We start from the raw sequence: 72,089 nt of genomic DNA, 5'->3' as shown, positions 1-72,089 counted from the left end.
CTGTCTGTCTGTCTGTCTGTCTGTCTGTCTGTCTGTCTGTCTGTCTGTCTGTCTGTCTGTCTGTCTGTCTGTCTGTCTGTCTGTCTGTCTGTCTGTCTGTCTGTCTGTCTGTCTGTCTGTCTGTCTGTCTGTCTGTCTGTCTGTCTGTCTGTCTGTCTGTCTGTCTGTCTGTCTGTCTGTCTGTCTGTCTGTCTGTCAAAATGGTAGCTTAGCTGCGCAATAGCTAGAAAGCACGCAATGCGGTATAAAAAGGCTGGGCGAAACCATGGATTTTTCCACGGGCTAACGACTAGTTATTACAAAACATTCAAGTTTCGCGAACATTTATTAACCCTCTGATTGGGGCGAATTAACAATCGAATCTTTGACATAATTAGATCAGAGTAAACAATCCAGCTTCGGGAACTTTACATTTTCATAAATGCACCACCTGCTAGCATGAATAGCTATTATGAACTAGACGTTGATGAGGGAGGTACAGTCAGAGATATCAAAAAACTCAGTTATTGGAGTAAGGATATTTTTGCGTCATTATTATCCACTTCTGGTGTTTTGGAAAGAATTCCTTAAACGCTCACCTATTTAATTCAAAGACTGGGAGTGTTTAGGTCAGAAGGAAAAGATTATTCAAGAAAGGCCCAACATTCGAAAATCATCACAGCCTTCGCCTTTTGTCTCAAAGGAATGCCCTTATTTTATGGTATTTATGTATGGTATTTCTCCATTCGCCACTGTTGTTTACTCGCTTTTCTTAATCATTGTTTTGTTGCCATGTTTCTTAGTTGTGTGTTACCATTAATTGTCTCAATGCGGTCAATGTGTTTAACGTATATATTTTGAGTTTCAAATGTTTCCCTTTTAAAACGGAAGTGTAGCGAGTTTTGTCGTTACATTTGCAATTTATATCACACTCAAAGAAAGTCAATTAGAGGAAAGTCAAATTTTAACACGTTTCTGGCAAGATGATGACTTTTCTAGCGATGGCAAGTCATTAATTTGTTTTTCTCTCCATTTTGATATTTTGCGTTCTTCCATCAAATGTTGGTCCGCTTATTTTTTCGTTTCTTCATTATTTGATTTTTATATGTTTAATTTTATCCGTTTAAAGTATATATTATGTGGCCCGTATCACGGTATTTGTGTAGAGCGCGAGGGATAAAAAAACTCTAATGAACTACAAGTAATTTTATGTTGATGTACCCTAAGGGAATTAATTTTGCTGCGAAATTTCTTGAAGATAAATTTAATTTTTGCGAGAAATATTTTTAACAAAGATGGCATGTCCTAATATTTTGCGAGATTAAATATGATGACATGTTGTTTCTCAATTTACACCGTTTTACAAGGCTATCGTGAAAAAGGAAAAAAAAGACTTCTGGTGTTAAAATTCACATTGCATTACCATACAGTTCTATTAAGGTGCACAAAAAAATGATTCGAGAAAACAAATGTTCGAGTTATCTGGGGTTTGAGTTAAAGAGTAATTTTCTTATGGAAGTATTTAGAAATGTTCAAAGGACCATAGAAAACAGTTCGAATTAATAAAAGTTCGAGTTACCTGGAGTTTTTCAACAATTTCTGCGGGAACTAATTTTCGTTTAAATAACCCCTTAGAAAATTTGTTGTTTGTGAAAATTTTTTAAGTTATTTTTTTTTATTTTTATATATATATATATAGAGAGAGTTCTGTCTCAACCATACTTTCTCTATATACTTGAAATTCATTTGATTTCTAAACAAACGAAACATTGTGTTATCTCTGTGTCTGTGTTCAAAATACTAGCCTCGTCTGTGTGTTTTAAATAGTAGTCTTGTGTCTGCATTTATAGTAGTAGCCTCGTCTGTGTGTTTAAAATAGAAGCCTTGTCTGTGTCATCATCATCATCATCATCATCATCACCATCACCATCACCATCACCATCACCATCACCATCACCATCACCATCACCATCACCATCACCATCACCATCATCATCATCATCATCATCATCATCATCATCATCACGGACATTTAATTCGTTTTCTTTTGGGTGTAACGTGCACAATGCTTATATTTTCCATGCTAATATTCTTTGTGTGCAATATGAAGATGAGGACATTATCTTTCAGTCTTTCAACATGACTCAACCGATAATTTAGCCCACTTTTCCATTAGTAGCGAACGATCTACCACAATGTTATTAGTAGGGTATTATTAAATAAATACCGTTTGGCACTGTAATTTGCTCAATTAATTTTCATTACGTAGAAATTTCTGTCAGTGAACATTTTAACCACATCAGACCATTTTTATCACCGATTTCACCTGCGGTATGTGGAAATAGAATTATTATTCTTAATGTGAACGTGATCTCTGTACTTAAAAATCAAACAATTGTCTACCAAAGTAAATACGAGGTTGTGCGAAATCAAAAAGTAACTCACAAGATAATTACGAAAGATGGTAACTATACACCACTTAAAAAAAAAGAAAATATAGAAAAGTTAATAACGGTTTTGTTATTTCCGTGCATAAATTGTTACAAAACCTTGTGTACACATTCAACACTACAACAACGATACCCGTTAATAAAGATGAAAAAAACTGTCATATCTCTAAATGTTGTTAGGTTTGTGTATTCAAAAATCAAAATTAATCCTTTCTAATTTTACGATGTCAGAACAACGCGTTTACTTTTTCTATCAACAACAACTATGCAAAAACAACTTCACAAAAATTATATATAAAAGTATGTACAAACAAAACCAAACAAATGCCAATCAAACAAACCAAATAAACAAAAGTATTAAATACAACTGTTTTTACTTAATAAGGAATGCGCAGCTGTTTTCTTTACAAATAAAGAATGCGAAGAACAAGAATAAGAATTGTGGTTTTCCACGTTACATTGTACATCTTGTTGTTGCCTTCCACAATTAAGTGAAACAGCATACGAAATAAAAGAACTTTTTCTAGACATATGTAGGTTTATATCCATCGCAAGACACAAGGGAGACACATCTTAGCACTGAACAATTCTCCAATATTCATCACCATAGCAACAATCAGGAATACAATACCAACACAAAAATGATCGGTTTAAAATAAAATAAAAAGTAAATGTAAAAACTATTAATTTTAAAAGATACGCAATACCTTAAAGTGCACAACCTGTAATGAATGCTCGAAAATTAAATACGTGCTAAAAGTTTTTATAAATAAGATATTATCAAACAAAGCCGCTTTCTTAAATACAGACAAACAAAAGTTGTAACAACATCGCTAACAGTTCCTTCATTCTTTCTATATCCTTCTGTTAGGACTTACATCTTTAAATAGAAGTAACCCAACAAAATGAAGTTTTTTTACGCATTTGCTGGTTTATATCCATCAGAAGATAACAAAGAGATTTCATATGCATCGTCATGGCTCTTCTTGGCACTGAACAATTCTCCAATATTCATCACCATAGCAACAATCAAGAACACAATACCAACACAAACCAAGATGTGCGAGTAGCCAATCTTCTCTGTGATTTTTATGACGTCAAAGAAAGGGGCGTATTGGGCGTATGCTTCTTTCTGATAGGTTTTGAGATACGTGATAGCGACCTCTTTGTAATCTTCAATGTCGTCCTTTAAATGAAAGTCTTTTTGTAATATGGCAACACCAGCAACCGATGACAAAGCTGTAATATAATATAACAAAAATCTCTATAATAATAGCCGTATTTTGTCTCTATGTCCACGAGAAAAACGTTGTATTACAGAATCACGAAATGCAATATAAAAAAGACTGCCAGTCCCCTGGATTTTTTCACGGGTGGCGGACTAGTCTCTTTAATAATAGCCGTATTTTAGCGATAACCTTTACCGTAAAATGTTTGCATTTCGCGGAAAAAACTTTCGCGTTGCTGCAAAAATCTTCTTCTACTTCAGAGAAGTTATGAATTTGTGGTATAAAAGCAAAATTCTCCGAGACCATTTCTAATTGAAACAAAACGAAAAATTACACCTCTGTTGCCCTGTAAGGCTTAGCTTTTTCTTATTATATTCTTAATTTTTAGATACATCTGAGCCTTAATCTATTCTTAATTTTTAGATATATCTGATTCTGAATATTATTGTTAACTGTAGATTTTTTGAAAATAAAAGTTAAATTTAAAACTAATTTTTGCAAACAGTTTCTCAAGTTAGCAATTTTGGGAGTACTAAAGGGAACACGAGGTATAAAATGATGTTGGACTTATATTATAGAGCTTAAAAAGTTAGCTAACAATTTTTTTAAATTTTTTAAAAAAAACTTTTCGTTCTCAAGATATTCATATTTAAAGAATTTCAGATTTAATTATGCTGCATGAATCATGATGTCATATTTCAGTAATAGCAAATTAGGACATTTTCTTTCTTCAGTAAATTTAAACCTGTTAAGGGGTGTGCATTTAAACTTTAACAATGCATAGATATTACAAAGGTTAATTGATTAAAATAATTTTTTTTGCCAAAATAAGACTTGTTTGCTCCTCCCAGGCCTCTTAATTTTCTTCTGACGAACTCATAACTTGGGATCCGCATGTCGGTTTGCAATTAAATTTTGTGAGTAAATATATAGGGTTTATACAAGCTTACCCACGAAATTTGATTGCAAACCAAGTTGCAGATCCCGAGTTATTGAGTCGTCAGCAAAAATATATGATGCCCGGGACGAGCGAATATATATAGATAACTTTGCCATTGACTTTTGCTAGGGGAACTTAGTTTTGCTACTTGATAAAAACGAAATTCGCCAAAATAGACCTATTTCCATATCCATTTGGTTCCGCGAAATATGCATCCGAAAATGCAGAATAGCATGAAAACGAGATTAGTTATGAGCAAATTTCGGGATGCTGGTTGTTTACAAGCAAGTTTGAAGAATGTATCAACAAAATGTTGACTTTTACAGCTTTTAACTGGCAGTTTTACATAATCGTAGTTAACACAGTTATAAAGAGGGTATTGGTAGTGGTAGTGTGAGAAAAAAGTTAAAATGTTGCAGATTTTAAGGGCGTATCTTTTGGTATATGTTAGCTAGCTAAACCTAAAACCTACCCACGTTCTTAGAATGTTGTGAATAAATTTTAATTTAACTGTTTCCATGTAAATTTATGACTAAAACTTAATATACAGTTTACTAATGCTTAGTGGCACTTCATATTACTCTGATCAGTTCAAAAAATTAAATTAGCTTGCTGGGTAGCTAGCCAAAGTAGCAAGCACCAAGCTACAAACACGGAAAAACATATTGTGAATTTCATTTCGAGCTCTTCATTCTCCCAAAATCAATGTTGAATATTGAATATGCTTGACTGGTTGAATATGCTTTTCCAGGGTTGTAGCTATAGCTTAGCTGCATGAGTAATTAACAAATCATTTTTCAACATTTGTTGTGTAAAACGATATTTAAAAATAATATTTTCAAACTATTGTGCTGTTGTGAATATGTAACTGTCGCACTCCCTCTGTCACTACTCCCTCTCTTACTGACTGTCAATAATCGTACATTTGTATCAAGCATTGTGATGGTTAACCTTAATACTTACAGTTTGTAAGTAATATGAATTGATATAGCATAGAGCTTATCATAAATCTCCATATATAGGAAAAGTAAAGTCTTTTTAATAAAGAGGTTTTTATCCAAAAAAAGGAAAGTAAAATAATATACTTTTTCTTATAAGAATGTCTGGATTTCAGCTGTAAACGTGCTTAATTTTTGGCAAAATCTCAGTCTCAATGTTCTTAAAAACTAGGTATTTTGTTTTCTAACTTACATGAAATCTTGAAAATTAATCTTGCAGAATTGTTCAAATTGTTTATTAACAGAAAATAATCTTTCACAGCGTCGATTTGTAAAATTATAAAACCAAAAATTTCGTTCTCACCTTACAAATGTTCAATATGACAAGCATTTTGTGGACAAAATGTTATCGATTTTTTTTCTAGGCAGGACGTCAGTAACCATTTTGTGTTTTTTACAAACAACAATTTTTAAATTGTTTCGTGAAGTGATCCTCTCAAGGAAAAAATTGTTTTTGACCAAGCATAATCACTGGAGAATTTCATTTGCCTGAAAAAATACCAAGATGTTAACTCTCTGAATACAAAATTTAAGAATTAGGATATCATCTCTTTTGTCAACCTTATTTTTTGGAATTCTAAATAATTTTTTTAACAAATACAATTTACGATAGAGGCTTGAAATGTGACACAAATAAGCAAGAACATTCCAAGGAAAGTTTAGGCTCAACTTTCCCCACCAAGTCATATTAGTATCCTAATTCTGAAACCACAGATGTGTAAAATGTGAGTTATAAATACTTCCAAAACTACCCTCACTTGGAAAAAACGAGTTAAGGCAACCATAAGGTCAACTTAATTACTATTTTAAAACCACGCTGTCATCAGTAAGCCTTGCTAATGTTATTTTCACAGATGTTGTTTAAAAAATACGGTAGACTCAATAACTGGAGACACAGGATAGATACCAGCAACATCACCAATTTTGGTAAACAGCTTGAAATTTCACGTTTGTTTGGCACAAGTCAGCCAGTGAACTAGGTAGCTACTCGTATTATATTCAAAGCTAACTAATACCTAGCTCATTTAACACCAAGAATAATTAACAAAAGCATTAGAACGGCCCAATGATACATACTAATATCCCATATTATCACCAAATGTTAATAACAATCTGTATGACAAATTAATTTTGCAAATTTTACAAGTAAACAAACCATGTCTGCACTGCTTCGCTGCAAACTAAAAACAACTAAAATTTTGCTCATAACTAATATCGTTTTCATGTTATTCGGTATTTTGGTATATATATTCCGCGGAACGAGAATGGATATGGAAATAGGTCTATTAATCCCCTTCTGCGTGTATTAAAACTGAGGTTAAGTGCCTGTCTAAGTTTTAGGCAAAATTTTGTTTTAAAGAGACGACCATGAAACTAAGTGTTTTCCTCACCTGCAATGACAGCTAAACAAACAGTTATACCCACAATCCATTGCTTTTTGGAAATGTTGACGCAAGGTAATTTAATGAATGAAACGATCAAGGCAAGGGAAGCAAATACAGTTGCCAATATGATGCAAACATTGACCTTATCCAATGCTAAAATAAATATTAATTTAATTTCATCAAAACAGACTAAAAGTATAAAAGTAATCACAATAGCGATAGTGAAAGAAAAAACTCAGATAAGTCCATGCTCTGTTGAATTAACCTCAATTATTAGCAACTGTACCGTCTAAAGCATCCATCTCATGTTTCTTTAACTGTTGCATCAAAACTCCTAGACCTCCTTCAATATTGGATGCTGCCGCGCTTTGTAGCTTAGAACTTTCTTTAAGAAAAGTGGTACTGTAACATTTCAAATACATTCTACCATTAGCTTTAATCAAACTGTTAATTTGATTTAGGAAAGCTTTCGGAATAGAATCGCTTTTGACTTTCACATCAAGACACACATGCTTCAGTCCGAAACTCGCCTCTATGTTGATCGAGATTGATCGGAAGTAAGGAGATTTTTTCACCTGATCCAAGTAATATTTTAGATTCCCAATATCAAAGTCACCAGCACCGTACTGAGAGATTTTTTGTGATAAATCCCGAGCAAATCGTTGGTTGTTATATGGTGGTGTGAGGAATGGGTTTCTTGTCGGCGTGTTAAACGCTTTATTCATCACATCGTACAGTTGTCCGCCATTTACAGAAAAAGTTGTCACCACCCATTTGTTGGTAACTAACCCGACAATGTACATTATGGATGCCAGCAACAAACATGAAGTTCCGAGGATGGAAAGTATTTTAAATGCAGCCATCCTGTTTGAAATACCTGTAAAAAAAGAAAACAGATTGAAGCTACTAAGTTTAGAGCTGTCTTATAGCCAGGAGTTCTGACGCCTGTTTATTTGATTTCGCTATCGCCGGGTACAAGCGACGTATTTTACAATCTACGTGGTTAGATTGGATCGCATTAATAAAATAAAAAATACTGGTGAGGTAGTAGGAGGTGAAAGTAAATTAAAATTAGTAGAAAACGAAAAAAAATTCCAATTTTCACATATTTTGCTATTAGCAAGATGTCTTTTTACTTATTTAGATAAAAAAGGAACAAGTTTAAAGAGTGCCAAACAAACTAAAACTGCAAAAATTAAAAAAAAAATATCGCAAAAAATTGTAAGGTGTAAATAGACGTAAGTTCAGGAACGTCATAGGGTGTAAATGGGCGTAGGTTAAGGAACACCCTGAGGTGTAAATGGGTGTAGGTTAAGGAACGCCATGGGGTGTAAATGGGCGTAGGTTCAGGTACGCCTTGGGGTGTAATTGATGTCAGTAGGAAGGGGCACAATAAAGGGCAAAAAGGGTACAGGGAAAAGAAAATCATGGGGGAATAGAATCAATAACAGAGAGCTTTATTTAATTACCAATCACATGAAAAACGTCATATAACTTTGCACATGCAATATATTTTTGGTAAGCAAAGCATAAGAAATAAATTTCTATAGCTCCAAAGTTTGATTTTGTTAATGTAGCAAACCAGTTATTTACACACGTGATCATGTTTAGGGTCTTTTTATATTACGGCAGAATATTGCCACAGCATATTAATGTACCTTCAATATATTATATAATGAAAAAATATGAGGCAAATGTTCGCAATATTTTAAATCAAACTGAGTTTGAATTAAAAATATTGCAGAGGAACTTCTTTTGTTTCAAATCACAAATATTCGGCAGCTTCACATACAGCAATTGTTGTATGTGAAGTATGCTGTATAAAGGTGGATTTCCACTTACATATTTTTAACCTCAGATCGGATTGGAACGAAACCAAACAGAAATCAATTAATTTTAATTTCCACACAAACTTTGATGGCAGAAAAATGTTAGTGTATACAGCTTTTTTTTCAGAGTTTCTTTGAAATTTCAGGTTTTAACGTCCCAAACATGAGACATATATACATATTTTTTGACTTCCTCGATTAGAAGGCATTCTAAATTTTGTGATGGTGGTGGTGATGAATCATAGTCTTGCTGCTGCAGCCAGGACATGTAGTTCTGTTGTGGCTGTTGTGTAGCGTAACTGGCACTTGGGTGTTGTTCAAAATATGTTGCTGCTGCTACCAACTGTGGCATGCAACTGTTATTTCTAAAGTGATAATTTTGATTTGAACCACTATCATGATTGACGTGAAGTTGTCATGAAATTTTAAGTGAATTTGATTGGTTACTTTTTTAAAGATTTCATTTTTCCATCGAAAACCATCGAAAAAAGTCACTCGGAACGGAACGGAAAAGACAAGAAAATTTCTTAGTCACGTGTTTGGAAAACGCATTCTCGCATGCGCAGGGAGATTTCTTTCTACTTTATAGGAACATTGAGGATAACCATTTGTAAAAAAAAATAGCTAAGCATATTCACAGCAAAAATATGTACAAAAACAAGTTATTTTATATTTTCCATCCTACTCGATAATTATCCCAAAAATAGAGTTTAAAAAGGCTTTTTCTATTATAAATAAATGGAGATTTATGACCAGCTATATGCTGTATAAATTCATATTACTTACGAACAGTAAGTGTTAAATAGAAGGTAAAAAAGGCATTGGACTTACAGAGCTTAAAAAGTTGGTTAAGAAGTCTTTTTGAATGTTTTAAAAAGCTGTTCTCGTTCTCAAGATATTCACATTAAAAGAATTTCAAATTCAGACATTTTCTGCCATATGTAATTTTACACCTGTTAAGGGATGTACAACTTTATTAATGCATAGATATTATCAAGGTGAATTGATTATATAACATAATTTTCTTAGCCAAAATGGCACTTGTCCCTGGCCTTTTAATTTTTTGCAGACAAGCTCATAACTTGGGATCTGCATGTGGGCGTGGAATCACAATTTGTAAGTAAACATATAGGGCCTATACAAAGTTAGACAGAAATTTTTATTGCACTCTAGTTGCAGAGGAAGTGTGACAGTTTCATAATCACAACAGACTGAGTCTGAAAATAATAATTTTAAATATATATCATTGTCCTTTGAAAATGTTATCCGGCCCCCCTCAAAAACTTTTCATAGGCTTGTCCAAATTGAATCAAACTTGGCACACTTATAGTACGTCACAAAAAGAACAAAATGGCAGCAATAGATAGATAGATAGATAGATAGATGTGCATATTTTACATGGCTAGCCTCACAAATATCGAGGGATATACCCTGTCTATTATTTCCAGGAGGGGCCATGGCGTAGATGGAGACTCCTAGAGTATTTAATGCTCATTTTGAGCTACGCAGACCCAATTAGAGCCCGCGCTCTACTAGACAACTCCCGGCAACATCCAACGGCCCACACAGTGTGCCATCTTCCCAATTTCCCTCACATGGCTTGGGTTAACCCGGGGCTATGGTAACATTCACTCGCTCATGTTGAATCGCCGTCAAGAGGAATCGAACCCCGGTCTCCCGCACAGAGTACGAGAGCTATAACCACTAATCTACGGCGCCAATAAATTTTTGCTTACGTGAGCACATTTTCTGTGACATCATCAAAATCTTGAAATTTGTTCAAAATGCCACTATCTGCTTAAAATTCAATTACTTTAGTTCTAGAGCGAATTTTTACATTCTGGTTGAAGTTTCTGAAAGCTAAATAAATGTTATGCAACATATTTTCTGGTTTTTACACAGATCGTATGAACAATTGCCGAAAATCCGTTTTTTTTCGATTTTTGGATAAATCCAAAAAAATCGGGAAATCGGATTAACCACGTGACTAAAACATGCAAAATGATTCTTCTTGATGAAACAAAGTTGTGTTGTAAGTTTCAAGTTATAAACATAATCATAACAAGATTTATTATAACAAGATTTTAGATAAATATTGAAACTTAAAAAGTATTGTAGCCATGCAACATAGCATTAAAGAGTTATTAAAAAAACCCGTCTTATTCCGTCCCCCCCCCCCCCCCCCCCTCGGACCGAATAGGGTTTATGTTAAAAAATTAATCCTTGAAGAATTTTTTTTTAAAAAAAAATTAAGCCTTTTTGCGCGAAGAGTTTGAAAAACAAAATAATTGCTTATGTATGCCTCACATAAAACTTTATCAATAAAAATATTTATATGCAAAAAAACGAAGCAAAAATTCATATTACCTAATCTTGAACTTTTCTTCTGCTCAAAACTTATTTTTATTTTCACAACCTTCACGCTTTTTCCACAATAGTCAAAGAGCGCTCCATATATTTCTTAGTACTTAATTATTTATATTAAAAACAGAAGCTAATACGTGCAAGAAACTGCTTCTCAAATCACATTTCTTATTTGTCGTAAAAATCTCATTCAACAAAAAAAAGAGCACGGAAAGAACGTGGGTGCGCAACCTCGATCCCAGGACCTGTAGCAGTTCTTGATATGAGAGGATGAAACGCGTCCTCGTATTAAAAAACACTATTGGTCCCAGGATCGAGGTTGGAGGTGCGCGGTTAAAAACTAATAGTCATACTCCTTCGCTTATCCTTTTTTCACGCTACCCCACATCTGTTATATTTACTGAATTCTCCGACCATATTTTTTATCATGACCCTTATTTGCTCTGGAGCTAGGAATTCTACGCGAAAAACGTGTGGACAAAATTCCAGCCTACGTTGCATTCAAATATGCTGGCTAACGACCAAAATAATATCGTGTATGAGAATATCAGGTCTGGGTTTAAGGATTAAAATCAATAAGGGAGCGTTCACATATTACGTAATCAATTTTTCGCCTATTTTCTACTCCCCCCTTCCCATGTAATCAGTCGTAATCATTTGGTTGACACCCTCCCAGAATTACGTCATCATCTACGTAACCCCCCTTCCCCCAAAAAAGCAAAAAAATTCGCAAAAAATTACGAATATTTACAGTTTTATATTTTACTTTTATATTTTGCATGCAAGATATAGAATATGGCGAATACAAACGCTTTAGATAGTTGATATTTTTCACAGTCATGATAAAATATGCTGTTAATTTGTTTTGATTTTCTTATGTCATCAAACTACTTGACCCCTCCCCCATAATCAAGCGTAAGCAATTTCAATTAACACCCCCTCCCCCCTACTTGATTACGTAATATGTAAACGCTCCCTAAGTCCATGGTTTACACAATAGAAAAAAAGAATAACTTGGTTTAAATTTTAATATTCGGATAAAAAAAGCTTGTAGTCTATAATGCAATACTCGCTATGCCTAAGTCAGTTTAAAACCGTTTTTTTTACACCCATAATCATAGTAAGAACCCCCCGTCCAAGCAAATTTAGTTACTTCGTGTAAACGGGCGACAAGGACGCACGAAATAACACTCGGAGAAATATGTGCGACAGGCAATTCCCTATGTATTTTTCCATGGACTGACGACTAGTCTAGATAAATATGGCGACCTTCAAGTTAATACGCTTCTTATTGATATTGTCACAAATTAATTAATTGATTGTCAAAAATTAAACAACTGAATGGTTTCTTACAAAACATTACGTCTATTCTGATTTGATTTATTTATTTAACACTTAAATTTCCTAGAAATTTATGACGTAAGGTATTTTTATGTTTACTTTTCTTTGAGATTTTTATTTTAAAAATCAACAGAACCTCAAGTGTACTTAGTCACAGAGTAAGAACTAAAATAAAAATAACAAAACACATTTATTTGCAAACGGATTTTCTTTGTTTTTACTAGTAAGCGTGTATGTTTTTGTAATAAATAAATTAGACAGGGCCATCGACATAGACAAGGGGCAGCACATCTTACATATAGGGTCGCACTTTCTAAGTAACATTTTTTGATAGTTTTGCTTTTAAAAAAATGAAGTTTCCCGCGTCGCTTTGAGTAACCTTAAACAAGCCAAAATTCTTCTTGTTACTTTTATTTTTAGGTAAAAATATAGAGGGTTACTGAGCGCATATATCTATACAGGATACCCAAATTAAGTTAACGGATTCTTGCAAATCCTTTTGCCTCGGCAGCCCAGGGACTGGAATCCGGGATCGTGGCATTTGATGCACCACAGGGACTTCTCCGCTAAGCCACGTTGTAGACAAAAGATCTTTATATATGATAGAAAAAATAAGAAAAAAACACAATAAGAACATATAAGGCTAAAAAGTATTAAGAAGGCGTAAACTTCATAAATGACAATACTTTTTATGCATCTGGAAAACAATTTTGGGAGTTAAAATTTTGTTCCTTTTCAACCGTGGGTGTATTGCTTTTCAATAAAGAGCTTAAGTTAAATCCCGAGAAATGCAATTTCCATAGAATTCTTAGAAAGACCCAAACCTCAATTCGTACATTTGTTGTATAGAGCTCCAGAAAATCATCTTTTTTTTTTGGAAAAGTGTTCTTCAAGTATGCAAGCAGGCTAATGCTAAGATCAAGTCCCTAAAACGTATATCACCGTATTTGGTAAGGATTCGCATAAAAACACGCGGTTACTGACCGTGCTTTGGCAACGAAAATGTTTTCTTTATCATCATGGATCTTGCAGTTGACAAAAATGAACAGACAATAACGGTGTTCAACAACAGAGTAATTATATCCCTCGAGCTATCCCTCGAATAAAATTTCAAACTTCTGATGACGTCACAGAAAAAGTGCTGACTTAAGCAAAAATTTATCACTACCATTTTGTTTTCTTTCGAATATAGTTAAACAGTAACTACACGCAAAAATTATTTTTTCATATATTGTCAAAATGAGTAATATATTTCAACAAATATAAAAGGGCAGCTTAATTATGTCTTTTTCAACGAGCTGTGTAAAAACAAGAAGACTGGAAATATTAACAAAAATGACGTTGCAAAAAGTGCGAGTCGTAGCAAACCGCAGCGAGAGGCCTCCAAGAATACCTTGAAAAGAAGAGGAGACATAAGGATTTGTTGTAACTTATTTTTTAATGAACATGAACCAAAATAACTAAGTATATACCAAAAATAAATCTTTCTTATTTGTCAAAATCAACGACAACCAACTGAACAAACAGTTTTCAATAAAAACGTTTTTTAACCCTTTTGATGCATTGTCCCTCTCCCTTTGATAACAAATTATAATTTTGAAAGAGGTTAAAAAAATGAAATTGTATCGACGAAAGAGAACAGTAGCCTATCCTTTTTTATTAAATTCTTTTGTGTGATGGACCTCGCCTTGAAAAGTTTGCGTATTAAATGAGAAACTATTCAGGGGTAAAAGGAACAGTTTTTATAGTCTCCGAAGTATATTTCTTTGCTAGAGTGAGTTTACCCCCTGTCAGAAATTACATTTTTATTTGCGCAAAACAAACACAACAAAACTTTGCTTATGAGTTTATATTATAATTATACAATGGCATGGATTTGATGACCAGTTAATATATGCAAATACAAAGGAAACTTTATTTTTTGCATTCAAGAAATCCAGATGAACTTTGTCTTACCATCATGGAAACAATCGTCAGTGAAGTGTTTAAAGCAGATGTAAAAAACAGAACCGTTTGGTAAAGACCCTTCTCTTTTCAATCGATCGCAACCATATTTTACGAAGTTTGTTGTTCGATTTTTCTGAAGGTATCTTATGAAAACTAAGCTCTTTGTTAAACGGAGAGCGACTTGTACAACATAAAGCTGAGCAACTTGACATATTTAGCATAAAATAAGGAGGAATTGCTAGTAGCTTTAAAAAATATATATTTTATCAAACCTAAAACGGTTTAAAAATTTGTTGCTTTAATAAACTAGCCTGTATAGAATTGCGCTATCCACACTTTGCAACGTCACACATCACGTTCGTCCCAGCCTTTTTTTACAGAATTTGGGGTCAGAATTTCTAGCCGTATTTTGGGGTAATAAGGTTCGTATTCTTGTCACTTGGAAGTCATATGCAACAGTAAAACTAGTTGAATTCGTTTTCTTGTGGTAGTAGTAACAACATATCAAAAAATAATTTTTGCGTGTAGTTCCCCTTTAATACTCTTTATTTAATATTTTGCTGTATTGTCAAATTTCACTTTAAGACAGTTATTGCCATTCTCATACTTCATATTGAATTTGCTGATGTATTACAACGTCTACTTTTTCGTGTGTAGTTTTGATATCGTATCTTCTATGCTTTCTGTGTGTGGTTGTGTGGTTGGTAAATTGAATCTTTAGTAACTTGTTAATACCCTCTCAGTTTGTTTCAAGAAGATATTCATTAATGGTATGAATTAGTTATACATTTGTCCCTGTGCAGTTCAAAATAGAATGTTGCGATTGCAGTGGTGTTGTTGAAACCAAAGTAATACATGCGTGCGATGTTGCATAATCTTTCTTAGTGTGTTTCATTTTCACTGTAACCTATGTATCGAATACTAAGAAAAATTCACTTCGTTTTAAATGCCCAAAGATACACCACGCATATCCTTCAGCATAATCAGACACTTCACTGTTTGTGTATCAAAAAATATCAACAAGTATTGTACAGAATAGGTAAGTCTGTTGTTTGTGCATTTATTTGTGGTATTTTGAGTTAATTATTCACAGTTGGCTTTATATTTTTATGCGAGCGATTTTATTAGGACGAAAGTAGATTGGTTTGATATTTTAAAACGCATTTCCTTTGCTTATGCTCTTACCCTTTTCCTGGTAAATGTCCATACGTCACTTCAATAACTTGTAATCATCACATAATCACAAATATATCACACATGTTACGAGCTTCTATTTTTGCATGGTACTGAATTTTTTTTACCTTTGTCTGAATCAATTTTAAGTGCGCTTTTTATTTGTTATTTTATGTATTTCAAATATAGCTAAGAACAGTTTTTTTGAGAATTATCGATTCAAAGTTGACCTGGATGAGAGGGTATACCACGTAGTTTAGCTGCCGTTTCGATTGAGCTGCGTTTACATTCAGACCTCTATGCTTCACATACATATGTTGACAAAAAGAATATGAAAAACTATCCTCGTAATAAAAAGACTTTTTGCATCAATATTTTAATAGCTATAAAAATTGTGTCTTCAAGGAAGCCATTTATAATATTTATATTTTTAAAAACACTGCTCTTTAATAAAGATTCTGCTCTTTAAAGTATATGCTTGCTCTTGCAACAGTTACTGGAAAGAATATTAAAACCGTATACCCTCATAATATAGATGACATTCATGGAAGGCTAAATTTAAAGGTGCAGAACGGTTGAGATGAGAAAATGGGCTTGGGCATCGTGGTAGATTTTAAGATTGAAGTGAAAATCACCAAGGGGCGCTGTGAGACCCCTGTTTGGGTCCAGGGGCGAAGACCCTGGAAGCAAACCATATTATTTAGAGTCCTAAAACATCGAGAACATTAATTTTCATGCAGTGATAATTTTTGGCAGAAAATTATTAATTAGCAAAAAAGCCCCTGCATATGCACACTAGTGAATGCTAATTCCTTCAAGAGTTAAGTGATGACATTTCCAAACAATCTTAAAAATCTTATGTCCATGTTTGAGAGTGTGAATTTTTTAGTGCAAAATGCTTCTAGAAATCTCCGTTTTTTACGCTTGACTGGTGCTTTGGTAATGACTTTCCAAAAGAATGCGTGTCTTGAGTTTAAAAAGATGTGTGTTTGACAAGAAACCTTTCCTTTATTGTGAACTAAAAAAAAATTAAAACAACTGAAAAATGAATTTTGTCGCATGGTACCTCCTTTAAACATTGCTGCTGTGTTGTGCATGTTCAATGCTATATAAAAATTAATCAACTGTGTACAAACACTATAATTATTTTCTTATTCTCTTTTTTCAACCGAAAATTAGAGTCTACGTAATCTCTCCAAGACTTAGGAAGCTATTCAAAATAAGAAAATTAGTGAGTGGAGTGATCTTCAGTGTTCTGTCGAGTGGAGTCATCTTCGGAATTCGTACGCATTTACAATTCCTAATATACTCAAATTTTTTTAGTTCAGTTTTAGCTTTGTAGTCGCTTGTGGTGCAAAAAGCTTCTGGTTATCCCGAGCCAAAGGAGGTTGACTTCGTCTATTTTTCCAGAAGAAACCGTATGGATAGGTACAAGATTCTATGTCAATCAGCCAGTCTTAATATCACTTTCTGAGTAATTTCCTCAACTTAGAGGGGAGGGTGGCAGGATCGTCGAAACTGTTTCAACACCGTGGGGGAGAACTAAGTACAAATTATCCGAAGCGCCGTATATATCCAAATTAATTCAACTGTTTGTATTTGTGATGTAGTGTCTGCGCTTTGATTACTAAGAAGGGAGCGGGATAAATTAATTTATAACTGTCAGTATAATGTAATTGTATTTGTAATAGTTCGACCCCGCATAGAACTTTTCAATTTATTATTCTTTACGTCCTTTTTTAAAAAACATTTGTAAATATGTATATACTTTCATAGATTTTATTAAAAATTGTAATTATATATGCACTACGCACCAGTACTATTTTAATTATTCATACTTATTTTAAGTTACACCAATAGCCTTTTGAAACCTTTACTAACTCTTATTATAGATATCGTCGTAGATGTATTTTCATTAACGTAAAATATACATTCACACATCCTGAAACACATTGTTACTTATTCTTATTTATTCTTTTTCCGTAGAGCTAGGTAGCAAATAAATAATGTTGACATATATTTTGTTGAGCAAGTGAAATGTTTTTGTGTTTTTTACTAGTAACTAGCTAGCCTACCTAGCTAGCTTTTCTGAACTATCTCCACTAGCCTGCTTATGCTAGATGTTGTTGACTTCCTGAGTTAACAAGCTATAGCTGGCTAAAAAGTATGAGTAAGCAAAATAAAACAGTAAGTGCTTGACACCGGACACAGCGGAGCGTCTGTATGGACAAACTGATATCAGTTAGAGAGGAGGAAACTAACTAAGCAAACACTGCTAATTAAACGTACTGTTCCTAATTAGCAAAATAATCCAGCCTAATGTGGATAATCAATGCCTAATTACGCTAACAAATATAAAATAATTGAATCCTAATTTGGCAAATTACATCGTTCGTTTTCCACCTTTTTTAAAGCGTACGGGTCTCGAATCACTTACAAAAAATCGCTTAAATAATTAAAAAAGAGCTAACCTCTCCCATGCCTTTTCTACATTGTGTATATAGGTACTACAGTGTAGCCTTGTATTTACTAAAGTAAGATGATAGATTTAATGCTTGCGTATTTGATTAAAATGGAATGAGCTGGAATCTTAAAAAATTGTTATATATAGCCTAAATATTTCTTCGTCTTACTCTTAAATTAGAGAAACACTCAATTAGAATAATCTGCTTAGTTAGTAGTTTCCCCTTACTGCATATCAAATAGGTGTGTGTGTGTGTGTGTGTGTGTGTGTGTATGTGTGTGTAACGTTAGAAGAAAGTCCTAGTTTCTCCATCGACATTCTTGTTGCTGATGTTTACAGAGCAAACATTTTCAATTTATTTTGTAGACCCATTTCGCAGACCAATATTTTTTCCTAAGAATTTATTAGCTAGCTATCTGCTTTATAGCTTCTGGTCAAGTTTGTGTTTTTTTGGTTTAGGAGAAGAAGGTGATGCGTTGCATTGATGCTAGCCGGGAACTTTATTTTCCACAATTAAATCTGATGCATGTTAAAGAAAGTGTATTACATTTCCTCTACCAAGAATGTGTACAGGACCTTGTGTTAATCAATAAAGCTTACAAAGTGTAATTGATACCATCATGGAATTTATTGTTAAACTATTTCAAGGAGAAACTGAAACGCGCTGTTAATAGTAACTTTTACTTTGAAAGTTCTTATGTGAAAAACGATGAACAAGGTTGCGACGTGTATTGATTATCTCTTGATATATTTGGAAATATGATGTGAAGTTGAAATAACACCACACTTTTTTAGCCAAATTTAGAAGTAATAGGACCATACATGTATATATATAGCTATACTTTTATATTGCACATGACTATAAACAAGTTTTGATTTATTTTTTTGTGCTTGCTCATGCATTTTCTAATAGCAGGACCATATTGCGTATCTTCCTTATTTATAGATTATTTTAACTGTTTTATATTGCACATAGCTATATTGCACATAGAAAATATAAACAACAGATCTGGTGATCTGTTGTTTATATTTTCTGTTTGTGCGAACGTACGCAAATGGTGTATACATTTAAATCCATTAAAATAATGCCTGCGTTGTTCTTAAACAGTGATGTTGAAATGGTATTATATATAAAATGATAAATTTTGAAATTAACTTCTGTCGTTTTACAAGCTATTTGTGCCAATCTACTATTTTTGCTGTATCGCAAATTTACTGGATGACAAGTTGGGTTCAATTTTAAACATTGACCTAAGTAAATGATAGCGAGTCCATTGTCTAAAAAAAAATTTTTTTTTGCATGTCTATAGGACTATGAATAATTTTTTCACCAAAACACTTTGGTGAAATACTATTATTTGTCAAAAATTTAAATATTTTTTAAAAAAAGGAATATTCTTCACCTTACTTGTCAAAATTTTAAAGCATTGAGCGTCAACCTAACACGAAATTATACATCATGCTAATCCTAAAAATTGCCCAAAAATTAATCCATAACAAATTGATAAGAACACCAGCAGGTTTCGTTGTGGCCAATTATTTTGCTGGGTTTCAGAATTTCTAGAAATAATACCTGTATTTTATTCAAAATGGAAGCCAAAATTTCACTTTGTGCTAAGCATTTACGAAATAGCGATTTACAAAGTATGTACGAGGGGCCAGCTAAACTAAAAGTTATACTTTAGCAGGGATGTAGACCGACTAATAAACTTTCCGCAATATCTGCATTAGCCTTATTTTATAGGCTGGAAGAATGCGCACTTATGATTTGCTTGTTAATCTATAATGGTGGGTTTTTAAAATATAGTGGGCCTCAAAAACTCACTGAACCGACCAAAAACAAAAAGATTGTGGTTAGTTCAGAGAAAGATGTATCGTCAAATACTACTGGAATCCATGTGGAACATTTTCTCGTTACAGCTTGAGATTAGTTGATTTTGAATACAGTTTAGGTTATAAATAAAATAGACTTATTATCCTCGACTTCGCAAATGTTATGTCATGCAGTATATCTTATCATGTTATCTGTAGGTCCCCGCAAGTAAAAATGTTATAAATAATTGTATGTATTGAACGCCTTAATACACTTAAATTCTCACATTTGATTTTATTCACCACATTAAATTTAGTTTTAAGAATGTAAATGATAGAATCTTTTGTGTGAATTAGTCGTAACTCGTGGAAAAATCAACGGTAATTCAAAAAAACCATGGGAAATTCCCCGCCTTTACTCACGGTACCAACTTTGAGAAGCATACAGAAAGTTGAGCATTAGCCGAGGGTCCAGGTGTAAAAACACCGAGTCTTAACAAGTAACTGTATGTGCCGGTCAAGCGCTTAATAAGAACCGCAAACTGTGTCACACATTAAGGTGAAGCGCTACAGTGCAGGTATGCAGTATGTCGTAAATCAAGTGAAACGCGCATAACGTTATAGTGTTTTGGATGGAACGTATTTTTCAAAAAATAACTTTAACATAAATTTAGCTGAAATAAAAACACAGTTTACAACCTGTTGTTACCCCATCATAGCAAAAACCGTGACACCTGACTGAGCGCTTAGTATAGGTAGACGATCCGAAATAAAGCTGCGAGGATCGTTGTTTGTTGAGGATCCTTGGTAGTATTATCGACCCAAAATATCCCGTGAAATACGTTGCTAACTGGAATTGTCTGGTTATTAGATTTTTTTTTCGTTCTTATTGCATTGGTAGAAAAAAATATGTGGATATTAATTCATACAATATATTTTTATAAAATTATTTTTACATCTTTGCATTTTTTTTATTATCAAAAAATGATTAATAACTGGACTTTCTAAAATTCTTCAAATAATGTACAAGGAGATAAAAACAAATTTTGAAGTCTTAAATTTCTAATTACAATTTGTTACCTTTACAAATGCATCATTTAATCATACCAATACTATCCCTACTTTTTCTAATATATAAGGGATATGATTGAAATTTAGAGTATATAGGAACAGGTCATCCATTTATTTTTTTAAGTATTAAGGTCTCGGTGTATATTAAGGAGTGGTTGAATATTTAAAATACAAAAAAAAAAGAAACATGGAGCTAGAAACGTGAAAATAAATGAGAATAAAAAAAATGTCAATAAAAAGTAATAAATTTAACATTATGATGCAAAACTATAAACCTAGGACATATTAACAAATAAAAAATTCCTGTTACTTGCTCTCTATGCTTCCTTAAACACTTACCACAAATCCAGCCTCAATGGCCATAAGGGCATCACGTGTTTATCAAGTATTTCCAGGATATTTTGTTTTTTCCAAGACAAGACGTTTATCGTCTGGAAGAGAAATTACGACATTCGAATTTCAGTTTAGTTTCTACATTTTATTATATTTCTTTTTCTTGGTTGCTCACATCACTCTATAATTTTTTTAAGGTTTTACAAGGAAGATATTTAAAAGAAATATAATCCTTCGAGAAAAATTAAAAACAAATCAATGACTATCAACTAGTTCCCAAAACAGCTTCAATGCCTTCTAACTGCTTCTTGACTTTCCTAGAAAATAAAAGATAAGAAAAAATGAGGTTCTCATTTCATAGATAAATATCTTCATTGATATATTTGAGGCATGCAGCAATTATACCTACAAATACGACCAACTTGTCATCTTTTTACGGTCAGTGTGAGAAAACGGTTGTTGCTTGTAGAACAAAAAATTTGCAGCAAAAAAAAATTTTTTAACTCATCTGATTATTGTTTCGTTTTTCATAGCAAATCAAACAATTGCACAAAAAACCTTGAAAAATTAGGTCTTCACTTTTAAACTTAATGTCTGATTTTAATTTCTATGTTGTTTTTTCTTTTTCTTTTTTCTTATTATTTTTATATTTTATTATTTTTGTGCAGTTATAAGCAAAAAAAAAAATTAAGTTATGTCGACGATACATTTCCACCTATGATAATGTTTACCAAGGAGCTCTCAGTTAGATTTATTAAAATCGGTTACCGTAAATGTCGTCATGTCTTTCCGTCGTTGTAGCTATGTCGTTTTTCGTTTATACAAAGCATGCTTGTGCTTAAATGTGTTATGAAATGATGAAGTATTCCTGCTAGAAAGTTAGTCTGGGTTTGTTCAAATAATATGCTATGTCATGCAATACACAAAATATTATTATATTAAATTATTATAATATAAATAGCCTGGAACTAGTGAAAAATAGCCTGGGACTAGTGAAAGAGAAAAGGCACAGAGCTCTTGGTCTTGCTGCTGTCCAGATAAGAAAAGAAATAAAACTTTGAAACACAGTCTCAAAGTATAAAATATAATTACGTGTTGCGAAAAGAAACTTCATGCTACAATCCTGTTTTATTTAAAAACATGGTTTCGCGTATATAAAAATTAGTGGGTGAAAGTGGCGGGTGGTGGAAAGTCAGTACCAGCTACATGACGAAGAAAGAAAAGAAGCGACTAGGCGAAGTTAAGTGAAAAAATTGTATCCATCTAATTTTAATTAATTATTCTTAGGTTTAAAACTAATGTTGGACCGGCTCTTTGTTTTTAATTTCCTCTGAACTTCTGAAGAAACGGATAAATATAAGTAAATAATTGGATAAATGGATAGTTTTTCTAGTTACTTCTGAAAATTAAGAAAACAAAGAAAAGATACAATTGAAAATACAAGAAACAAAAGACACATAAAAGAATCGAGTGGAGCTAACATTGAAACCAGATTACTAAAATAACTAAAAGGGTAACTAAACAATAAAAAAATAATAATAATAAACAAAAAAAAATATCTTATAAACAAGACAATCATTTTTTAACATGGACATATTATATATAAAAATATACACAATATATAATGTATAAAACAGTAACTATATATATTTAAAAATTGTATAAATAACATAACTTGCATTTATATAAAAATATATAAAAATAAGACTTTGTCAAAATACATCAAAAATTTATAAAAACCTATGTAATGTAAAAATAATACCATAATGCATTTTTCTGTAACAATGTCATAATTTATAGCTGGAAATTATCCATGTGTTTTCAATTTTTTCAATTTTGTTGGTGTTGCTAGGAGTGAAGACTAAAATACAGTTAATGTACTTCTTGCAAATACAGTTAGAGCTATGAATGTTCTATTTGTAACAACTTATCAATTCCTATTTTGTTTACGTCAGCAATTTCTTATTCAACGGAATTTGTGGATAAAATTGAGATGTTTTAATTGAACGGAGCTGTTTTATATTCTATTTTACTCACTTTTTCAGGTGATCAACATTGCTTATAAATGTCAAATAGAAATCATTAAAATTTCAAGTCACTCTTCGGTAAATCATCCTTGTGTTCTTTTTGTTAAAATCAAATGGATATATGAAAAATTTCAAAATTAAGTAAGTAGTTGAGTTTTTTAACAAACACAAAACACACTTTATATACTGCATTCAATTCCGACATCATAAAATTGTTAGAATTTGAATTTATTTTAAACATGTCGCTTAATTTTTTTCAATTTTTTAACCCTATTAACACCGGGAATCATGATCTAGTGTGCTATTGGGAGACATACTTGTGGAAAGTCAAAATACAAACAGATTCCACGTTAAAAATAATTTGATTACGTCATTGGGATCAGCAAAAAATTTAAGTATGTCTAAAATTGGTCAATTTTCCTAATTTTGCAATAAATTTGAATTTCTCAAGTACTACTATATAGCCTTTATTCACTGGATAGAAATAAAATATTTAATATAAAAAAATGAATCAATTTACGTCATTGGAGTCGAAAATGACGTCATATTTGTAAGAAAGTTTCTTATTTTAACTATAAATGCAAAAACATTTTCTTTCCTAAAATATTTATTTTCAGGTCATTAAAATTGGCTGTAACGTAATTTTGGTGAAACAATATTTCTCTCAAATCAACCCCCGCCCAGCCCATCAGCAAAACCCAGTGCTACTAGGTTTATAATCAATAATGCACATTTAATAAAATCGTAACCAATACTAAGCGTGAGCTAAGCGTTTCTATAAAAAGCGTGGATTACTAATCCTGAGTGAGTTCTTCTAAATATATGATGTAATTTGTTGAGAATGTTTTTCAGTTTGGAGTCTAAGTAATTTAAAAAAAATACTCTGGTGCAATGGTCAAGCATGTCAGTAACAATTGTCGTATAAAGTAAGATGTACTTGCATTTTATGCAAAACCAAAAAAAAGGCTTTCCCTTGACTTTGGTGTAATCATAGGCCAAATTTAAAGGAAAAGTTAATCTTAATACTCTCAGACTATTTTTTAGACATCTAAATTTATCGTCAACTGGCATGTGCCACTTTGTACTTTAAGCAAGTTCAATATAGGAAGGAAGAAAGGAAAGAAAAATTTGTGGATGTAAGAAGTTTGGTATTTGTTAGAAGGTATAGAAGGCTGCAAAAGCAAGCCTTAATCGGTTAGAGCGTTTTGTATATCTTCGGTCTATGTGCAAGTCATAAAATTCAGAAAAACTTGGAAAACAAGAGCTTAATATCGTTCAATACCTTCTTACGCGTTTTCTTCTAGGTCCAATTCCGGACGACAAACCTGGATTATTTAATTTGAAGACCCAGTCCAGTCTCCAGCTTATGTATCTCTTTAAACCGTTTGGTAAAGGAAGACTGGCTAAAGCTTGTGGCGTTGAAGGGATATTTTTACTAATTTCTTTACAGCAGAGATATTGAAGTGAGAAGCTAGTCTTATAGCTGCATAATAATTTCATTTTAGTGCGTGCAGCTGTCGAGGATATCATTGGGTACAAACTTTTACCAAGTAGTCCCTCAAATGCAACACCCAAAGGTTCTCCGTTCTTATAAAATGATAAAGTTCCTTTCCATAGGTCAAGGTGGCAACCAATTATAGCACCGCGTTCGAATTTTTTTGTGTATTCTCTTGTTTTGCCATTGTGATGTAACGTACCAAAGTAGCTTATACCCCAACTATCTGCGTTTTTACCAATAATACTACAAAATTGAGATTTATATTTATTTAGATCAACAGATGATGACCCAACACCAATCATCTAAAAACAATCAAGACAAAAAAAATTGTTAAAGTGCTAATTACTGGAGAGTTTGACCACACCGACATACTTGTTGGGACCCACTTTTAAGTAAAAAACAAATGGCTGCAAAACAAAAGAGTATCAATAAGCATAATGTACTTACCATGTCTGTACCATAAACAGCACTTGACATTTTAATCTCCCAATAGTGTTCTTCACCTTCCCGCAGTTGTCTAAGTCCCCGAATTGCAGCTGTCCCGCAGCTATAATCAGGATGGAAGTATACTTCTGTATATGTTGACTGTACAACCACGTCATTAGATTTATTGTTTTCATCCCATAACCAACAGTAATCTAAAGTTTGTAATAACCAAAGTTATAATAAAACTTTAGCTAATTAAAAAAAGCGATATTTAATTAATTTAATTAATCACTATTTTTGATCATTTGACAGCGAAAGAAAACTAAATCTTGAAATCTTAAAGACATATAAATACGCGAAAATTGATTTGCGAAACATTAATATTGTGAAAGTGAGAAACGCAAAAAAATTGAGATGATGATGTTTCACAAAACCTCAACAAAAACAACAAAATATCGCTAATAAGAATACTCTGAAATTGACATTTTGTTTTTTACCTTTAATACGAATATATAGGGGAATTGGTCCAGAAATGGAAAGTTGTGTTACGGCCGCCCACAATGTGAGGCCAGGGGTTATGACTCCCACTCTTTAATCCAATCAAGTTGTAGGTATAACAGGTATACTAATACACTTCAATTGATTTAAAATAAAAATTTTATATATGTCACTAAAATGGTTTATAGGCATTGTGTTAAATAAATAGTCATCAAAATTGTCGAAATTATTAAAACAAAACATTCAAACATTTTCTTCACTATATTTTGTTTGTAATTTATTTAAGTTCTCGTAGGTTTGGTTTTGCCGAGTCTGAACCTTCGGAAGATGCAGAATCTGATATTAATGATTCTTGATTCTTATTTTATTTATCAAAAATAAAAATTCTAAAAGTTTAACCAATAATCAATTCAAAGTTACATAAAAGAAAGTTCATTTACTGGCATTCTATAAAGTGAAGTTTCAAAAATTGTCTCTGGTGCGTCGTGGCTAATCATGGTTTTTCCTTCTGCGTCTTTAATATATGGCTTTTATTACTACGGTCTCACTGGCTGAGAGTTGAAGAGGATGTGATGAGGCTTGTGTAAGATTACATTGCAATTATTACTTATAATTACCCAAATTTGGATTTCTTGAAATTAATTTTTTTTTACCTTGACCAACAGATATGGCAGGGTACTGGAAACCAACTATAATCTTTTGATATAAAAATTCAAAACAAAGTAATTGAATGGCTTTTAGTCATGTCTTTGTGCATGTTAATTATCATAAATAAAATCGGATTTTTTTGACGTATGGTAAAACTGGACCAGCAGGTTCATTGAACTATCCCGCAAATATTTTTAACGTTGCATGCAGCGAACCTTGGGTAAATAATGAACTTTATTGGTTTAAAAAAATAAATATCGGTATAAGGATAAATTCTGCGACGCATGTAATAGTTTAAGTACTTGCTGTTACATTGATATAATTAAGGGTTGGGAAAAATTCCTTGTGGTGACTGGCGATGATATGACATGATTGACGATGAAATTGACTTTGTATAGAAAAAACAAGGGTCCTATAGAAATTCTATCAGTTTCAATAACTGATTTGCTATACGACTTTACTACGAGACATGTTACTCGCATATATCAAGGCATATTTTGCATTTTTCAAAAACACTACAAAGCTTAACTCAAGAGGGATGTGTTTATCTATTAAAGGAAGTGAAGGTAAATCAAGAAAACCATACAGTTCAGCTTCTTAAAACAATTTACAGTTTTCTCCTTTCAGTAACATAGATTTGACGAAAAAATGTATACGAATGTATACAAAGAAAGTACCCGGGGTGTAAACTCATTTCCCGAACGATTTTTAAAATGCATTCTTTAGCACTGAAAAGCATGTGACTTTTAGTTTTCAATAATAGTATCAATTTGGATTAGACGCAGAACGAAAGCAGTTTAATCGCCGGAAACCGAAAATGCGCGGTTTCCCGTAAATCCCGCACACAACTGGTATAATCAAACGTGTACAAAGAAAATATCCGAGGAGTAAACTCCTTTCCCGAACAATTTTTGAGATACGGTTTTCACCGCTAAAAGCCATGAGACTTGTAGTTTTTAAAACTGGTATCATTTTTGATCAGACGCCAAGTGTAAGCAGTTTTATAGCCGGAAACCAAAAATGCGCTTTTTTGTAAATCCCGGACCGTAACCCCAACCCCAGCCCTAAAGTTATTTTTTCTCATATGTAATTTTAGTACCTCCTTCTATACATCAACGTAAACACAGCTTAAATGTTCTTGTAAACGAGGCCAGCAAAGTGTAAGCATGAAAAAGAAGGAGTAAATGTTCAGCTGATACTTGCTGATTTTTAGGCTACTATAAATGCGTAATGTTATTTTATGTTCTCGATTCAAATGTTCTTTAGAAAGACTATTCCAGAAGAAGATACAAAAAGCCCTGAAAAGGAAAAAGCTTAGTAAATAGATTTTTTCAGACTATATGTCCAACTGACATTTTTTCAACCAAACGTTAATAAAATATTAAGAACTTGTTGTTAGCCCGTGGAAAAATTCAAGAAAATTTCAGGGTCGTACGCATTTTCCGCGTCGATACTTCGTGCATATTTAACACATTTCGTGTGTTCCGTAGCACAACTGCATTATGGCGCACAAATGGGTGAAATAGTTAGCAATATATAACACCGTTGAAAATGATACCCTGGGCCTTACCCTAACCCGTGGTTAAGATTAAGGTTAGGGCTAGGGGATTGATGGTGTTATATATTGCTAACCAAGTCAAATACAGCTCTTACTATTAAGAGAAGGTTCATCCCATTTCTTTTATAAACAGCCTATCTCCTGATTTTTTATGTAAAAAGTTTCATTGGGACAGTCTTCTTTTAAGGTCTCAGCAAACATGCTTTAGAGGTTTTTGAAAGAAAACTTATTTAATTTAGATGTTTTTAGAGTCATTGAAACTCAATCACAATTTTTATGAATAAACCTATAAAATCCCTAAAAATTACTATTTGAATCATTTTTTCTTGCTTTAGAATCCCTTAAAACATGCAACAATACAAGCGTACCTTCACTATTTACTTCTTCTACTTCTTCCTCTTCTTCGGTATTAATTATATTTGATGTATGTATTTCATTTAGTCTTTCTATTTCATCTGGTCTTCTTCCAAATATATCTACTAAAAACTGTCTTTGATTCCGTTGCCTAATAGGAGAAGAACGCCTTCCACCCTGGAGATCATTATGGGGTCTCTCCTCAAAAATATCTTCTTTGTCAAGCGAACGACGTGACGATTTTCTACCTCGTGGTTCATTTTTGCGTAACTCCATACCTTGAAGCGAAGTACAAAATATAGATTGCAAACAAACTACCAGAGTTCCTTCCAGATGAAGAATGATTTAAGTGCAGTTGTGATAAGATTGACCGCATTTATTTATTTTGCGATAGTCAACTTTCGTTTTCTACAATGTTATTTTCATATCATGCCCAAGATGAAAAAGATATTTTTTTATTCTACAGCAAGTGTGTTAAATTTTTTTCTTGCGTTTTGTTTACAAGCGAACATCTACCATTTTCACATTGTTTGCAGACTCCGGTACCTGCGCAGCAAACCGAGTTGGTAATAACACTAAAAGTTAACAACGCTTATTAGAATGAGCAATAAAGATTAGGACATTATTTATTTATTATATATTATGATATATATTCTTGTTGTTTTAAGTAAAAAATAAGTAAAAAAAAAATTAAATAAAATAACTTTTTATATTGTTCTTATTTTTAATACTTGCTATCAACAAATTTTGATTGATATACGTTCAGGCAACTTAAAATTATACTGATATTGTTTTATGTTGCCGAATAAAAAAATAAAAATGACTTTGTTGAGTAAATTTCCCGCCTTTCCACTGACTATCATCGACATCTATTAAACATCAACCTCGTACCTAGTTTCCCTATTTTCTTAAGATTAGTTCAGTCGAGTTTTGATAGCTTGAACCTTCGACATTTAAAAATTCGTGATATCTGGATTTGACTATGTTTTATTCCAGAGATAGTAATATTTCTTATTCAGTAACCCGTAACTTTAGACGTGCCGAAGAAATTTTAAGAAACTTTTGTAAACAAACCTTTAAAAAAAAAAAAAAAAGTGACACCGCAATTAGTAATAATTCATTTTTTTTATTACCAGAGAGTGATGTCTTTACAATGTATGTAAGGCTTCTAATATGGTCTCTAAAAAAACAATTTTCGTAAAGTTAAGCCAGAAAAATTTAAACTATATTAATATACTGCTGGTGGAATGAGATTTTTTTTTTTTTTTTTTAAAAGGAATGGCGCTGCGTCCCTTTTCTTTATAAAAAGTAAAAATGGTCTTTCAAATTCTTTGATAAATTTAACTCCGTGAAGTTGAAAAACATAGCTACACTGCTTTTAGGATGAAAATTGGTGGGAGAAGTGAACTTTTAGAAGTACACCATTGCTAGGTTTTCGTAGGTGATTCTATTTGCATAGGTAACATACCTTACGCGTTTTTATAGATAAGAAACCACTTTTAAAGGAACTGTCTATTCGTCTTTTAAAAAACTTAGATGTTTCTACTAGTTGTATTTTTTTTCAGTAAGACTGTGTTTTCATACATGCTTCCCCTCAATTGGGCGTATATTAAGTAGTTTACCCTGACGAATCGAAAAAAAACACTAAAAACTGAGGATTTCAACGCAACAGACAAAGTTTTAGATGATAATAAAAGGCAAAAAAGCTTTAATTCATCTTTTCTTATGTATATGTTGATGAAATTTTCTTCTGTCGAAATAATGTTTTTGATTAAATATCATCTCCCTGATAGACCGAGTTAAAACTGAACTTGTAAAAAAATTCTTTCTAGTAAAATGACCGCAGAATTTAAAAAACGTTTTCTTTGCGTTCGTTTGCTTCATCTTACTTTTATCCACTTAATTACCAGGTCCCTTTTTCATTAACTGTTCATGTAGTTCTGTTCTATACAAATTTTAGTGTGATTGATAAACCGAACACAAATTGACTCACTTATCTAGAAGAAGTTACGCAGGTGCGCGAGCATTTCTGATTAATTTTTAAAAAAAGCATTGAGCGCTGAATAAGTGAGTATAAAGGGCTTTAAAATATTCAAAAGTTTCCATGACAACGAACAATAGTCTATATACGCATATATAATTTATCTCGTTTGCTTAAAATTGTTATTCATTAGACACCTGAGTTTTATCATGAGTAAAACAGATATAACATAACTTCCAAAAGTTACAAAAGTAAGCATTCATATGCTACCAAAACACACTTTAAGAATTAACCTGTCAAGAAGCCATTAGTCAACTTGTTGGCTTTTGGAAGTTCTATAAATGCTAGTGATTTTGGTGGAAAAATTAAAGCTGTGTTTTGCATTGACGCGAGTCTCATAATAAGTAAGGTACGTAAATCGGGAAAAGACGGGGCGACATTATCACCTGGTATTAAGTACTTTAATAATGGTAGCGGCTTTCTGCGTTTGAACGCCGACGCTCAATACGCTGAATAACCATTAAGCGCATTAAAAATGGCAGCCTTCTGTGAAATCTTTATTGGTTTTAAAAGTTTTTCAATGTGCAAACACTTGGTAGTTGACTGTAGTAACTTCCAAAGGTGCAAAAAACACAACAATCATGACCAGTTGAAATTCTAACGCTCATACAGAGATGTTAAACGATAATGAAAAACGGTCATAATGCTCGCCACCTAATGTAATCTTATAGTAACTAAAAAAAATTTAAACAGTTAAAAAAGCTGACAAGTGCACCTGTTAAAAATGTTCGCTAGCAAGACGAAGTTAGTAAGTGCTTTCTGACAACGAATGATTTTCTTATGACTCTATCAATGTGACTTCGCTTAACCAAAGAGTTCACAGCTTGCACACGACGTCTTTTAACGTTGTTTCAATGTTGAAGTGGCCACTGGGTTAAGGTTTTATTTTCCGTCGTATCTTTTGATGTTACAGTAGTTGAAAAAATTCTGTAGCACAACTCGATATTTTCCCAAATAATTTTATATTGTTACCGTAATTATTCTACTTTATAGTGCGGCCGAAAAAATAATTATTTTCGACATGTAGCGTTAATAATTAGAGGAGATAAATTACCATCAAATCATCAACTCAACACCGCACTAAAAATAAGAGGAAAATTTTATCATTATCACACTAAATAAGATGAAAAAAAATACACATATTATTTTTTGATAATCTCCAAAATGACGACAACATAGAAGAAGAAGACCCTTTTATTTTGTAATCTTTTTTAGAGTAAAAATTGAAGTTTCTGATACGAAAAAGATGATAAAAAAGAAACTTATAAATGTGTCCATTTTATTTCCTCTCTGATAGGAAAAATGTCAACCCGCACTAAATAAGTAGAGGAAAATTGTAAATTACTAACATTCCAACCGCACTAATAATAAGAGGAAAGTAAATTGTTCCTTTTTTGAAAAAAAAGCCATCAGCACTAATTAGAGGCCGCACTAAATTAGAATAATTACGGTACGGAGTTAATCGTCTTACAAATATTTTACCAAAAATGTTATTAACAGTTCCCTCTACAAGAAAACAAGACAGTTATTCAGTATATAGTTATTTAACAAAAGCCCATTTGCATTTTCTCATTTAGACTCAAAACCATTTTTAAAATGAAAGATATTGTTTAATTTCCAAATTGTTTCAACTACCAAATGTTTTATTAAGCCCGAAATACACCAGAGTTTTTTCTGCGATGAAGGGTAGATACAACACGGGTAAAAATTAAAAGTTAAACCAGTGTAACTGCTCTCTAGATTTCTAATTACTTTTCTTTTTGTTTTAAAATATTCAAAGATGATATTCTACTCTTTAAAATGTGATGTAAACAGCACAGAGCGAGTGATTGAAAAGCAATACAAGATCTAATGCTACACTCAAAGAAAGAAAAGTGTATAAAGATACACTAAAAATTGTTTACAAAATATGAAATTATCCTGCCAAATATTCTGATTGATATTTGTTTTGCCGTTGAATTAACGGATGTTGATATAACACGGTAGACAACAAATACAATGGAATCTCTAATTAGAGGTTACCATAGGTGAGAAAATATATTAGAGAAGCTCGCTGAATGGCCAGTAAACATTCTTTAACCTTATTATAATCCAGCTTGTTTGGCCTTTGCAACCCTGGGGGTGGGGGGGATAAAGTGCCAACGGGTTATTAATCCTCAACCACTTACGCTTAAGTAATGAAACATGACAAGCTATTTCTTAGTACAAACTCACTCCAGGTAAAAATAATGTGATGACGTCATATACATGGCTAACTTTTTGGTCCTGATAATACAAAAATTCTGGTCTGCATTATATATACCTTGTGGGGTATCCAAAGATTTGACAAAGAGCTGCATTTTATTATTGGCGTTTATTCTAAACTTTACACAATAAAGTTTAAACTTAGTATGACAAAACATTCTTTTCCTTCTAACATATTTTTGAAATTGTTTATCTTCTGTATCTTCTAACCTTAAAAGTACCTTCTTCTCCCTTAACTTTTTCCTGTCCAATAAATAAAAATCCTGGAAGACATGTTTTCCGGAATGCAGTTACTTTGCCAATGATCTTTCTGTTAATGTTGTTGCGATCTGAATTAATGGTTGAATACGGTGTTGGTGTTTTGCTCTTTGTCATATAAGCAGGTTTTTAAATGTCAAAATATCTAAGTTATGGTTTATTCGAACATGCCTTGCTATACGACAGATAAAGAATACAACAGTATAAGTATTATTCACCCTCTTCTTATTCTTTATAAAAAATACTGTCATGGAATTAATTTCGTGAATTTTGTAAAAATTATTTCCGGCGAAAATTATTTGAAAAAATCGCTATTTGCGAAATTCGCGAAAATTAATTCCCGTGAAACTTGGATTTATTTTCCTCTTTCAATAATGATTTACTGCAAATTTTAGACCAATTTTTTTTCTTCTGATTTATCTGGAATTACATATATAATATCTTTGCTAATTTCAAGTTTAGTAGTCTTTATTATATGTCTCATACATAAAAACCTTGAAAACAAGTATAAATTGAGAAATCAAATTCTTTTTCGCAAAATTCGCGATACTTAATTCTCAAGAAATTTTTATTTCACTTGTGTTTTGTTATATCTTTACTTTAAAACATCTACAAGGATTTCACAAGTAAGCCAAACAGCAACGTTTCAGAAACAATTTTTCGTTAAGAAAGTATATTAAAATTAGTCATATTTGACACTTACCCTAAAAGACGTTCTTGTTCCTGTAACTTTCGCCACTCCTAAACACATAACACCTTCCGGACATGGTGGTATAGTCATCTTTGGTGGTGCAGTTGCAATGCCGATAGTAGGATTCTCAATGCTTCTACTTTGCATTTTTATGCTCGAAAATGCTGCTGCATTATCATTTAAGGACATAAGAAATGATGCCTAAATATACATATAAAATTCTGTTGGTTAAATGCCCAGTTTAACGTTACCGATATTATTACAGAAAAAGTAGTATAGAGACTTCATAGTTGCTATGATGCGCTTACCTTAAAAAAGAACGCGCTTACGATGCTAAAAACAAGTAGCATCGACATTCTGTACTGTTCTTTTCTTCTTTTTCTTCTTTTTCCTCCTTTTCTTTTTCTTCTTCTTCTTCTTCTTCTTCTTCTTCTGATTTAATACTTTCAACGTTATGCCCCTTTCCCGTTTTTCTCAAATGTTCTTAAATTAAACTTTTCTCCTGCAAATTTATAGTCGCGGAGAAAATTTTCAGATTATTGGTGGAAAGAGACAAATAGCTGATACAAAGCTTTTACGTTTTTCCTTCTTTTATAAACGTGACAATTTTATTTGTTTGTGTCGTAAACTTCGGAAATACACAGTCGTTCTTCCTCATTTAAATTGTGTGTTTTGACGTAACACAACTATTTTCTACTGCACCATTTTATCTTCCGTAATATAAACAAAATAGCAGTACCACTAGTATTGTAAAGAAACTTTACTTTCTAAGTTAATTCTGATAAATAAAATTATGCTTCTCACGTCAGACCAAATCAATACGACCAAAGACGAAGTTGCCATCTTATTGTTTATCTCTCTGCATCAGTATATTTTTTCGGAATATAATATGACTCTTATCTCCCAGCGTCTGTAAACGAAGAGATCAAAGTGATATTAATTCGGGGGTACATTTTGCTGAAATAAAAGATTATATATATTTATAGAATGTTAGATAATCCTTATCTCTCTGATTCTGTAGGTAAAAATAGCAACGACAGTGATGTTTATGTGAGGGCACGTTGTGCTTGAACAAAAGATATAAAAATAGAAAATAAGCGTTTTTATATTATCACGAACTAGACATCGAAAATAGAAGTTCATCGGAGATGATCGTTTTAGTGGAAAAAGCAACAAGTCTTATAATGAATCTGTCTTCATGACAAAAAAAAAATGATGAAATGTTTAAACAGTGCGACGATCGGAAAATTATGAGGACAGAATAAGATTATGACAATTTTAGACGGTATAATATCTTTATTGCTATGATGCTGTGGTATCCTCTTTTAATGTTTTTGTCACTGATAATAACAGAAATCATTTATTTGTAAACGTAAAACGATTAACACCACACCACACCGCACAATCCTTCTACCGTCTCCACGAAAACTGTCTACTCTACCAATTAACTCATCTTCAATATTCTATCTACTCTAAAGTCTAATATTCCGTCTTTCACAGTGTATAAACGAAAGAAGTTTTTTGTCAAAATGATCCATTCATTATTGTTGTTTATGCTGCCAAAATAATCATCTGCTATGAACTTTGTGCTTCAGAATATTAGTTCATCTCAGTATACAATAATATTGCAGTAAACTTCTTTCAGCTTGTATAACTCACTTATTACCCAGTACCTTTTTATTTAAGTCTCATCCCTACTGGCACAAGAAGTAGGGAACAAAGTGGCTGAGATCTCTTTTGTTCGGATATAGCTCTTTGTTGTGCATGATGTTTAGTATATTTAGGTAATAAAAATTATTTCATTACTCTAAACAGAAGTTGTGAAATGTAAATTAAAAGTATCGAATAGTTTCACAGGGTTTTTGAAAGGCGCTTTTGTGAAAATATAACTCACTTTACCTGTGACAGGCACCAACTTAGAAAAAAACTTTGATGAGAAAAAACTTCGCTAATTTTGCGAATTCTAGCCTTTGTGCGCGAAAGTTTATCTCTCAAAAAACTGGAATTGTTCATTCACGACAGTTTTTCTCGCGAGATACTGAAGAATTTACGGCTAATGATTTCCACTTTTTTTTAGAAATTTGATTTGTGGTTTGAACATAATTTTTCTGTATCATTAAAAGGGAACACAGAAATTATGTGTTGATATATTGCTGTTACTCTAGGGAAGGGGGCTTCACAAACACTTAACCCTATTCGGTCCGGGGTTCTTCGGACATATTATGACCGGGGGATCTGCTACCCCTATATAACTTTTCATAGGCTAGTCCAAATTGAATCAAACTTGGCACATTTATAGCACGTCACACAAGAAACGAAATAGTGGCAATAAATTTTTACTTGCGTCAGCACATTTTCTGTGACGTCGTCAATAGCTTGAAATTTGTTCAAAATACCACTATCTGCTTAAATTTCAATTACTTTAGTTCTAGAGCGAATTTTTACATTCTGTTTAAAGTTTCTGAAAGCAAGATAAAGTTATTTAACATATTTTCAGGTTTTTACATAGATGGCATAAAAAAATGCCAAATATTGCCCGAAAATCTGTTTTTTTTCGATTTTGGGGTAAAATCCGCAATAATCACGTGTCCAAAACATGCAAAATGATTCTTCTTGATGAAACAAGGTTATGTTGTAAATTACAAGTTCTAAAGATAATTCTAACAAAAATTTTTATATTTTCATTATTATAAGGGTTTTATAGAGATTTTTAGGGGTGGTTTCGAGTAATAGCCAATATCAAAGCCTCTGAAGGGTATGGGACCTAAACATTTTGCATGCAGGTGTCTAATAGATAAATATTGAAACTCAGTAAGTCTTTTTGCCATGCAACATAGCATTAAAGAGTTATTAAAAAAGGAATCCGCCTCCCGGACCGAATAGGGTTAAAACTTAATCTCTTTTGCACTCCTTCTAGCAGGGGATAGAAAAAGTAGGTTTATAGATAAATATGCGTAAACTCCTCCAAATTCTTGAAGTCCAAGAATCGCAAAGCGTAGATTTTTTCGCGCAGTAATAAGTACAATTACGATTATAATTTTTGCCTCATCCAATAGACAAAGATGTTTCTATGTAAGCAACACGCACTTCGACCCCGTCAGAATTTACTTGTCAATGTACAATGTCAATTGTATTGCTAAGGTTCCCGCGAAGTTTGTGAGTGATACTGAGAGGAGGACATAATCCAGGCAAACCATAACACACATCCCTGCGAAGTGTTCACAGTGGTGAATGATAAGACATGATAACTTTTTCACAACTTAGGTTTAAATAAAAACATAGGCTTTCGTTAACGCGTCGAGCTAAAATTATCACCTAACATTCTCCAATATACCGAATAAGTTCTCGTGAAAGTTTCAAAAGCTAACCCTAACTTTGGTTTACATAAAAACGAAAGTTTCCGCCTATCGTGAAGACAGTCAGCAAGAATTTTAATTTTTTAGAATAGATTCTTCGAAAGTTAAAAAGAAATATAATGGCGAAAACGGAGTAAGTTCCTAGTATTGAAAGCCATGTCGCAAAAATTGGGATGAGATTTTCACAGCGATGCACGTTTTTAGGCGTAATGCCATCAAAATACTGACTTTCTCCGCAACTTCAGTTTAAATAAGAAAACAGGACACGGACTGTCAATATTCATTTCATAGCAAGTATGGTAGCAACGTTGTTTTTATCTCGCAAAATAAAGTTCCATAGAAGTTAATCATGAGCTAAAATTTTTATATCTTCAAGCCACACTCAACCATTAGATAGACTATCAAGACTGTTGTTGCATTCACGCTCAATCATGCAAAATATCAGGAAATTATCTGTCAGTTTGTTATCATAAGAGTAATCACAAATCAGTGTCCACTAATTTCACATTTAGCTACGCTAGGTAAAAATAACACAAAGAAAAAGAAGAAGAAAAAGTTGGCAACAATAAAGTGTATTTATTGAACAAATTCTTGCGGTGCTGTTGGGCCTAAAATAAATAATACCTGTTTAAATTTCAACAATTCTCTTAGCCTTCAAAATAGTTGCTTTTGCGAAAAATGCCTACTCATTATTAAGTATCAGAAATACGCCTGTTAAACGTGTTAGTCAACTTTCCAAAGCTTGAGAACAAACTTAAGAACTTCGGTTAATTAGTGAAATCTAAATTTTTAATTGTAGTATTTTTGCTGGCGTCAACAGGTCCCATTTTCCTGATTTTAATATCGCTTGCGGTCCGTGACATGATTTTAAAAAAGTGCGGGCATTTTAAACGTTTTTACTAGGCCTACATAGCGGATCTGTCATCGCTTACCAATTGTAGAGCATTACGTCTAGGATTGTCCTGACGTAGCAAAATGCGTGTAAATGCAATACTGGCGATATCCATTCCAGATTTAAAAATTCAGAGTTTAAACATTGAAAGGAAGGCAAACCAGACTTGCTTGTCTACATAGCTTTAATATGACAGCGGAGATGGTGCAGTGGTAGTTCATTCGAATTGTAATCATAAGGTTTCAGGTTCGAGTCCTCACTATGGCGCACTTTATATGCAGTATTGTCGGCTCATTTGGTGTCATTTACTGACCGCCAACCGGCTTGTGTTGTAGGCAAGCAAGTTGGAGTAACGCTATACGTATCTGGCGATAATGTAACAGTCACAGTCAGAGGGGAAGAAGAGCCAGTTGTTAGGATGGACGTTAAAACATTCCGTTACTTACTTACTAATACAAAATTATTGCAAAGGTATTTTTCCACTTACCATAACGATGTTTTTGAAAGCTGAAGATTAAATTTCCAAAACGTGCTTGATGTTTACGCATTTAGCTCGTGCCTTACCCCAACATCAACTTTGAATGTTCAACATACACTATTATCTGCAGCTCACACCTTAAACCCTCGACACTCACAATAAAAGTTATGAGCTTTGTGCGGCTATTTGCAATAACATTTTTTCAAAACTTGTTCATTTTTTGTACGACCCTCTTTTCACTAATTTTCGTTTTTTTTCTCTAATGACAGTGTTTGATGGTGAGATCAGAGAAGAATTTTATTGGTATTTTGGGTTTTATTTTTATTACATTTTTCTTGAAAAAACTTCTCATATCCCAGAAATAAAATGCAACGGCTAGCTCGCATTTTGCAACACGCAAGTAACACAACTGACAGTCTTGAACACGAAGGAAAAGCATCTTAAAGTATCAAAAGATTTAATCTTACAATATAATCACTTACTCTAAACACAAGGAAAACTAATTTTAAATTTCCAGATAAGGAAGACTGTTACTTATTATAAATACATACATAAGTACCAAAGCAAATAAAGTAAAAAAATATTTGTGAAAATTATATTAAGAATTTAATGCAAATAACATCACAAAATAAATTTTAATGCAAATAACATCATAAAATAAATTCTCCTACTTCTCAAAAAAGGGAATTTAAAAAAAATTTAAAATAAAATAAAACTTCAACTCCATTAAAGAAAACAAATCTATTTCATCAACAATCGCATTTATCGTGCAGTTGAAGATTCGTTGCTAGTTATTTCCATGGACGTACTTCATTTGAAAGAACGTTTTGCCAAGCTAAAAGAGAATAGAATGCTATAATAATGTCATATCTCCCAAACCATTAATTTTAAGTTCTGTGAGAATTGTTCTTAGTTTCTCTATTAATTTTAATATTTTAAAGATTAAAATGAAATAGAAGCATGTTGAGGAATTTACAGGTTGCGAACTGCAATGGCAACTGTTTCCTTCATTACTTTAAAACAACTAGACAGGTTGTGTAAAAAGTTTTGCATGGTATAAATGTATTGCATTGTTTTCAAACCTTCTAGCAAGGCAGTTTCAAGGATAATAAAGGAAGCTCACCTTTGAAACCTTGCTATCATCTCTGTTTCTAGACGATCTAACTTTTACTTTTCCAAGACATAAAAATCCTGAGGGACAAGTGTGACGGGGTAGCGGTACTTTTCCGAAAATTGTTTCATTATCGTTTAGGCCGCCAGACTTAATGGTTAAGTACGTTGGTGATTTTTTTGTCATGTGAAGAGGAGTCTAAATGTGTAAATACATAAATGAAAACTTGATTACAAATATGCATTATTAAATAACTTTCTATAATAAGAGCTAAAAAGTTTGTGTAATATCTTACGAAAGTAAGTTAAACATTACGTACTTTACTCAAAAAAAAGTGTAATCCTTTTTCCTCATGGAATATTATGATAAAAAGTGTTATTAATATTGTTACGTTTGCAACTTGTTATTGACGCGAAGGATGGTGATATTAGCATGGGTCGTACAACATTTATGTATGCAAATTATATTGAATTATCATGTTGCGTTATACTTTTGCATGGCTTACAAACCTTTACGCTGGAGAGAGAATTCCTTTTCAAAACTCACCCTGAATTGATTTTTCCCTTTCACTTTCACCCCTCCTATACATTCGAAATCTGGGTGACATTTCATTTTCGTGATCCTTGGTGAAGCAGTGACATGGCCGAGAACAGTTCCATTTATACTTCGTTTTTGCAAACTGATGCTTGAAATTGCAGGTGCGTCATTGTTTATTGCCATTAAAAGTGATTGCTAAATGTAAAATTCTTTTTAGTTAGAAGTTAACTGGATCATACTAGACAACATTATGTTTGCATTATTTTTACTATAATATGCATACCTCTATTAAGAATGCAAAAAGAATTCCAAAAGCAAATAACATTTTCTTTAGGTGCTCTTCTTATTTTTCTCCTCGGCTTACTTACTTCCTGGATATTGACTACTTTTCGTTTAAGTTTTCAGATGTGGTTGAATTGAAATTATTTGCTCGAGAATTTATACTCGTGTAAGGACCTTGTGTGTTTGTTACAGGGGAAAATTTCATGATGATCAAAGGAAACAAAGTCTAATGGTTTTTCTCACTTCGCGATGATGTCGCTAATGTTTCTTTGTTCGGTGAACTTAGATAATTCTCATTTTCCCTTTAATTGTTTATATTTCTGTGTGTATTTTTGTAATAAAAGTTCTTTCCTATATTCAAATCCTTTTCTGAAATATCTGCAGTGGTAAGTTTAAGAAATTTGTTTTTTAAATTAAAACTAATTAACTAATTAATTATAATTATGCGCATACTTGCTTTAAAAAAATGGCACATAACCAAAGAGGAAGTTAAAATACCCATATTTTTCCTCTTTTGAGTGATGTGCACTTATAATACATAACATGAGCTTTTTGTCGCTTCTTCCGCAAACGATATTAATAGGAGGTATTCTTCATTAATCGGAAAACTGGGAAGTATCTTTGCGGAAAAATTGAATTTAACTGATCATGGGTCTGCTGTCTCTATTATAATTGATTCATTCTTGAACTCTTGTTTCTATTCTGTTGAATAATTGCGCTTATGTACAGGGTACTCGATATTGCCTTTTTATATAATAACAAGCAGATATGTTAACCCGTGTAAAATTTCACGGGAATTTGCGAATTTGAGAAGTCGGCATACCATGCAGCTGTTATGCAATTACTGTACGGCAGTCTTATGGCAACTTATAGGCGCTGCAGTATTGAAGACAATACTTTTTTATTAGCGCGTAGTTTATCGGAACCTTTAGGCTGATATTTCGCAAAAAGTTAAGAAGACCATATTAGACCCTGAACCTAACAGAATTTTTAATTTGATGAAAATATAGGAACAAAATATATGTCATTGAACTTAACAATCAAACAACAAAATTTTAAGCTTATAGATAATTTTAAATCGAATTTAAGTTATGAAATTTGATTTACAATACACTCCATCCCGGATGCTAAGATTCCTTTTTATTTTTTATGCCAAAATTAATATTTTATACCAAATAATAAAACAGCTAGAAATTTGTTCGGGTACTCGCATCTTGGCTTACTGTTTTGCTGCATATCAGTAGTTCTAAACATCGCCAATTTCTCAAGCCTCTCATTACTGTTTCCTTAAAAAATGATATCTATAATCTGTCGTTACAATATTCTCTTTACTGCTGTTATGTATAGTAAAGTAAACAACAAATTCGGTGCAATGGTGGTTTGAAAGAAGGTAACAACATTCTTAGTTTGTATTTTTTTTTATTTTATATTATTGGAGGCTAAGCCCCTCAACCCCCCCCCCCCCCAACCTCCTGGTTCCTACGGCACTGTAACACTTTTCAAACATGAATTAAGTAAACTACTTTGTTCTAAACGAACTTTTTAACTTAACAGACATTTTATAATTGTTCATCAATTTAGGTTTCATATATATTCTATCAACGACAAAAAGAACATGTTTTTTTACAAAACTTTTTCATCTCCTTTGCTTTCGTGCTGCAATAGCCCGCATCTTTCCACTGAGTGCAATATTGAGCTTCCCGGTCATTTACGTCAATGCAAGCACCTAAGAGGAAATTAATTTCTGTATAAGAGAGGTAACATAAAATACGTAAATCCAATGGTCATTCTAAATCAGTTCCAAAAGTATAAGTCAAGGGGATAGGAATATTTACTTAAGACAGTCCTATTGAATTTCATAATGACAAATCCTCTAAAAAGTCTTATACATACAAAAGTAGCTTTCATTTTGAAAACGCTTTCTTAAAATATATAATTTGTTTAAGGTTTTGGAAATTAAAAACAACTCTGGCATACACAAGTGCTAAAGTAGCTAGAAACGTAAGTACTATTCGTGAGGGCTGGGAATTTTATACTAAGTTTAGGATTTTTTCGAACCAATAAGAGTTAAGAGCTGAAAATGTGTGACATTTTGTGTATGTGTATTAGATATATTCTGACAAAAATATCTTTCCAACCGATTTCTTTGGTCAAAAAAGTTAATAGTTTCAGTTTTTCTCTGCAATTGATTGCAGGTATTGCTTGCACCATTCTTATGTTATATTGTGTACAGCCAAAATATATCACGGATTTTTTATATTGATGAACCTACACCACAACTACGATTTCTAACACTAATCCTCACCGTCCTGAGAGTTGTTCATTGTATTACTGGACGTTACAACACATGGTCCTGTCGAAATGCTGACATCATCTAATGCAATATCACCTTGGTAACCAGAACCGCGAATAGCTTCAAAAATAATCTAAAAAAGGAAAACAATATTTTCACAATGTTAAAAATAGTTTATCAGTGTCTTGAAATGCCACAAACCTGATGTTTTCCGGTTGGTGTAAAGTTAATTTTGCCCTCAATCCATTCATTAACATTCCTTGATCCAACTTTTTGAAATATTACATGCTTTCCTTTTCCATCTCTGAGGTGTACATTAAAATTCCCCATCATGGTTTTATTTACGGAGAACATGTGGTAAAAAAAGGTTAAACATTTTTTCTGTGAAGTAGCAGCAAAAAACTTTGATTTTAACCTTGCTACGTCACCTTTCTTTCTTGGTAGTGATGCCTCGATATACAAATAAGTCCCTGTAACAATTACACAAATTTATTAACAAAAGATCTGTAGATCTAACAAGAAGCGTCTTGAAATTGGTATATATTTAATAGTAACAAATATACTCTAATTTTCTTAAAATCTAAATTTGTTCAATTTAGAAATCTTAAATCACTGTTATAAAAAACTTCGTAAGTCCATTTTAGTTTTAAAAATACCTAATCTTCCAGTGGTGTGATCTGTTTCAGGACCAGTAGAGCCGGATGGTGATTCTCCATATCGTTGTGACCAATCGAAATCGTCAGTTTTATCTTGCATATAATGGCACTTTCCATTCTCAAAATCGCACACGTCGTCACCTGGTTTAAATAGGTTTAACATGAAATACAAGATTTATATATCTTCGCTGCATTCAAAATAGTGGTAAATAGAACAAGGAAGTATATAATTTCTACGACTGGACCTACCTGTTGGTGTGTAGGTTTTGGGTGCTTCAGCTGTTCTTGTTGTTTTTCCTAAGAAGACGCTTACAATCTTAAGGGACACACATTTGTAAATTACAATAATTTACAGAGAATAAAACATTTCAAAACTTGAAGCAAATTTAATTTTTAGAACATCCCTTAAACAAAAAAAAAGCAATGTTACATTTGTGGAGAAGTAAAAAGTTGAACACATTGGCAAATATTGCAGACAGACTAATCAGTTAATACAGGTTTGTAAAAAACCTTGGTGATTTAACAATCGAGCAATTATATTGTCGCATTTTTTACGCCAACATGGTAACCTCCTAATCTATTTAATAATAGCTATATTTTGTGTGTTCAAAATGGCTACGCACTGCTTTTCTCCAGATCTCCCGCAGAGTAGATAATTTTTCAACGAGTTAACAAATTGTATAGACCATATTATCAGCTAAGTCACACCTTAGGTCACACTTACCATTGCATTGGTAAAGCGCCATGGCTTGATATTGATCTCTTTCTGTGAAACCAAGGCGCTGTCCAAGTTGGAAAACATTCGGATCTTTCGGGTCTAAGGTAATCGAGTCATTGATACCAAAGGATGTTTTTGAATATTGCATAAAACTTTTGTAATCGTATGGCGAATTTAAACTGTCCACTTTCTTGTCGCTGTACTTTTCGAAATTGTGCTTCTTCTCTATGACAAAACCGAACAGTTAAACAATGCCAATGCTTTTATTAATAATCAGATGTGCTCAAACAGCACAGAAGTTCTGGGATAAATGTTTCAGACTATCAAATTTGTTAGAGCCCTTTCTTTTTTAATTAAGCATCATCGTTCATATAGGAGATGTATGGTGCAGTTAACATTAGCAATAGACTTACTTTCAGGTATATTTTCCCATCTTATGGTAATATAGTTATCTCTATCAGGACGGTTTTGCTCGTGCCCGAACCCCATAGCGTGCCCTGCATAAAAGAATTATATGTTACAAGTAATCTGTTCAGATATAAAGTTAAAAAGAAAATAGGAGGTTCCGTAAAAAAAATCTATTTTTTTTATAATGAAATTTTTCTTTTTCTTAATTTTTCAGGTGTTTTTTCAGGATAGTGTCTACAACGGTATTACTTGCCCATTTCACGCCACATGGTATGGACTAAACCATTTTTGCTGTTAAAATGAAATAGTTATACACAATGTGAGCAAATATTAACATTCGCGACATGAGAGATTTTGTGGTAAATTTAAAAAATAAATTACAAGCTGGCTTTCAAATCCCTTGAATAAATTTACGTGAAAATTTTTTTCGTTCGTTTTTATTTAAGTCGATACAGGCTAAAGAATTCTCTTAGGTACTCAAATATAAATATTCTGATGTAAAATGTCGACGACCTATGTTTATATTAGCACCTGCAGGCATTGCGTTGAAAGCAACCAAAGATCCCTAAATCATTCTTGTGGTACATATTACCTATCTCGTGTACCACTGTTCCTTTTCCCCAACATCCATCACCCAAAGAAATATTTTGAGCGCCACCTTGTCGTCCAACGTAACTCCAACATCTAAATAAAAATAAAAACTGACGACAAACAAATTGAACACGAAATAACATGCAAATGAGACTTTATCTAACGAGTATCTGTAATAATTATCGTATTTTGTCTGTCTGTTCAAAATATCACCTGCATAGCTTTATTTCAACCCTCATAGTATTTGAGCACCAAAAACAGTTGGAAAGAATAATCAATTATCTTAAGCCACCCTTGTCATTGTTGTCCAGTCGTTAACATATACACGATTCATTTGAATACTACCTACCCGCTCTCCTTAAAAAATTCGATGTAATCCTCTTCTGTTGTTCTTCTTTTAAACGTCAAACAGGACCTTTCTTCCCATTCACGAAATGCCAACATGATTCCTAAGGTTGCCTTGGCTTCGTTTTCTAATTTTTTGGAAATAAAAAGTTTATTTATTTTTTATGTATCAAAGATGGTGACACGGCTGCTATCCATCAACCTAACTTTTAATTAACTGTTGTGATCGTTATAAAATCTCGGTTTTGTGTAGCATTAATAGGTCAACAGACCTACCTACATTGCGAGAAGTACTTTTACTTTCCTGTGTTTGCCTTTGAAAATACATTCAGGAATATTTTCTAGTTTAGTTAGTTACCTTCATTTGAGCTATGTAGCTGCAAAGGTCGTTGCAGTAAGTTGTAGCTCTTATGTTCTTTTAGGAAGTTAAAATTACGATAAAAAATTTTATGAAAAAATCTTACCTAGTTCAGGAAGAATGTTGTACGGTACTACTTTATTGTTAGGGAACCACAGTATGCTGACATTTTTCATGGTTGCTCGAGATTTAGCTGCACCAGCAAGGCTGATGTCTCCTCCTGTTTCCACTAAAATCCTTTGCTCTGGTGTAAGCATCATATCACCACCAAACAAGCGGTTTTCTGGATCATAATTCTCTATAAAATATATAAATATATTTTATTTCATATTCACCCCTCACAAGACCGAAGTCCGTGCACTATGAAGTCACATTTCAGTGGTAAAAGCAAGCAAATACTCAACCGAAATTTTCAGGTAAGTAAATCCCTCATCAAATTATACATAAAATACTACCTTCCTCTGGAAACCCATGCACAGTGACAAAAAGGATGAGCAAAGCTGGCAAAGTGTACATTCTGTTGACCATTTCGAATTGCATTGCTCCAATGGTTCACAAAAACTAATACTTCCAAGGAAGACATAAACATGCATGCTCGAATATTTGCTATGGTTGTTTAAATAAAGACACACACTTAAGCAGTTGTGCACACATAGATATCTCTATGATTTTAAATATGAAAAAGAAAAATTCCATGTGCGGTATAATTTATTTTAGTAATCATGGAGGTGTCAATAATCCTTTAAATTAAGTCATCTAAAAACTCAGGACCACATTTTTAATTCAAACTTCTTTAAAAGAGATTTTGTTTATTCATGTGAAAATTGTAAAAAAAAATTCTTTGAAAGTTCTTTTAATAGGCAACAATATGTGGCCTCGCTTAGGGTTGACATTTATTTTTACAAAAACTTATCAGATAATTAAAATTACACAGCACGATACCTTTCTTTGTATTATTTCAAGATTTAAGAAAAAGTCAGAAATAGCCGGAACAGCTAAATCAATATAAAAGACCTTTGTATAATCAGAAGTTTTTTTTACTGTAAGTTTATTTAAACAGAAAGTGGTAGACTAACTTTTATTATGTGGAGTATGTGAAGCTAATGGCTTACAATAGAAAGAATGTCGTATCTGAAATTTTACTGTGGTGTGCGTAGAAAAGAATTGAAAAACATTCCAACCTAAGCAACATCCATCAACCTGCAGCTTAAATTTGTATAAGGGCTAGCTTCTAGTAGAGATGTAGGATACCCGTTATATAGTACGCTTTTTCTCCCTCCCTTGAACTACCCTTAAGCAAAAAATTTTTGCTTAAGTGAGACCCCGGATAAGTAGGTCTCCCGCTATGTAGTACATTTTTCCTCCGTATTCAGTATAAAGACATTGCATTAATAACTTCACGTTTGCAATCACCTAAACAGTTGCTCAAAATCGGACGTTACAAAAATTGTATAAACTGAATGTTTAGTTCGAAAACGAATCGGAGTAGTTGTCACTAAAGAAGTCAGTTCATTACCCGTGTGAAAGGTCATAGCTTTATCTTCCCTGTTGTTTTGCGAAACTCTTTATCTTCTTAGATCATTTTATAACAACAATGAGGTTGCGAAAAAAAACAAGAAGACAATAAGAACAATAAAAAGGCTGAAGGTTCACTGATTTTCTCTTCTTTATTTTTTACTAAAAGACACATACATCTTGCAAGATATAATTTTCGAGGGCAATTAAAAAAATACTGTGCTTTTCATCATAAAAAAGTTTGTTGGTAGCTTTATTAAGAAGGCTAAAAAAACGTTTTAAACGAAAACCCATGAAAAGAGCCACTTAAAAATGTTTAAAATGTATTGTATACTAAGGCTGCAAATAAAGCATTTTAAACAAAACCTGTAGAAAATCCACTTGAAACTGTAAAATGTATTGTATGCTTCCTATCACAAAATGGTTTTTTGTCAATTTCATTAAACAAAGATACGAACAAAACTGTTAAACGGAATAGCGAACACTAATAACAATGTTAATTGACCTTAGGCTTACAATAATTTATAACAAAGCAAGCATCACGGTAAATTTGAATAAGCAAGCAACAAAATTCCCAACTAATAAAGTCTTTTTTTTTCGCATGATTTGATGCCAAATAAACGCGTTTGTACCGTGAAATCTTCAGTGAAAGAGCTGCAACAAAATTGATATAAAAATTGAAAAAGTGGGAAAAGAAAATTTAGAAGGAAATTTGAAAAGGTTCTTTAGTATTATATATTTTATTAGGTGTCATAGCAGAGGCAGGGTCCTTATCTGAATACAATGTTTTTGGAATTCCAAATGTTAAACAGTAATGGTATACTTACTTAGCAGCAGTGGATGTCTGTCTGTCTGTCTTGCACAGGGTAAATTTTAATATGCTTTGAAACGTTACCAACTATCGTTAACCTATGCATATTGTTTCGCTTTATGATAGGCAAATCTACAACAAAGTCAATAGAAACCAGGTCTAATGGTTTTGCTGGCGGCTTCCGAAGGCCCAACTGACACCTCTTACGGTTTTCTGCATTGGTCTGAATGCTATTGAGTTTTACTATTTTACTATTGAGTACAATTCGTTTAATGTCCTCAAACATGCCTGGCCACCAACAGTTTTCTAAAACACGTCGATGCGTCTTGAATACCTCGACATGTCCACTAAGTATTTGACAATGTGAGAGGTTTAAAATATCGTTACATCACTTTTATGGGGTAAACAAATCACGAGTATCATGATTCTTAACTATTTTTGTAACTAACCTGCAATGTTAAAATACAACTCAATAAATAAAAATAAAACTTTTACATAACTATATGAAGTATTCTAAAATAACAGTTAAAACTTTAACTGGATATTTTTAAAACTGATCAGGAAATTCTGGAAATTCCAGAATACAAATCTTGCTATGTAAAAACTTGACGATTCGAATATAATAACTTCTGAACGAGCTCAATTTGAATGATGAAGTAGTTCATTGTTTATTAATTCAGCAATAAATAATTTAATAAATAAATACATTTGAATATTTCAGTATTTAGGCTTTCACAATTTACTCTCTTGTTGAAGATGCTGATGGTGCATGCTTTCATAACAGCTGATCTGAAAAACAAAGTACGTTTAAAAAATAAAAAACAAGAATACAATTTTACCATAAACTGCATTAAAACCAGGTTGTTTAATTATTGTCTCTTTAACCTCGATTTGCCTCTTTGATTTAAAAAGGGAATTTAATACAAAGATACAAATCCATGCGATGTGATGCACAGGTGTATTATATATATAAATATGTATAAATTTAATCAGGCTGGCTTTTGATATCTTTGTTAAACAAGTAACATATTAAGCAGGCGATGCAAGGTTTTGAAACCTGAGCATAATAAAGGATTTATTTTGTTGAAATCGATTTATTTATTCAACTGATTGTTTATTATTCTTTTTTAATTCGAATTCTCAAATTTGAATTTCTTTCGGGAGTCGGATTAGTTGCAAGTTTTCATTTTTGAGGAAACTGATTGTCATTATTTTGTTTGACAAATTGAATTCAACAAGTTGAAGGGTACACACACAATAAACTTGCGGATTTGAATCGATGGTCCTTGTCGTGAGATTTTTAAAAATCAAGTCATTTCTAAGAAATCTTAGAAAAATATTTTGTGATACTTTGGGTGAGTAAATAGTTAGCCGTTTTGAATGGTGCCATAGCTTGGTGGTTATAACTCTTGCACTTTGTGCAGGAGAACAGGGTTCGATTCCCCTTGGCGGCAATTCAATATTGGTGAGTGAATGCTACCATAGGCCCCGGTTAACCCAAGCCATGTGAAAGAAATTGGGGAGATGACACACTATGCGGGCTTTTGGATGCTACAGAGAGTTGTCTGGTAGAGCGGGACACTAATTGGGTCTGAAAAGCTCAAAATGAGCATTAAATACTCTAGAACTCCCTATCTAAACCATGGCCTTTCCTGGAAAAAATAAACAGGATTAGTAAGGTTAGCCATATAAAATATACAGGTGCGTACAGTATAATTAGCCGCTTATACAGCTAGTTATACGATATATCTTTTTACTTAAATTTTCACTTTTCTTCGTTATCGATCTCCCCATAGCAATCTTTATTTATATAGATCAACATAAAGTTGCGCTTCAATTAAAACCAAGAAAAAGAACAAGAAACGATTTTGCAAAAAAGTTATAATTTTACTGTAGCTGGCAGTACATGTTTCATATATATTATTAAACAACAAAACGATTCTGATTTCAAGAAAAAACATGGAAAAGACGCAGGTAGCTGTAAACAATACAAAGAAGCTTTTAACGGCTAATTATACCAGTCGTAGCATCTAATTATCCTGCATCGGGTAACTATATATTGTTACAGGTTAATTATCAGTTCACCGACTGCTCAGTGCAAGCAACAATAAACCTTTTATGTTTCGACAACTTTTCTGCAAAAAATATAAAAAAAATCCGGTGCGAATATATACATCTTTTTATCTGATAGAAGTAGGCCCCCATGTGTCATTTAGAAGTTATTCTTAGTCCCCTTTTTCCCATAAGAACAGAGTTGCGTGCCCAGTCATGGAGGAACTACGCAAGGCAGGATAAAGGTTTTTTGTTGCTTGCTCTTTAAGAAAAAAAGGCACTCTAATCAAACCATTATTCTGTGTAGCTAGCTCCATAGCTAGCTACCAAGTAAGTAATTTCATGGCTATTAAAAGGAGTATGTCAGCACTAATCAAAAGGAGATCAACACTAAAAATTAAGATAGCTAGCTAGCACACCTTTCTCATAGATAGCGGCGACGGAAATCAATAAATTCATTTCAGCAAAGTTTACTAAAACATTTAATTTTTCTACTTCCTTGATGATATTCCTAGAAATAAAATCACTAACAACGTTCTGTTTTCCAGAAATGTAACGCATGTTCGTATTAACTGTTTCAAGGTAGTTTATCCATCTGAAACGTTTGTCTATGTTGTAAACCGAGTTGAATGTTAAACCAAGTTGACCAAAAGTCAAGTTGGTTCAAACCAAGTAGTCCTGCGCGTATTATAGTAAACCAAGTTAACTATTTCGAGTTATTATTTATTTTTTTAAACTAAGTTGACCCCATGCATCAATTTAACTCGCTCCATTGTACTTAGTAAAGTTCCCGATCTATTAAAGTCTGAATAATAAGGAAACAGACTAAATTGGGTTCATAATAGGGTTAAGTGTTTGATGAGACATTTAAAGGTAAAAAGATGTATTTTTCAAGCTAAAATATATGTACAAGGATTTTACATTTCAAGTACAAAAAGAGTGTGTTGTGGCTGAAATTCTTCCAACAAACTCTTCCAATTTGGCGTAATTGTACCCTTCTTCAAGCAATTGTATAATTCACTTCACTTACGTCAAGCTATTTTTATCCCAATGGATGAATCTCCTTTTGGGTAATGGTTTTTCCAGTGGTCGCATACATGGCGCCTCAAATGATCCAACCAACCATTCAATGACGGCAGCTGTGAATAAGGATGCACTCGCACCGTCACCAGTGTTCATTTGTGGAATAATAGAGGCTGCTTGACTAAGATTCTTTGACTGACAAAACTCACTACTGCAGTTGGACTGGATGTCATAATCTAAAAGAAACTTCAGAAATCGTGTGAGTCGGGTGGTTTCTTCGCCAAAAAAGTCTAACGTAGCATTCGATTCCTCAATTCCACACATCTCTGCCAGGTTTATTTTTGCTTGCATGAAATCATCAAGTGCTGCTAACTCTAACACTTCGGCCAATTCTTTACTTCGCAGAGAAGTGTATTTCAACAAATTGGTAAACAAGATCTTTTTGCTTCTACTTATAGTGCTTATAAGAGCAAGCCAATTGTCATCTGGACAAGTATTTGAAATATAAACTCGTTCGTTGTCGCGAACAGATGATCCACCAAATGTAGGAGGATTAGATAAAGGTTTTTTCTGCAATACTGATGCATTATTTTTTTCTTCACTTGAAACCGAGTTTCCACATTTCTTCCCCTGGTGACATTACACCATACCTTGTTAAATGTCTTAAGGTGTCCTAAATGATTCATCTGCAAGTAATGTACCCTGTGCAGGATGTCAAATATATCCTCCTTAGCAACTACGCGTTTCACTTCTGCTAATTGAACAGTGTTTTCTGAACAGTTCTAAAGAGATATGATTTAATTCATTAGCAAAGAAGGCCTAACATGTGCCTTTAGCTTAGCTTAATTAATGCAGCATATAATGTGGACCAATAATTACAGTTCGTTTAAACCGAGTTGTATTTTTGGACAACTTGGTTTAATATTTCACTTGGGTTACAACATCTACAAGTGTTTTAAATGATTTTAAATAAAGTAGCGGTTTATGGTCTGTGTATACGACAAACTTGTTTCAAATCAAATAGAACTCGCATTTCCTCACAGCGTTATAAACACCTAACAAGTCTTTATCCGTCACACAATATCGACTTTCTGCCTCCGTCAAATCCCTACCTCCGTACAAAACCGGCCTCAAAACACCCTCGAACTCTTGCATTAAAACATGTCCTATAGCAAACTTACTAGCGTCTGTGACCAACACAAAGGGCTTACTATAATCTGGATGTACCAACAAAGCTGGATTCCTCAAACCTTCTTGATCAAGTTAAAATTTCGTTAACAAGCCTCACTCCGGTCAAAGTCTACATTTCTTTTGAGCAATCGATATAACTCCGCCGTAATTTCCGAAAACTTTGTTAAAAATTTGTATTTGTAGTATGCTGCCATGCCAAGAAATGTTTTTAATTCCGCGACACTCTCTGGTATCTTGAACTCAACGATCTGTAATGTCTTAGATCTGTCACGTGCTATACCAGTACTGCTGATATTTGCCTTGTTCGGCAAATTTATTCAAGGCTTATTGAATTTGATCTAAATGTTCTATTTTCTTTCCGAATATTACACAATCGTCATAAAAACTCTTCGCAAAATTAAATTCGTCTAATAATTGATACATCACGTATGATAATGAAAATGCCCCGTCACAAAGTCCGAATGGTAATACCGTCCACTGGAACTTTCCTTTAGGTATAACGAAAGAAGGTTTCCTTTTGTCTGATTCTTTAATCAGAATGCGCCAGTAAGCACTTTTCAAGTCAAGTACTGTATAGGCGGATTTCCACCATTGCGAATCTTTCTATCGCTCTAAAATTACACAAAATTTTAGTGCGACAGGAGTTCTACGCTGCAAATGAGTTTCAGTGCGATAGCATGCCAATACAAATTATTTTTTGTGCGAAATTTTTTTATGTGAACACACACATTTCAAGATGGCAGACAGTTCAGAAGAAGAAGAAGCTGTAGCTGCCTTAATATTAGAAGTATAAGGAAAAAGAGACGAAGAAAATCGCCATTTTCTTGGGTTCGTCAAATTTATAGAAAAAGAGAAATGAAAGGAGTGTATAATCAACTGCTTCAAGAAATGAAATTGCACGATAGAGAATTTTACTTTAGGTATCTAGTAAATTTTAGTTCCATATTTGCTTCCTTTTGATAGTTATGGAGAGCATTTCTATTATTTCTTTCTTTGAAACTTTATTTAATATTTTACTTCATAGATTTCTTCGAATGTCTCCTGATAGATTCGAACATTTATTGTCTCTGGTAGGTCCATCAATCCAAAAAAGAGACACAAATTTTCGAAATTCAATTCCTGCAGCTGAACGCTTAGCTCTTACTTTACATTATCTTGCCTCAGGAGATTCTCAACAATCTCTATCATTCAACTTTCGCATTAGCGCGAGTGCTATTTCACGAATTCTGTCTGAAACAGCTGCAGCAATTTGGGAGAACCTAAGCGAATATGTAAGACCCCCTATGTCCAAAGAAGAGTGGTTAAGAATCGGAATGAATTCGAAGACACGTGGAATTTTACACATTGTATAGGGGCAATCGATGGGAAACATATTGCCATGGAAAACCCTCCCAATTCAGGATCGCTCTATTACAATTACAAGGGGTTCTACAGCATCATACTGTTAGCAGTCTGTGATGCTAAGTACAACTTCATTCTCGTAGATGTAGGACACTATGGAAGTAACAACGACTGTGGTGTCTTATCAAAGAGTCAAATTGGAATGCAACTGGAAAATCAATCCCTTCAAATCCCACCACCTACGTCACTAGCTGGATGTAAATTTGACCCATTACCTTACTTTCTAGTTGGAGATAAAGCTTTCCCCTTAAAGAAAAATATGATGCGCCCATATCCTGGCAAGCTGAACGAGCCTGAGAGAGTATATAACTATCGCCTCTCTCGTGCCAGGCGTGTTATTGAAAACGCGTTCGGCTTATTGCGGGCTAGATGGAGAATATTTAGCCGCCCAATAAAAGCATCGGTAAAAAATGTTGAAAATTTCACGTTCGGAGCAATTGCTTTACACAATTACTTACGCCAAACTGAAGCCGCAATGTATTGTCCAAATGGTTTTGTCGATAGCACAGACACGAATGGGGAGATTACGCCTGGGGAATGGAGAAGACAGGTGGGGCAGAACGAAGGATGTCTTTATGACTTATGTAATGTACGGGGCTCCCGGCCAGAAAGAAGTGCTACAGAAATGCGGGAAGCAATCAAGGATTTTGTGAATAGTGAAGAGGGTGCTGTTGAATGGCAGTACCGACATGTAAGGCGTACATAAATATTTTGAAAAGACCTTTTACAATGTTGTATTTACAGTTTTGTTTTATGCAAAAAAAACTATTGTTTTTCATTCAACAAATTTGTGTAATACCCTTTATGATCGGTTTTATCTTCATGCAATGGCTGCTGTTGCTGGTATACGGGGCTTCCATAGGCGTTGAAATGGAGAGAATTACCAAAACTAGGAGTTGAGGGTGGGGACATCATGTGTAGCTGTCGTTTAGGCTGCGACCCATTCCAAGCCTCCATTTGACATTCATAGATTGCGGTTTGAACTTTGTGCTTTAGCATAATCTTGCTTCGCCCAGATACTTGTCTTAATTCTTCAGCAACCATTTACCAAACAGGCCATCTGCGTCCATTTTAGCACTACCACGTTGAGTTGCTTTCGATGCAAAAGCCTCGCCGATGCTCTTCAAAGCAAACGTTTCTGTTTCTTCTTTCGTACTCTTACGCCCGCTCCTCTTTGTTGATGTAACAGATGGTGGATCAATAGTTGTCATCTTGGCCAAACTTGGTGATTTTGTAGCAGGGTCATTCTCGTTATTTAAATAATCTTCAACCGCTGCCTCCGAATAAGAATCAATATCTTCCTCATCCTCCGGAGCCGCTATATTTGATTTTGTGTCTCTCATTTGATAATGCTTATCAAGCCAAGATAAAAAAGAGCATTCTTTCAAATCTTTGACACATGATTCAACGTCAGCCAAACCTGATCCCGATGCTGATTTCTTTTTTAGGTTATTCTTTTTCTTGCTGTATCTTTTTTTCAAGTCCCATCTTCGAATAGCTTTACCTTAAAACAGTTGAATTTAAAAACATTTTTTTTCCAAATAAGTAATAGAACAAGCTGAATACGCTCAAGTTTTAACAGCGCAAAAATGTAGCGCATTGAACTGACAAACAAGGATAAACTTTACCCTCCTCACATCCTAACTCCTCCTCAACATTCTTCTAAGCATTTGCCACTCGATCTTTTTCTCGATACTCTTTGCAACTTTTGTCGTACAGACATGAAAAATTTCGAACAGCCTCTGCTAAATATTCATCTTCCCTTAAGTCGAACCTATTTGTTTTTCCCATTTTATAAAAACTTTTTTTACAACACTGCTCGGTTGACAACACATATGAAACTATTTGTTGTACTTAACACGTGTAAGCATGTGCTGAAGTTAAATTTCAATAGAATCTATTCAATTTTTTTAAATGGACATTCGGTATTTCTTTGAAGTTGCACTTTTGGGCGAAAACTCAGAGCGATAAATATCAAAACTTTTTGATAGTTGTCGCTCTGACTATCGCACTGAAATTGGGCGATAAGAGCAAAAAAGTGTCGCTCTGCAATTTCCACTAGTGCGAAAAAAGATCAATGGGTCAAAAAAGCCAGAGCGATAAGAGAATTCGCACTGATGGAAATCCAGCTTAAATACCTTTGCATCTTTAAAATCTTCCAATAAATTTTCGGTGCGTAGGATTGGAAACGATTTCGCGTTAAGCTGTCTAAAGTCGCAACATATACGAAGAGTGCCTTCTTTCTTAATGACTGGAACTATCGGACTTGAATACGGGCTGTCGCTGATTTCCACAATCCCTTCTTTTAATTATTCATCCACTTAAGCGTTGACTTCTTTCTCATATGCGTGTGCTAAAGCCCTGGGTTTACAAACCACAGTTTTTTCGTTAATTAAATTAATCTTGTGTTCATATTGAATTTGACTTTCTTTTATTGTTGTACCTTTTATTATCTCATTATAATAGCTATTCAAAATGCTCCCTAACTTTTTATGTGTTTCTCCAGGTAAATCCCCGAAGTCGTAATTCTTATTGTTTATTAAACTTTTGCACGTGTCAATTTGAATGTCTGTTTTGAATGACTGATTATCACAAAGTTCAACTTTTTCTACAATATTTACATTTGCAAGCATTTGCCCCTTTTTAAGTTTTATAGTATCGCCTGAGTTATTTTTAACTGGAATTGAAATTTTTCCAATTGTTTTGTTTATTGCTATGTCTCCCACTCGAAAAATGTCTACATTTTCTGAACTATTTTCTAAACAAAAGAAATCATTTTCTGTTAGTTGTGATCGCAGACTTTGGGAATTAGCAATTTTCTCTTTACCGCCTGTATACTACCATGCTGAATAACGGTTGCTCTGTCTACTTTGAGAAATACTGCGGTGGAGAGTGATTTTTCTTTAAAACACATCAGGCGAACTTTCTTACCATTTTTGGTCGTGTAAATAATCGAAGTGTTTTCTAGATCTATCGTACAACCCTTATGCCTATTTTCGGTCTTGGCGTCAAATATATTACCCTCAACAGCCGCAGAAACCAAAACCGGCTCGTACTCCAACACGAACTCTCCTCCACTGTCCCTTTCAAACTTTAAATTTAAATACCGTAATGCTTCGAATAAATTTTTTCACATTTTTTGAGGCGTATATTGGAGGGGGCGTTTAAAAAAGGGGTGCGTTTATTAAATTTTTTACACTTCGTCTCTTTATACCTATAATATTTATCTTCGCAACATAAAATAAAAGATATTCACGTGTTTTAGAGAATGAACGAAATTTAGCGAAAAGCTAAATTTCCAACTTTAAACCTAAGATTTAGGAAAAAAGTAAGTAAGTAAGTATACTTTTACTATCGCCTCGCATAAACGCCCCTTATGAGGGAGGGGCGTTTATTCGAGGGGGCGTGTATTCGGGGGGGGGTCGTTTATTTAAAAAATGACTGAAAAGAAGGGGCGTCTATTCGAGGGGAACGTTTAATAGAAGGTGGCGGTTATTCGAAGCGTTACAGTATGTCATCTCCTAATGAAAAATTGTGTCCGTCCACTCCTGATCCGTTTTGACCTATAGGCATATATGGTGGCTTGCTAGCCAAACTTTCATATATGTCCTTTTGGTAATAATCGTAAATTGTGTTCCTATATCATACAGAAAGTTAATTAATCTACCTCCAATACTAATTTTAAACCATCGTCCGTTGTTCTGGGTCAATTTTCCGACTGCTAATGAACTCGTTGTAGGATCATTTTTACAGTTTTTCGCAATATGCCCTTGTTGGTTGCACTTTTAACAGCGTCTCAGCTAAAAACAGGTTTGTATCCTTTTTTAGACAAATTTAATTCGAATTTTTTTGCCACCTCTGTATAAGAAGCTCTGAAATAACAAAAAAGTTTTTTTGTAAGCTAATCTTTGCGAATGGGCAAAGAAATAACGTTATTTGCACTGTCGTGAAATTATCTTTGAAACGAAAAGGAATGATAGACAGTTAACAAGTGGCAGTTATAACACAACTTCGTCCCAAGGGCTTAATAAGTTTTTTGTATTAGGAAGGTTTGTTACCCCTTTTCATAAGAGAAGAGAAGAGAAATCCAAAGTTGTCAATTTTCTTATTTCTTTTTCAATTTTCAGCAAATTTTAGCCAATTTTTTTTATAATATATTTTACATAAAAATCAAGTGTATACCAATTACTCCATGCGTAGAAAATGTTACACTCGGTAATTTTCACATAATCTGAGACTGGCGGGTGTACTTTTCGAACCGTTATATTTTTCAAATTCTTGAAATATGAGGCATAAGAAGTTTATTCGACAGACTTCTAGCGGTTTTTAAAAAGACAGGAAAAGACGTCTTCGAGTCATTCTATTCCAACGAGTTTGTAACACATTTATGATAAAACCTTCTATTCTACTGGTCTTACAGAGACCAAATAAAGACGTCTTTAAGACGTTAATTTCGAACGAAATTTTACTGGTCTTACGAAGACCAAATAAAGACTTCTTTCAGTCGTCTTTTCTAGTCGAAAGACGTCTGGACGAGTTCTAGACGAGAAAAGTCGTCTTTAAGACGTCTTTGTGTTTACTGGGATGTTCCCTCCAAAATGTTTTTCGACCATGGTTAAGATTTGATAGATTTATGCTGTGCTTTTTTACCAATCTAGGAGGTCAAAATCTCAAAATCTACCTCCCCCTCCAAAACAAAACAACAACAAAAAATGTCAGCTTTCTATGAATCACTTTATTGACTATCTCATGTTGTCAAAATGACTACCTTTGACGACCATTAGGTAGTAAGTAATGATAATACAAAGGTAGACTTTCTTCGACCCACTCTATTGACTTTTTCTCAGTCATGCACAAAGACACTGACTTTGCAACTAATTTGTCGAAACATTTATTAAGGAACATTTAAATGAAGAAAGTGTTGGAAAACAAATGATTATATTTCAAGTGGAAGTTACTGTCACGCTGGTGTCAAATTAATGTTTTAGATTTTAAATTTAAATGGCTATTATCTAAACTTTATAATGATTATGATTATTTTAAGTTTATGTTTCCTTTTTCTCTTTTAATAAATTGTCTAGTACAGTTGAATTCTTAGATCTTATCTTGATTTCTTATATCTCAACTTCCTGATAATGATTAACAAATCGAATGTATTACTATGCATCTCGCATGTCTTCAATACACTTATAATGTTTTAGATATACTTAACAGGCCAGTTTTTTACATACCTTTTTTGATGTGAAATGAACAGTCACTGTTTAACTGCTAAACACTGGGCTCAAATTTTAAGAATTGGACGAGGGACAACCTGCCATTGGTTTTTTAAAAACTTAAAAACTTGACTTTATCCAATTACAGTTTGGCTATTCGAAATCTTTAATATTCGGACAGGTCCAAAACTTTTTGAGCATTGATACAATTATAGTGTATTAGGAACGCTTTTGCATGACTAAATAGTAAAAAGAAATTCTATTTTCTGTTTAACTAATCTGTTTTTATTTCTGATGTTGACATAAATGCTTTGTACAAACAAAAGATTGGTATCAACTTTTAGAGTAGTTGGAAAAACAAATAACTTATATAGCGTTATATTTTATGAAGGTTTTACCCTGAAATTATTAATTCATAAAAATTAAGTATTTGTTAGTTTTAGCGAGCGTAAGAGCCATAATGTCATTCATTTTAGAGAGAAAAACAATAACAAAAATGTATTTAGTTAACATATTAACAGTTTTCTTTCTTATCTATTGTGTAAGAACATTGCAAGTTTCAGTTGCACGATCACTAAAGCTGGATGACCAATAGAAAAAATCGATACGCGTACCGTATTGTAACGAACCAAAATACGCGTAGCGTTATACGTTATCCAATTTCCAACAAAATATGCACTTCAATTTTTTGCGCGAAAAAAAAGTAAACAAATAAACATGGCGATGTTAAGCAGAGAAACTATCTTGCTTTATCTATATTTGAAAAAACGAAATTTAGCGGGAAGAAGAAGAAAATTTTGGGTGAGAAAACTGTTTCTAGAAAGGAAAGAAAAAGGAGAATACCATCTTTTTGTCAAAGACATGCTCTTACACGATCAAGAATATTCTTTTTAATATTTTTGAATGACTCCCCATCAATATGAAATTTTGTTATCAAAGGTTGCCCCACGAATTATTAAAGTTTCCAAAAGAGAGCCAATTGGACCTAGTGAAAGACTTTGTGTAACTTTGAGATACTTGGCAACTGGTGATGCTCAGACTACAATCGCAACTAATTTTCGTATGAGTCCAACAACTGTTTGCAGAATAATTGAAGAAGCCACTGCTGAGATTTGGAATTCTCTTGTTGAGAATTATGTTGCTATCCCAAAAGTTGAAGAATGGAAAAGGATTGCATATGATTTTGGAAGAGGCTGGAACTTTCCCAATTGTATAGGAGCCCTAGATGGAAAGCATGTTGTTATACAGGCACCAGCAAATACCGGATCAATGTATTTCAATTATAAAAAGACTTTTTCAATAGTTTTAATGTCTGTTTGTGATGCAAACTATTCATTTACATTGGTAGATATCGGAGACATTGGTAGAAACAGTGACAGTGGTGTATTGTCAAATAGTGCTATTGGTGAAGCATTTGCTGAATAAAAACTTGGAATAATAAATCAAGAAATTATGCATAACAGTGATGTTTCTCTTCCTTATGTTTAGGTTGGTGATGAAGCATTTCCTTTAAGAGAAAATTTGATGAAGCCATTTCCAAAAGAATCTTTAGGGCGAAAGGAAAGAATTTATAATTACAGGTTATCTCGAGCGAGAAGAACTATAGAAAATACATTTGGTATTTGTGCTTCTAGATTTAGAATTTTCACACGCCTTATAAATGCCAGGGTTCACGTTGCTGTAAATATCACTAAGGCTGTAGTAGCTTTGCATAATTATTTGATGGCAGAGAGATGCTTCCAGTCAAGTAATTACTGTCCACCTGGGTATGCGGATACACAAAATAGACCTGGAGACTGGAGGCAAGCTATTGGTCAAATCGATGCATTGCAGCCTATACAGAGAGCAGGATCAAACAATTATTCAAAGAATGCTAAAAAGATTCGTGAACAGTTCCGCGATTATTTTGTTTTGCCAGAAGGACAAGTTAATTGGCAATGGGATATGATACCAAGAACATAAAAAACATTATACAGATTAAAGGCAATGTGTGTACACAAAGCAAAGAACTCTAGAAAAACTAAACTAAAAAGGCTTGTGTTTAATTATAATTTATGTTACTGAGAAGTGTTTTTCCAAAAAAAAATTTAAAAAAAAATGGTTGTTTTATCAGAGTTCTTTCTTTATAAACACACATTGTCTTTTTAACAATTTTATTATATATATGTACGTTAAACATTTTTAAAATCTTTTTTTTTTGATGTTGTTAATGATCTTTGTAAACATGAAACAAAACAATATTATTTTACAAGAACAAGCTTTCAAAAAACACCTAAAATGGTGGAAGCTGAAAATAGTCACTACGTCAATTATCATCGTCCTCGTATCCTAGGAGAACTTGCATGATTTTAATTCTTGCCTCTTTATTCTGTTTCTTCTTCAGTGACTTCATTTGTTCAATTATGCTTTCACAGAAAAGTACATCAGATTTATTGTTTTCTTTTTGATCGTGCTGAAGTGAGTTTATCAAAATTTCATCAATATCAGATATCCTCTGCTTTTTTTTGTCTTCCTTTAGTCTTGTTTTTTTTAAACAGATTGTGAATCTGCTGGGGATGGTACATCATAAAGTGTATTGGATGAAATATCTCTATTTAACGACTGGTTATCAGAGCTGGTGTCTGGTAGATTAGTCTCTTTCGGTTTTGTTGTTAAAATATCACGCAAAAATGACAACTCCTTGAAATATTCACAAACAGGTAGTTTTTTAACTCCGGATCCTGACCTTTTCCTTAAACATCGACGATAGTTGTCACGTAACTTCTCAAATGTTTTCTTGCATTCACTTTCTAAAAAAAATAATTTTTGTTCACATTATATATTAGTATTACAGTTTATTAAGTAAATAATAATATAGGTTTATCATTCAACTTTTACAAATCTCAAAAAATTCCATTGACTCATATTTTTTTTTGCTCAGAAAAGAACATTGATTACAGTATACAATGCATGTAAAAATGTTTATTACCTGGTAATTTTAAAGCAGAAGAAACTCTTTTCCATGCTTCTATTTTCTTAAATTTGTCTTTATGAGAACGTATGCATCCCAAATGCTAGGATATTTCCTGACCTCTTCTATAATCAATTCTGAAACATCACCAGTAGTATCTCTTTCAGCAGGGAAGTTATCTTCATAACTTTGATGTTGATCTTGTGTGTTTTCATCAATACAACTTGTATTACAAGCGAGAAGGTTGTATGGAAGATTTGACGCCATTTTGTTTACAATCTCCAAAACAAAAATTGCTGAGCAAGCAAAAAAGTATTTAACAGTTTTGATTGATTTAAAATATTTTTCTTATTGTTTGGTACGTCGTATCTCCGTCATAAGTTAAAATGATTTTAACTTTTTCTTCGGTACGTCGTATCGTTTTTCAATACGCATTTTTTACTAAATATATTCATTGCGCATGCTCATCGACACGATACGAGTGTTGATACACGTATTATTTTTTCTATTGGAAATCCAGCTTAACTGAAGATGATATCATCACATTCAATTCAAGTGATAAAACACTATGCTTCAAATCTAATGCTGCACTGCTTTCTACTAACCCCATGCAGCAAACAACTGCATGCTAATGTCAAAAACATCATGTTTATTATAGTTTAAATGCATTTGATGAACCCAAGTGTCAAAATGGAAATGCTCATAACCAGGGTGTGGTTGTTTTTTATGCACGTACTATGTTAAGGCTGCTCACTATTAGGACCTCATTGATCGCAGCTCCAGCATTCAACATATTTTTCTAACTGCAATGTTTGTATTTTAGCAACTTGAAAGTTCAGACTAGTCCACTTCTAAGCATTTGCGGACGAGAAACTTTTGAAATTAAGCATATTAAGCGCCGAAGTCTAGATACTGTGGTCACAAATGCTTTGATGGAAGGCACTCCATAAAGAAGGTTATGCACCATACACTGTCGTATATTCTAATAGATGTTATTTTTTAAATATTCTGACAATAAGTCTTTAAGGAAGAGGCAGATAGTAAATAATAGTGAAACAATTTGCTTAACTCTATATGAATAAATATCTGCACTAACATAACTAAGGAATGGTATGACACATAAATTTGGACAGTGATTTTCTACAATTTTTTCTTCAGGTTGCTTTAGCTGCAAGGATGACTGCGTAACAAAATTTAACCTTATTCCAGGCTCCAAATGGGCTGGATAGCAAGAGGTGATGCCTATTAATGTAACGGAAAAGACGGTAACTATCACATCAGAGCTTGGAACGGATCAGTATTGAAAGACTTTGAGAGAACGAATGATTTCACTTTGCGTTTTCATGTTTTCTATAAAAATGACAATAAAAACACCATTGCTAACTCCACATTTTATTTCCAGGCATTTGTTGTTTCAATTGCTCTCAGTTCTTCGCTTTGTTCTTGGTTGTCCTCTCCATTCTGGGCATGGAAAGTTTTTGTCATTCTTTTTTTTGCGTAATTTGCATAAAAAAATACGTACAGATTAGTGTGTGGTCTTTCCCTTTCCATATGTTTTTTGTGAGACAAATACCTGATCTAACCGACTGATAGCCTTGTGGTGGAACGTTCGCTTCCAGTGGAGGAGGTCTTGGGTTCAAACCCCGGCTGATTCATGCCAGAGACTATAAAAGTGTGAATCTATCCTTTCTGTTTAGCGTTCAGCATGAGAATAGAATTGATATCTTAGGCGGTTGTCTGGTTGAGCGATTGCTGTGCTTGCACGACTCTCGTAGCTCAAAATGGGAGCTTTAAATGCGCTAGACTCCCCTTCGCAAGACCTTCGTTGATAGTAGTACCAATAGAAACTGAAGAGGCTATCCTGTCTAGATAATTCCAATAATAATAATAATAATAATAATATTAGTCTAATCAAAGAACCAAGGTTGTATCGTTTCTAAATAAGCCTATACCAGGATAAACTAATGACTTGCAAAAATAATTCATTTTTTTGTGGAAGTGGAAGAAGAATGCAGGTCCTGATAATATTCGCTACCAGGGCAAGCTGTTCCATTCTACAGTATATTGTAAAAAACGGAAGCTTCGATGTTTTTTCGCAAATTCCGCATGGTTACAAACGCGAAAGTCTCTTTACAAACCAATTTAAGTTGGAAAATGTACCTGTCAATATATCTAACAGCGATTTCCATTTTCTTGTACTCTTCATCAGTAAGGCCAAATTTAAAATACCGATCACTTTGGGCCAAAAGAACGATAGATCTTCATCAAGTATTATCGATTTTTCGAATTTCAAGTGGCAGTGAATTATACAGTTTACCCCCTGCAAAATAGAAACTCTGCCAAGCGATTTCTAGTTTGACACGAGGTAACCTGACAATGCAGCCGTTATTTCGTGTGTTATTGTCATGTTGTTGGCTGAAAAAATAATTGTCAAAATGGTCAGATGTTAGTTCATTTAGTAGACACTTTTTAACGAGTACACAAATATTACGGTTGACAAGTCCTGTGATGGATGGAATATTATCACTCCGGACAATCGATCTAGCACGGTTCTCAAGCGATTTTAATTTGTTGAGCTGTGTATTTGTGATAGGTATTCTCAATACACTACTATAAGTGATTAAATGTACAATCATCATCGAAAAAACATTGTGTGCAGCTTCAGCGGTAAGGTACGGTCGTTTTTTAAAAAAAAAAACTAATAAACAATTATGATTTTTAAACTTTTCTGGTTCATCCACGATGTGGGAGGGAACGGTTGACGCCATCGACACAAACTATACAATTTCCACGTCCTCTCACTGCCAAATATATGGATTGTGTGATGACGTCATCCGTCGTTTCTTACATCGTGTTTCTTGATATACTTGAAAATTTTTCGCACAAAGTCTTTCACAATATTTATAATTTTCTCATATATGGTTCTCAATGTTCATTCTCTTAAATTTTTCAATATCCGCGAATTTTTATTTCTCTCCGTTTAAATCTTACTTCGAAAATTTTATATTTTGTTATATTTGTTTTACACAGGTCTCTCATTGATAACAGTAACATTTACATATATCTTGTATATATTATACTGACGTAGATAAACCTGTATAAAGATGAATAATAATAATAATAATAATAATAATAATAATCTTTGTAGTAAGCGTAAACGGCTGCTGGCGCTTTTATGTTGTCATTAATCATTAACTTGCTGTCGATTACCGTTCCCAGATACTTATACTGAGAAATGAAATATATCGGATTTTCTTGATATATGACTTGTAGAGCCTTGCCATGTGCTTTCAAGCGTTTAGCCGTTCCGAACAACATGACTTCTGTTTTCCCTTTTTTTAAATTTATAATTAACTCATTTTCACGGAAATATACTGATAGTCTCTTAAGGTCTTGATTGAGAAGTTGTTCAATTCTAGTAACTTCTTTATGAGCAACGTATATGACGGTGTCATCTGCGTGCATTATAACTTTAGAATTTCAGATATGGTCTATAAAATCATCATAAAAAATTATAAAAAGCAGTGGTCCCAAAATGGGACCTTGTGGAACACCGCAGTAAATTGGCTCGTAGCTAGATCGAATATTGTTAATGTCTACTAACTGACTTCGATTATAAAAGTAGTCGGTAAACCATGCTAGCTCCTTGCCTTTAATTCCGTACTTGCGTAGCTTGTTTAATAATAATGAGTGTCCGATCGTATCAAAAGCTTTCGATAAATCTATATAAACTGCTCCAACTAACTTACCGCCATCTATTTCGCGACGAATACTGTCGCAAAATAAATTAGAAGCAAGTTTCGTGGAGCGTTTACTTCGAAAACCATATTGACAGTCGTTCAGTAATTTCTCTGTTTCGAGATAGTTCATGAGTTCGTTATGAATAGCTTTCTAAAGAATTTTGGATAGCACCGGTAAAATTGAAATCGGGCGATACAGTTTCGGGAAGAGAAGAATCCCCAGATTTAAAAATAGGTGCAACCTTCGCAACTTTCCAGGCTGATGGTACAGTTGAGGTGTTTATCGAAAGGTTCATTATGTGACTCAGAGGTTTTGAAATTAAAATAGCACAGTCTTTTAACATTCTGGGTGGTAACTCGTCTATACCGGTTGCTTTGTTTTGTTTGAGTGATTGGAGTTCTTTCTCTACAAAAATCTTAGAAATATAACCTGTCATGAAAATTTTATTTGTTCGAAAGAAAAAGGTGGTACGTATCTCCATGTAAAATTCATAAGTTGAATTGACTTTGATTTAAGGGAGTGAACAGCTGTACTAAAAAGCTTGCTGAAGTTGTTTACTTTACTTCTGCTTTCACTATCTTTTGACATTTCACACACTTTTTTCGGTTTGCTTGGGAATACTGATTTTATTGCATTCCAAAACTTTCTTGGATTTGACAGATTTTGCCTTTGCTTTCAGTATATTATTGTTGCAACTATTTCTAATCTTTTTATATTTCTCTGTATCTTCTGTTTTACCTGATTTGCGAGCTTTGCGATGAAGTTTGTCACGGTTGTTCATTTGAGAATTTATTTTTGAAGTTAGCCATTTACAAGGTCGTGATTTAACTCTTTTTTTGACTAACGGGGCGTGTTTATCAAAAGCATCTCTTAGCTTCGAGTTAAAATACGTTACCGCAGAATTTACGTCACTGGCGTCGTATACAGGGCGCCAGTTAATTTCGGAGACGACAAAAATTTCCAGGAACGTAGTTAGTGTAATAACGGCACTTCAGAGTTCGCATAGGATGCTTGATGTTGTGTATCCTACGTAATTCCCCATATGTTGACATGACAACCGGAAAGAAACTGGCAAGAGCGTAGTTGTATTTTAAAATATAAATTGTGGTCTATAGAAATACTTTTAATGGCATTTACCCTACATGGCACGGATATTCGATCTAAACATCTATGTTAAAATTAGTAGTGACAAAAAAACAAGAGTAATTTGTTTGTTAGCAGTCATGTTCAATGACATTAACTACTATGCTTCAATGTTACATCGTCGCTTTTGCAAAATTATGACTTAATTTTCAATACAAACAGGGCACGTCCAGACCAGATATAGACAAAAAAGACAAGCAAGAGTAAATTTACGATCCCCCCACTGCCGTTTTTTTCTTTTTTGCTATGCCTTACGTTTATGATACTTACTGGGTATTTATATATGCATGCGAAATTCTTAGATGCCATAGTGTTCAGTGCCTAAACTACCCCTCAAAATTCTGTAAAATTCTTATAATAGGGAGAATATAGTAACTTTCGTTAGAATAATCCCTATAACTTAAAACTACAACATAACCTTATTTCACCAATGGGAGTGACTCTGTAAACTCTTGAAAATCAAAAAAAAAACTTTAACCTCAAACAGAATGCTAATATTCGCTCTAGAACTAAAGTAATTAAATTTTAAGAAGATAGTATGATTTTGGCCTAATTTCAAGCTTCCAATGAAGTCACGGAAAATGTGCTAAGGTAAGCAAAAGTTAATTGCTGCCATTTTTGTTTCTTTTGTGACGTACATAGGTGTACCAAGTTTTATTCAATTTGTAAATAGTAATCAAAAGGTATGAAAGGGGGCGTAATCTGTCAACCCATGTTAATAATTTGGTCGAAATACCCCAGGCCGAATGGATTGAAAAATACAAGAACAGAGAAAGAAGACTTCTTATTAGCAAAACTTCCAACCACTCTGTAATAAAAATGTTAGAAGGTTGTTTTCTTCTGTTTCTTGAAATAAACAATAAAAATTAATCACCCACGAAATTTACCACTTAATAAATAAGACGTGCGGAAATCCATTTTATACGCTACAAACAGACAGACTTGGCGTATTATCACAACAGGTACTAAAGACAAACTTATCAACACAAAAATATAAACAAAAAAATTTCAGCAACATACATAGAATAAAGAAGTATTTATAAATAATAGTAGGCGTGAGCCAGTGATAAATCGACGGTTCCACCGTCCTTCATATCCCGGTCCTCAGATTATCACCCGGCGTAGATATCCCAGCCATCGCTATTTTGTGGAGTCCTACTACAAAACAGCGATTTGGCTACCATTTTAAACAGAATACAGCTATTAATACACCTAGTCGTTCGCGGGAATTCGCCCATCGTACTTATTCCCCACACAGTTAATTCGCGCGCCTGTTATGAAGTTACTCTGCCGTTGTCATGTTCTCTGGAAAAATGCGCTTAAAAGGGATTGTTCACAAATTCCATCACTATTTTTCAAGATCATTGACCCTACCCCTACCCCTCCGTCAAATTTGCGTTACCCCTCCTTTTGGGTTGGCGTCACCTGTTGAAACTCCCCTCCCCCACAAGAGAGCTATTCTTGCGTAATTCAAAAGAAATTTGTTAACTTCATGTGAGCGAGAAAATTTTGGAACGTACAACCAAAGGATTCCTACACGCTACTAATCACATTCAGAAACATTTGCCTAATTAGAAAAAATTAGGGACGTCAACCCCATCACCCAGCGTCAACCCTAGCATAATCCCTCCCACCATAACAGTTGACGTCAGTTGTAAACAATCCTTAGTAAATGTAAAATGTTGAAGATATTTCGAAATTAAATTTTATCTTCAGGTCTAACATAAATCAATAAAAACAGTTGAAACATATCATACAGTATTTACACTACGTTTTTATAAGGTTACCTGAACATAAAAAATTAAGCTATCATCATAAAATCGTTAACGAATACCGAACTATGAAATAATCAAACTTTGATGGTTTCTGTGTGGCTTTTGTATTCGTCTTTTGTATTTAAATCTGGCTTAATGTTTTTGATCCAGAGCGCTTCCAAAGTCATTAAGTGATACCCAGATTTAAGTGATGTATTAAGAAATTTCAACATTATCCATCGTGGTAACATCGTTTTCAACTTTCGTAACGTTAAAATAACTTGGTATGGAGCGTTGATTTGTTTAAGTGAGCGTTCAAAATTCTCAGTAATCCCCCCTCCCTGTTTGATACAAAAATCATTTTAACTTTTTTTGCATCTTCATTTTCATTTCAATTTTGTTTAATATCTTTGGTATTAATTTTGTTCAAAGTTTTTTCAATAATTGGTTCAACAAAGGAAACGGGGTAGTGATTGTTTTGTAGTATACCTTTAGCTTTTTTTAAACATGCATTAAATATGCTTATACCATTCCGGTAACTACAGATTTTTAGTACTTAATAGGTGCTAATGCGTAATAGTCATTGTTTCTCCTGTGTCTGTCGATTTCGAATACCTAGTTGAGGTTAATCAGTTTTCTCGATGTCATACCTATCATGGCGACAAAATTTCACATTATAATTATCAACTTTCTTCGTCTTATTTTATCAGCGTATCTTGACACAAAGGAAGAAGATAATATAAACCCCAACGCTTATTAGTTTGTTATATTCATTCGTTAATTAGTCTTTATGAGTATTGTTAGATAGATCCACAATGTCGCAGTGTTGCGTAGACTGTTACAGTAACTGTTCGTTTTTTTATCCAGGCTGTACGGCAAACAAAATATTTTTCCGCAGTTGTTACACATGAAGTTCTTTGTACGTCTTGCTAGAGCAACTACTACAGTTTACATGGTTTAATCAGTTGACTGTTTATATGTTGACTTTTTTGCATCACCGTACGACGCCAATGAGTTAGACTGACGTCAACAGCATTTTTACAACTAGTGAAGCCATTGCAATGCACAAGTTTGAGGACTAATAACTGGAAAACAGGTGAAAGTAACTGACGTCATCCCTACGTGGGTAACTAGGGATCGCTTGGGACCAAAATATCCTAATTTCTTAAAGCTTGGTCAACCTACTCATTTCTGAACAGATAGGTTAATGACGTCATCAAAAATATAAATGCCGGTATCTGTGCAACCGTTCGTATTCTATACAATTTCTTGATTGCCATTGCATTGCATTTTCTGATTGGCATTGCAAAGGGTAAGGGATGTACACCTTACCTGGATATTATTACCAAATAAAAGGCTGGTATATATAGGTTACAAGCCAGCAAACTTATTAATACCAATAGCATATACATATCTTTTCTGTATTTTTGCTACAGAATCGCGACTTATAGGTGGAAAAAGAACTTCGACATATGGCACTCTTTTTGAATAGCCTTGATATGACTCGACAAGATATTGATTATTTTTGCTCCTGGCTCACAGGAGTCCATTCGATGTGTATGTACATGCACTTTACTTGCTAAATTGTTCCCGTGATTTTACCCTTTTGGATATGACATAGCAGCTGGGTAAAAACAGTGTTTAACAAATTAGGAGCTTTCTTAAACTACGCCGCAATGCGTTTGTCTTGGCAACTCCCTTGTTGAGAATTTTATTTACTTATTTACTTAATTTTCAAGAATAACGTAAAAAATAGTTTATTTAGTAAAATTTTTAAACGATTCTAATTTTAACAGCTTGAATTTTAATGTTAATGTTTTAATTTTTCATTGTCTGCAAATCTAGATGTCTAGCAACAAGCTTCTTTACTTGCACAAAAGAACATTGAGAGATGGTTGCAACTCAGAATATATACCTAGGTCCAATAACTTAACAATTACAGACTTTCATACAGCGCAGTCTGGGCACTAGTAAAGCGCCTGTAGGGACAAATTTTTTCATAATGGTAGCGCAACTAGAAGAAAACAACACATTAACGGAAAATTTAACTTGTATCTTTACCCATATGGAGGTATAAAATAACTTTTATACCTCCATGCTATAACACTAAAATCAAAGAAAAGTATTTTTAATGGTTTATGGACTGTATTCTACCAAAAACTAAAAAATTCAAGTATTGTGAGTCATATGACGATTTAAATAGGAAAAGTAAAAAAGAAAGTCCGAATAAGTTCATTTTATTTAAATCACGTAAGCCAGATCATAAATAAAACAAGAATTTTTCAGTTTCTAATACTTCGACTATAGTTCAAGTCATCATCACAGAATAAAATAGCTGCTACCCAACAAAACTATCAAGTGAGTTTTCCATAATCAAGAAGTTCGCATCATTGAATGGTTTTCCAAAACATGTTTCCAATTCCATCATACATAAATTATTGAACAAGTCTAATAACACACCTGTAACCGAGAATGACAAAAAGATTGTTCCTATTTGTTTCAGAATACCTTACTGTGGAGAAAACGGTGTTTCCTAAATAAAATCATGTATTCGTAAAGTCCGTCGGAACCTGGTAAATGATAAATTCGTTCATTTTAAAATTATGTACGACACGACGAAATTGGAATTTTTTACAAACACGAAGGATGTTACACCTCTGCTGTCTAAATTAAATCTTGTTTACCAGTTCTCCTGTGCTGGATCTAACACACAATACATTGGCAAAACTGAACGTACATTGTATGAAAGAGCCTTAGAACATGCATAGAGTGATAAAAATAGTGCGGTACGTAAACACATTAATACATGCAATGGCGTTGCTCACATAATTAGCATTAACAACTTGCTTGATGACGTTATGTCAAAGGACAATGAAGTCCGTTTATCCCACATAAATTGTGTCCAATAACACGTTAAAGGTATAGATTGCAGCTATAATTGGAACATTTTGTTAATAAAAGAAGCACTGTATATCAATCAATTGAAACCTGCATTGAACCATGGTTTAATCGCCTCTAAAGCCCTATCACTATTACAAAATTCAAGGTTATTAATGACTAAAAACTGTTGATTCCGTCGTATAAGTTAGCCTAGCTAATAAAAGTCAAGCGTCCGTCGTATTAAACCAGAAAGAAATGTTATTGTGGCACCACATTGCTAATTTTTATTGTTATCTTTAAAAATTATTGTCCCAAATAGTTACAACCACTATATTTCAAAAGTAGGCAAGTGGAGTTAGCTAGCTAACTAGGTAGCTGACAAAAGGTAGGTGTAGTTTAAACCAGTTAGCTTTAGTTAGTTTGGCCAGTGCACAAGGACAGGGAAAACATCACTGTAACTACTTTTGTTATATTATCATTATGTTAGCTGTTAATTACATCTATCTTAATTCTAAATTTACAAAAAAAAATCTAATCCACAAAAATTTTTACTGCAAAGTTTTTCATTTTTTGTCCACAATAAAGTTTTCGTTATTTGACCATACTGATTTTTACTAAATCTTCAGCATGAGAAAAAATATTTTATGCAAAAATCTTCATCAACATTTGACATATGTAATCTTCTAGTTAATAATGTATAAATACCGAGAAGCGATTTTCGTAAAACATACACGAGTCCAGTATATGCAAAATCATATATATCAGACATATAAAAAATTTATTTTAGCAAAAAAATCTAAAATTGCCAGATTAGCCAAAATTTAATATTGTC

At 33.3% G+C, this 72,089-nt stretch overlaps 5 protein-coding genes across 5 annotated transcripts; 1 reads left to right on the top strand and 4 right to left on the bottom strand.

Moving 5' to 3' along the window:
• Positions 1 to 2,476: 2,476 nt before the first annotated feature.
• On the bottom strand, positions 2,477 to 11,308 carry LOC130648889 (uncharacterized). Its single transcript, XM_057455008.1, has 4 exons — positions 11,178 to 11,308; positions 7,268 to 7,858; positions 6,988 to 7,134; positions 2,477 to 3,668 (listed from the first exon to the last, which is right to left on the bottom strand). The coding sequence occupies exons 2-4, from the start codon at positions 7,842 to 7,844 to the stop codon at positions 3,346 to 3,348; spliced, it is 1,047 nt and encodes a 348-aa protein (XP_057310991.1). The 5' UTR covers positions 7,845 to 7,858; positions 11,178 to 11,308; the 3' UTR covers positions 2,477 to 3,345.
• A 9,521-nt stretch (positions 11,309 to 20,829) lies between these two features.
• LOC130649119 (SPRY domain-containing SOCS box protein 3-like) lies at positions 20,830 to 28,872 on the bottom strand. The gene is made up of 4 exons (XM_057455335.1): positions 28,339 to 28,872; positions 25,288 to 25,478; positions 24,625 to 25,142; positions 20,830 to 21,632 (listed from the first exon to the last, which is right to left on the bottom strand). Exons 1-4 carry the CDS (start codon positions 28,598 to 28,600, stop codon positions 21,581 to 21,583), a joined length of 1,023 nt encoding a protein of 340 aa, XP_057311318.1. The 5' UTR covers positions 28,601 to 28,872; the 3' UTR covers positions 20,830 to 21,580.
• Positions 28,873 to 41,790: 12,918 nt separating this feature from the next.
• Positions 41,791 to 46,177, bottom strand: LOC130649463 (meprin A subunit alpha-like). Its single transcript, XM_057455736.1, has 11 exons — positions 46,039 to 46,177; positions 45,690 to 45,881; positions 45,230 to 45,353; positions 44,882 to 44,973; positions 44,295 to 44,378; positions 43,888 to 44,106; positions 43,413 to 43,460; positions 43,164 to 43,304; positions 42,709 to 42,977; positions 42,520 to 42,640; positions 41,791 to 41,940 (listed from the first exon to the last, which is right to left on the bottom strand). Exons 1-11 carry the CDS (start codon positions 46,121 to 46,123, stop codon positions 41,813 to 41,815), a joined length of 1,503 nt encoding a protein of 500 aa, XP_057311719.1. The 5' UTR covers positions 46,124 to 46,177; the 3' UTR covers positions 41,791 to 41,812.
• A 13,515-nt stretch (positions 46,178 to 59,692) lies between these two features.
• LOC130648435 (uncharacterized) lies at positions 59,693 to 60,751 on the top strand. The gene is made up of 2 exons (XM_057454487.1): positions 59,693 to 60,172; positions 60,278 to 60,751. Exons 1-2 carry the CDS (start codon positions 59,693 to 59,695, stop codon positions 60,749 to 60,751), a joined length of 954 nt encoding a protein of 317 aa, XP_057310470.1.
• Positions 60,752 to 61,094: 343 nt separating this feature from the next.
• On the bottom strand, positions 61,095 to 62,006 carry LOC130648434 (uncharacterized). The gene is made up of 4 exons (XM_057454486.1): positions 61,860 to 62,006; positions 61,758 to 61,803; positions 61,325 to 61,578; positions 61,095 to 61,241 (listed from the first exon to the last, which is right to left on the bottom strand). The coding sequence occupies exons 1-4, from the start codon at positions 62,004 to 62,006 to the stop codon at positions 61,095 to 61,097; spliced, it is 594 nt and encodes a 197-aa protein (XP_057310469.1).
• Between the last annotated feature and the right edge of the window lie 10,083 nt (positions 62,007 to 72,089).

Source organism: Hydractinia symbiolongicarpus, chromosome 7, assembly GCF_029227915.1.
Source record: "Hydractinia symbiolongicarpus strain clone_291-10 chromosome 7, HSymV2.1, whole genome shotgun sequence".
NCBI lineage: Eukaryota > Metazoa > Cnidaria > Hydrozoa > Anthoathecata > Hydractiniidae > Hydractinia > Hydractinia symbiolongicarpus.
Note: the sequence above shows the minus strand (reverse complement) of the source record. Positions and strands in the feature narration are given on the sequence as shown.

Bases quoted from the DNA above. Each gene is read 5' to 3' on its own strand.
- LOC130648889 (XM_057455008.1), bottom strand. From the start codon at position 7,844: ATGGCTGCATTTAAAATACTTTCCATCCTCGGAACTTCATGTTTGTTG. The intron at 7,135-7,267 runs GTACAGTTGCTA...TATTTATTTTAG, and splicing joins TGAGATGGATGCTTTAGACG to CATTGGATAAGGTCAATGTT. The intron at 3,669-6,987 runs GTGAGGAAAACA...ATTATATTACAG, and splicing joins TTGTTTAGCTGTCATTGCAG to CTTTGTCATCGGTTGCTGGT.
- LOC130648435 (XM_057454487.1), top strand. From the start codon at position 59,693: ATGACTCCCCATCAATATGAAATTTTGTTATCAAAGGTTGCCCCACGA. The intron at 60,173-60,277 runs GTATTGTCAAAT...CCTTATGTTTAG, and splicing joins GTAGAAACAGTGACAGTGGT to GTTGGTGATGAAGCATTTCC.
- LOC130649463 (XM_057455736.1), bottom strand. From the start codon at position 46,123: ATGCAATTCGAAATGGTCAACAGAATGTACACTTTGCCAGCTTTGCTC. The intron at 45,354-45,689 runs GTAAGATTTTTT...CCAAAAAATTAG, and splicing joins CAACATTCTTCCTGAACTAG to AAAACGAAGCCAAGGCAACC. The intron at 42,978-43,163 runs GTATTTTTAAAA...TAATTGTTACAG, and splicing joins TCACACCACTGGAAGATTAG to GGACTTATTTGTATATCGAG.
- LOC130649119 (XM_057455335.1), bottom strand. From the start codon at position 28,600: ATGGAGTTACGCAAAAATGAACCACGAGGTAGAAAATCGTCACGTCGT. The intron at 25,479-28,338 runs GTACGCTTGTAT...TACAAACTTTAG, and splicing joins AGAAGAAGTAAATAGTGAAG to ATTACTGTTGGTTATGGGAT. The intron at 25,143-25,287 runs GTAAGTACATTA...GATTGTTTTTAG, and splicing joins CTGTTTATGGTACAGACATG to ATGATTGGTGTTGGGTCATC.
- LOC130648434 (XM_057454486.1), bottom strand. From the start codon at position 62,006: ATGGCGTCAAATCTTCCATACAACCTTCTCGCTTGTAATACAAGTTGT. The intron at 61,579-61,757 runs GTAATAAACATT...TATTTTTTTTAG, and splicing joins TTCTGCTTTAAAATTACCAG to AAAGTGAATGCAAGAAAACA. The intron at 61,242-61,324 runs GTTTAAAAAAAA...AACTCACTTCAG, and splicing joins CCCCAGCAGATTCACAATCT to CACGATCAAAAAGAAAACAA.